At 32.8% G+C, this 59638-nt stretch overlaps 2 protein-coding genes and 2 long non-coding RNA genes across 4 annotated transcripts; 2 read left to right on the top strand and 2 right to left on the bottom strand.

The window, feature by feature from the left end:
- Window positions 1-3711: 3711 nt before the first annotated feature.
- LOC122519070 lies at window positions 3712-4721 on the top strand. Its single transcript, XR_006304239.1, has 2 exons — window positions 3712-3971; window positions 4202-4721. It is a non-coding gene; the product is annotated as an uncharacterized LOC122519070 (long non-coding RNA).
- Window positions 4722-6834: 2113 nt separating this feature from the next.
- Window positions 6835-8010, top strand: LOC122519068. Its single transcript, XR_006304237.1, has 2 exons — window positions 6835-7576; window positions 7791-8010. It is a non-coding gene; the product is annotated as an uncharacterized LOC122519068 (long non-coding RNA).
- Window positions 8011-27778: 19768 nt separating this feature from the next.
- LOC122519065 lies at window positions 27779-31065 on the bottom strand. The gene is made up of 3 exons (XM_043638231.1): window positions 29937-31065; window positions 29061-29849; window positions 27779-29001 (listed from the first exon to the last, which is right to left on the bottom strand). The coding sequence occupies exons 1-3, from the start codon at window positions 31063-31065 to the stop codon at window positions 27779-27781; spliced, it is 3141 nt and encodes a 1046-aa protein (XP_043494166.1).
- Window positions 31066-31722: 657 nt separating this feature from the next.
- LOC122519064 lies at window positions 31723-33048 on the bottom strand. The gene has a single exon (XM_043638230.1). The coding sequence runs from the start codon at window positions 33046-33048 to the stop codon at window positions 31723-31725; it is 1326 nt and encodes a 441-aa protein (XP_043494165.1).
- Between the last annotated feature and the right edge of the window lie 26590 nt (window positions 33049-59638).

The raw sequence follows: 59638 nt of genomic DNA, 5'->3' as shown, positions 1-59638 counted from the left end.
TTTTAAAGCTCTTTCTATGCTCTCTATCCTGATTTAAAACTATAATATTTAAAACTGATAGATTTTTAAAAATAAGAAAAAGCTGTACAATTAAACTAAAATTTCTTAAAGACAAACCTTTTCAAAATGTTTAAAAAAAGCCATTTTTAAGCTCTGTTAATGCAAAATAAAATGATGTTAAGCAAAAGTATTTAAAATACATAGGGTTCTAATAAAAAAGAAGTAATTTGTACTCAAAACGGTAATAATTTGAAAACTATAGCAAATTCTAAAAATGTTAACACGGTCATTTTAAAACTCTTTATTTCGTTACATTCAAACCAAAAACTTTGGTATTTAAAATATAAAAGGTTTCAAAAAAAAGGAAGGAATCTGTACACAAAATTAAATTACTCGAAAAACGAAATTTTAAAAGTTAGAATTGTCATTTTAAGCTCTTAAAATACTTCTACAAACTTTATTTAAAACCGAAATATTTAATACTTATGGTTCTAAAAAGAAAAAAAAAGCTGTACACATAAACTATTATTTCTGAAAGAATTACTTATTTTAAAATGTTTAAAAAAAGACCATTTAAAACGCTTTTAATGCTTAACAACAATGATGGTTAAGCAAAAGTATTTAAAACACATAGGGTCTCTAATAAAAAAAGTCGTTGTACTCAAAAACGTTAATAACTCGAAACTAACAATTTAAAATGGTATACCACGGTCATATTAAAGCTCTTTTAATGCTACTACAAACTGATTTAAAACTTTAACATTTTAAACTTATAGATTTTTTTTAAAAAAAAGAAAAATCTGTACACATAAACGATAGTTTCACAAAGACTCTATTTTATAATGTTTCAAACTAGCCTGTTAAAGCTCTTTTAACGCGTAACAACATAATGTTATTAAAAAGTATTTAAATCACAGAGTGCCTAATAAAAACAGTCACTTTGTACACAAAAACGTTAATAACTCGAAAACTAAAAATTCTTAAATGGTAATAAATGTAATTTTAAATCTATTTTAATGCTCCAAACATGATTTGAAACTAAAATATTTAAAACTTATAGGTTTTCTAAAAAAAAGATAGAAGCTGTACACATGAAGTATAATTTCTCAAAGACTTACTATTTTAAAATGTTTTAAATATCCATTTTAAAGTTCTTTTAATGCCCAACAACATTATGTTAAGCAAAAGTATTAAAAACATAGGGTGTCTAATAAAAAGAAATACTTTGTACTCAAAACGTTAATAACTCGAAAACTAACAATTTCTAAAATTATAACATTGTCATTTTAAAGCTCTTTCTATGCTCTCTAACCTGATTTAAAACTAAATATTTAAAACTTATAGGGTTTTCTAAAAGAAGAAAGAAGCTTTACACATAAACTATTATTTCTGAAAGAATTACTTATTTTAAAATGTTTTGAAAAAGCCATTTGAAAACTCTTTTAATGTTTAACAAAATGATGTTAAGCAAAAGTATTTAAAATACATAGGGTGTCTAAAAAAAAAGAAGTAATTTCTACACAAAAACGGTAATAACTCGAAAACTAACAAATTCTTAAATGTTATAACATAGTCATTTTAAAGCTCTTGAAATGCTCTACAATCTTATGCAAAACTTAAGTGTCGAAAACTTATAGGATTTCTAAAAAAAAAGAAAGATGCTGTACACATAAAGTATAATTTCTCAAAGACTTACTTATTTTAAAATGTTTTAAAAAAGCCATTTTAAAGCTCTTTTAATGCCCAACAACATTATGTTAAGCAAAAGTATTTAAAATACATAGGGTGTCTAAAAAAGAAGAGGTACTTTGTACACAAAAAACTTTAATAACTCCAAAACTAAAAAATTTAAAAATGTTATAACACGGTCATTGTAAAGCTCTTTTAATACTCTACAACCTGATTTAAAACTTAAATATTTAAATTATATAGGTTTTCTAAAAAAAAAAGGAAAAGATGTACACATAAACTTTAATTTCTTATGACTAACCTTTTTCAAATGTTTTAAAATAGCTATTTTAAAGCTCTTTTAATGTCGAATAACATGTGTTAGGCAAAGTATTTAAACACACATAGGGTGTCTAAAAAAGAAAAAGTACTGTGTACAAAAAACTTTAATAACTCCGAAAACAAAAATTTAAAATGTTATAACATTGCCATTTTAAAGCTATATTAATGCTCTACAACTTAATTTAAAACTTAAGTATTTAAAATATATATTTTCTAAAAAAAAAGAGAAAGCTGTACACATAAACTTATATTTCTAAAAACTTACCTTTTTCATAATGTTTTAAATAGTCATTTTTAGCTCTTTTAATGCCTAATAACATGATGTTAGGCAAAAGTATTTAAAATACATAGAGTGACTAATAAAAGAGAATTACTTTGTACACAAAAACGTCAATAACTCGAAAACAAACAAATACCTAAATGTTATAACATTGTCATTTCAAAGCTCTTTTAATGCTAAACAACATGATGTTAAGCAAAAGTATTTAATATACATAGGGTGTCTAATAAAAAAGAAGTACTTGGTACACAAAAACGTTAATAACTCGAAAACTAACAAATTTTAAAATGGTATGCTACGGTCATATTAAAGCTCTTTTAATGCTGTACAACATGATTTAAAACTTTAACATGTAATAAATAAAGATTTTTTAAAAATAAAGAAAGAATCTGTACCTAAAAACTATAGTTTCACAAAAACTAACTTATTTTTAAATTTTTAAGATAGTAATTTTAAAGCTTTTTTAATGTCCAACAACATGATGTTAAGCAAAAGTATTTAAAATACGTATGGTGTCTAATAAAAAAGAATTACTTTGTACACAAAAATTAACAACTCTAAAACTAAACATTTCTAAAATATAACATGGTCATTTTAAAGCTTTTTTTTGCTCTAAAACATGATTTAAAAGTCAAATATTTAAAACTTATTGGTTTTTTAAAAAAAAAAGAAAGAAACTGTACACATAAAGTAAAATTTCTCAAAGACTTACTTATTTTAAAATGTTTTAAAATATCCTTTTTAAAGTTCTTTTAATGCCCAAAAACATTATGTTAAGCAAAAGTATTTAAAATACATAGAGTGTCTAAAAAACAGAATAAATTTCTACACAAAAACGGTAATAACTCGAAAACTAATAAATTCTAAAATGTTATAACATAGTCATTTTAAAGCTCTTGAAATGTTCTACAACCGTATGCTAAATTTAAGTATCAAAAACTTATAGGGTTTTTAAAAAAGGAAAAAAGTAGTTGTACACATAAACTTTAATTTCTCAAAGACTTACTTATAAAAATGTCTTAAAATAGCCATTTTAAAGCTCTTTTAATGCTCTACAACCTGATTTAAAACTTATATATTCAAAACTTATAGATTTTTTAAAAAAAAGAAAGAATCTGTACATATATACTATAGTTTCAGAAAGACTGACTTATTTTAAAATGTCTTAAAATAGCCATTTTAAAGCTATTTTAATGCCCAATAACATGATGTAAAGCAAAAGTATTTAAAAAACATAGGGTGTCTAAAAAAGGAGAGGTACTTTGTACACAAAAACTTTAATAACTCCAAAATAAAAAATTTAAAAATTGTACGATCGGAATCGATCATAGCCGAAAATCGATTGTAACTAAAATACGAGATTACTATGCGCCCACTAAATCGATAGAGAGTTACTAGTAACTAGCATCTATAACCCCCACCACTCGACCGTCGAGTGAGGGCACCCTGCAGGGCACAATACGAAGACACGCATTCTATTCAACCGCTGGACGCCTACGAGGGCACAATACGAAAGACACGCTCGAGTCCACCGTTGGACGCCTACGAGGACACTTGGAGACAAGTTAATCGGAGGCAAGGAGCGAGAGGAGCATAGAAAGACAAGGAGTTTATCTGTTAAGCGAATGTATCTTACAGATATTATAAATACGATAGAGAGACGTAGAGGCGGCAATTAACGGTGAGAGATATAATTTCTATTTCTTTCAACTTGATTACCACCGGGTAATCGTGACGAGAAGTGATCACGGACTATGTCCGTTATCCATCGTCGTCCATTGTACTGATAACAACAGGGTTTTTTGCCGCAAGGCTTTTTCCCTGACGAGCCAATAAAGCATTGCACTTATTGGCTCAACCACGTGTTTTAATTTAATTCTAATTCACCTTTTCACCCTCCTCATAATTGAGCTTAATCCAATCGCCGGAGGACTCCGTGTTGGAGGAATTTTGGCAAATACATTTTGGTGCCTCCTGTGAGGTGTGAATTTCTGATTCCTGGTTTGAGTGAAGCTGCGTATACGAAATCGCCACTGAGAAAATCTAGTTCCTGAACATACACGCTGCCACGTCGAGCTAGTCATCACAAAGGATTCGAAAAGGAGATAAGTAGATTGCATCATTTGTGCATACGTTTATGCGTATCCACTTTAAATATTATAAAATATTCTATAGGAAATTACGTCTTCGAACCCCGTAGAAGTTCGTAATTTCTAATATAAATTTTATTATTTTCTCTCATCTTTCTTACTAAATTGGTATATTAAAATCGGAAACAACTCATTCGAATCCACTTCAAATTTTAACCGAAGTAACGTATATTAATAGAATTTGAAAATCGCTTTGTTCACGGACAAAGGGCGAGAATAGTTTCGACGGTTACATCGCTCAGCAACGGTACACTTGTTCAAACATAAGATTAGGCGACAAAGAAATCGTGACGTCAGTAGACCCTACGTTCGGTAAACTTACCACCCCCCTTTACCAACTCACAGCTCAGGACCGTAACCGCGTATCGGAAACCCGACGCATCATAACAAAAAATTTATATATTAAAATCTTCGCACTCAACATAATTTATATTAATCCATCTTCGAAAAGTAAGATAATTAACGTCGAGACAAAATGGAATCGGTAAAACGTCTTAGACGGGAACGAAAGATTTTGAAGGGCCGATTAACTTATTTAGAAAACTTAGTCAGGAAAGAGAATTCAGATACGGACGAATTAGTAGATCGCTATGAACGTCTTACTGAACAAATAAACGAATACGAACGATCGCATCGAGAGTGTATAGATTTAGGCCCCGAAGAGGACGAGGAATTTGACGATTTAGAAGATCTTTTTAACCGATATCATTCAATCGGATCTACAATTAAGAAAAGGAGAACATCCGCGGCTAACATCCCGAACGATGCAGCATAATTTCAAATCAGACAGTACGACCGAACGACCGATTAAATTAAAACGAATTGAGATACCTAAATTTGATGGAAGATTAGAAAAATGGTTAGAATTTAAGAAAGGTTTTTTAACTCTGATAGACGCGCGGTCGACATATCCGATCTAGAAAAACACGCCTATCTTCGAGATGCATTGCAGGGCCGTGCACTCGAAGTGATTACACTATATTCAGGGGACGGGTCGAATTACAAACTCGCGTGGGAAGCATTATTAGAAAAATACGATAGAAAACGCGTACTGCTAGCAAGACTTCTCGACGCGATTCTGGATTTAACACACTCCGAGGATGATTCGGCAAGAGGGATTCAAAACTCATAAGAGATACGGAGGCATATCTCAACATGATTGATTCGTTTAACGAGCCTCATGCTCTAACAGTGCGCGTTATCGAGCGCCTTTTACCTCGTCGCGTTCGGGAAGAATGGGATCGACAACTTAATTCGGACGATTACCCTACTCGTAAGGAACTTTATAAATTTTTAAAGGAAATAGACCACCGATATAGTGCTTCAGAGAAGCTAACGACGGATATTAAGGACGAACCCCGCGAAAAACGTAAACATATCCAAACGAACACATTACAATCGCGAAAACGGCAGGACACTTATCTTACGCATTCGGTCCCCATTAGTACATCGCACACCTGCATCCTTTGCGAACGAGTCGAACACCCGTTGTACCGCTGTCCTAAATATAACGACATGACGATAACCAACAAATGGGAGGTAATTCGAAATTATAAAATATGTCAAAACTGTTTGCGAAAGCATCGAGGTGCATGCATATCATCGAATTGTCGAATATGTCATCAACCACATCACACATCCTTACACCGAACCGATAATGAGAACATACCTTCGACGTGTGACCCCACATCTTCAAAACAGGAAACACTCGCGTCGACATCCCAACAAACCTCGAATCCACATAACTAACTCCTATAGTCCGCGTCGTCACGCTAAATACACCGAATCCACTACTTATAATCGCGACGTACTGCATTTAAAAGAGGTGATAGAACTTTGAGACAATAGATATAAACGGAATCTTTCTTAATAGTATATTACTAGTCGAGCACATCATACAGGATACATTGGTAGAGCATTTATTACGATCTCATAACGGACGGATACATACATTGAACTCAACTCGATCACATCCGGTGCAGCATCAGTATCTTTTACATCATCCGGAACTTAAAACAGTTCGCGAAAGACGAAAGCGCCAATCACACGTTCAAAGCCGAAATTCTAATTAGAGATTTGCACATAAATAACTTTATCACGAACATCTAACCTATTCAATCACGCCGATATATCTTCGCGAAAGAGTTACGAAACATCATATTTTGTCGGAAATCGCGAGATCGAACCAGAGAACATGTTTCTGCAGTTTTTAACTATACGCGACTTTGAAAACTATAACACGGTGCAGAGGATGGATTGACCCTTTGAGTACAGAATACTTTCTCGAACAGTATAGATCTCGTCTACGATGAATAACACATTATAATATAGAAGACCATCTAGTTGATATTTCATTATCTATTCGGCATTGAATGAAACATTTTTTATTTCAATATATATTGTTTATTCACCTGCTAGAATTTGAAATCACTGTAATTTGATAATTATAATATATTTGGATATTCACAACCAGAAATTTAAACGAATCATAAAAAGGATTATAGAATCATGGAAAGGCTTCAGTACATATTTTTACGAAATTAACATTTAACACATTGATATTGAAGAAAATAATAGTCAACCCAATATCTCATTTGCATACGATAAATCTCAAACAATTATCAACATATAATCCGATGTCATATTTTTACGTTCAGATGGTGTATCATTCCTTCTTTGCCGTCTTCTACAGACAACACAATAGAAATAATTGCCGAAAATATACATTTGATTATAGCACTCAAAGGGTTAAGACGCATTCGTATCGGAGAGAAGACTTGACCGCGGAAAAAATAGGACGTGTATTAAAAATTAGTCCAAGACGAATAAATTTGCGCCGAAAGGGAAAGATTAACCGATTCGGGGGGAGCGGTTATCAATGAATTAGATTTGATTTCAGTTGGGGACCGATTAAGAAACGCGAAATTAACTTTCCAGAAGAAATGTCTAACATCTTTACCATTTCGCAACCTCAATGACCAATTTCATCATTTAAAATACCCACACCGATATTCGGACCACCATTTATACGATATGATAACGATATTAATTTCAACGAAATAAGTTATCAATAAAAAGATTTGTAGACTTAATCAACTCTGTTAAATGCAAACGAAAATACACAACTTCATAACAGGTAGGAGAAATATTCGACATATCAATCCTCCGCTTTCATCCCAGCTAGGATGGCTGCGGGAACTATCATTCATCTATCAAACACCATCCCAAATAAGTCGCATAACAACTTTGTTCACTTATGAAGAATTAATTACACGAACGATTGAAATCAAAACAATATTAAACTTACAACCTCAACGATTCCATAACACTAACTCCAACATATTTTTTAGTGGCAAACCATTTCCAATGATACTTAAAGTGAGACGACAGCGGGAATTTCCTGGATGCACACTCTACAACCGATAAGGAGACTCGAATCGAAACCGTAAAAACCATACGAGAAAACAATCAAGCGCAGCGATTGTTTATATTTTATTCAATAATTTTAAATGTACTCTGTTGTATATGTTAACTGCAAACTCGACACCTCAGATAAATTCATAACTATCATTCTTGTACGTACAAGACGATTAGATCGCCTGGCCAGCGATATGCAATTCTATCAAACAATCTACGACCAAACTTTGTAAACTTTAGCGTAAGACATCACGATACACTTACTCGAATAAGAATATTATTGATCGGTACCCTCTCAACGGGGGGAGTATGTACGATCGGAATCGATCATAGCCGAAAATCGATTGTAACTAAAATACGAGATTACTATGCGCCCACTAAATCGATAGAGAGTTACTAGTAACTAGCATCTATAACCCCCACCACTCGACCGTCGAGTGAGGGCACCCTGCAGGGCACAATACGAAAGACACGCATTCTATTCAACCGCTGGACGCCTACGAGGGCACAATACGAAAGACACGCTCGAGTCCACCGTTGGACGCCTACGAGGACACTTGGAGACAAGTTAATCGGAGGCAAGGAGCGAGAGGAGCATAGAAAGACAAGGAGTTTATCTGTTAAGCGAATGTATCTTACAGATATTATAAATACGATAGAGAGACGTAGAGGCGGCAATTAACGGTGAGAGATATAATTTCTATTTCTTTCAACTTGATTACCACCGGGTAATCGTGACGAGAAGTGATCACGGACTATGTCCGTTATCCATCGTCGTCCATTATACTGATAACAACAGGGTTTTTTGCCGCAAGGCTTTTTCCCTGACGAGCCAATAAAGCATTGCACTTATTGGCTCAACCACGTGTTTTAATTTAATTCTAATTCACCTTTTCACCCTCCTCATAATTGAGCTTAATCCAATCGCCGGAGGACTCCGTGTTGGAGGAATTTTGGCAAATACAAAAATGTTATAACATAGTCATTTTAAAGCTCTTGATATGCTCTACAATCATATGACCAATTAAGTGTCGAAAACTTAAAACGTTTCTAAAAAAGAAGAAAAAAGCTGTACACATAAACTATAATTTCTCAAAGACTTACTTACTTTAAAATGTTTTACAAAAGCCATTTTAAAGCTATTTTAATGCTCAACAACATGATTTTAAGCAAAAGTATTTAAAATACATAAGGTATCTAATAAAAAGAAGTACTTTATACTCAAAAACGTTAATTATTTGAAAACTAACAAATTCTAAAATGTTATAACACGGTCATTTTAAAGCTCTTTTAATGCTCTACAACCTGATTTAAAACCTAATTATTTAAATATATAAGATTTGTTAAAAAAAGAAGGAATCTGTACACAAAAACTTAAATAACTCGAAAACACGAAAATTTTAAAATGAGTTAATATTGTCATTTTAAATCACTTAAAATGCTCAACAACTTGATATTAAACTTAAATATTTAAAACTTATATGTTTTCTAAAACAAAAGAAAGAAGCCTTACACATAAACATAATTTTTAAAGACTTACTTATTATAAAATTTTTAAAAAGAGTCATTTTAAAGCTCTTTTAATGCTTAACAACATGATGTTAAGCAAAAGTATTTAAAATACATAGGGTGTCTAATAAAAAAGAAGTACTTTGTACAAAAAACGTTAATAACTCGAAAACTAACAAATTCTAAAATTTTATAACACGGTCATTTTAAAGCATTTTAATGCTCTACAACCTGATTTAAAACTTAAATATTTAAAACTTATAGATTTTTTAAAAATAAAGAAAGAAGCTGTACACATAAACTATAGTTTCACAAAGACCAACTTATTTTAAAATCTTTAAAAAATAGCCATTTTAAAGCTCTTTTAATGCCTAACAACATTATGTTAAGCAAAAGTATTTAAAATACATAGAGTGTCTAATAAAAAAGAAGAACTTTGTACACAAAAACTTTAATAACTCGAAAACTAAAAAATTCTAAAATGTTATAACACGGTCATTTTAAAGCTCTTTTAATGCTCTACAACCTGATTTAAAACTTAAATATTTAAAACTTATAGATTTTTTAAAAATAAAGAAAGAATCTGTACACATAAACAATAATTTCACAAAGACTAACTTATTTTAAATTTTTTAAAATAGCCATTTTAATGTTTTTTTAATGCCCAACAACATTATGTTAAGCAAAAGTATTTAAAATACATAGGGTTTCTAAAAAGAAAAATTACTTTGTACACAAAATAGGTAATAACTCGAAAACTAACAAATTTAAAAATGTTATAACCTTGTCATTTTAAAGCTCTTTTATTGCTTACATTCTAATTAAAAACTTAGGTATTTAAAATATATAGGGTTTTTTAAAAAAATGAAGGAATCTGTACACAAAACTTCAATAACTCGAAAACACGAAAATTTTAAAATGTTATAACATGGTCATTTTAAAGCTCTTTAAATGCTCTACAGCTTGATTAAAAACTGAAATATTTAAAAATTATAGGTTTACTAAAAACAAGAAAGAATCTGTACACATAAACTATTATTCTCAAAGACTTACTTATTTTAAAATGTTTTAAAATAGCCATTTTAAAGCTTTTTTAATGTCCAACAACATGATGTTAAGCAAAAGTATTTAAAATACGTAGGGTGTCTAATAATAAAGAATTACTTTGTACACAAAAACATTAACAACTCTAAAACTAAACATTTCTAAAATGTTATAACATGGTCATTTTAAAGCTTTTTAATGCTCTAAAACATGATTTGAAACTCAAATATTTAAAACTTATAGGTTTTTTTAAAAAAAAGAAAGAAGCTGTACACATAAAGTATAATTTCTCAAAGACTTACTTATTTTAAAATGTTTTAAAATATCTGTTTTAAAGTTCTTTTAATGCCCAACAACATTATGTTAAGCAAAAGTAATTAAAATACATAAGGTGTCTAAATAAAAAGAATTAATTTCTACATAAAAACGGTAATAACTCGAAAACTATACTAAACTCTATATATACTAAATATAAACAAAATAATAAATAATAAACGAAAACTTTGCAAAAATCGAACTATACTAAATTCTTAAATGTTATAACAAAGTCATTATAAAGCTCTTGAAATGCTCTACAATCTTATGCAAAATTACGTGCTGAAAACTTAAAGGTTTCCAAAAAGGAAAAAAGAAGCTGTACACATAAACTTTAATTTCTCAAGGACTTACTTATTTTAAATGTTTTACAAAAGCAATTTTAAAGCTCTTTCATGCCCAACAACATGATGTTAAGCAAAAGTATTTAAAATACATAGGGCGTCTAAAAAAGAAGAGGTACTTTGTACACAAAAACTTTAATAACTACAAAATAAAAAATTTAAAAATGTTATAACATAGACATTTTAAAGCTCTTGATATGCTCTACAATCATATGACCAACTTAAGTGTCGAAAACTTAAAACGTTTCGAAAAAAGGAATAAGAAGCTGTGCACATAAACTTTAATATCTCAAAAACTTACTTATTTTAATTGTTTAAAAAAGCCATTTTAAAGCTTTTTCAATGCCCAACAACATGATTTTATGCAAAAGATTTAAAATACATAGGATGTTTATTAATAAAGAAGTACTTGTACTCAAAAACGTTAATTATTTGAAAACTAAAAATTTCTAAAATGTTATAACACGGTCATTTTAAAGCTCTTTTAATGCTCTACAACCAGATTTAAAACATAATTATTTAAAATATATAAGATTTGTTAAAAAAAAGAAGGAATCTTTACACAAAACTAAATAACTCGAAAACACGAAAATTTTAAATGAGGTTATATTGTCATTTTAAATCACTTAAAATGCTCAACAACTTGATATTAAACTTAAATATTTAAAACTTATATGTTTTCTAAAACAAAAGAAAGAAGCCTTACACATAAACTATAATTTTTAAAGACTTACTTATTATAAAATTTTTTAAAAAGAGTCATTTTAAAGCTCTTTTAATGCTTAACAACATGATATTAAGCAAAGGTATTTATAAACATAGGGTGTCTAATAAAAAAGAATTACTTTGTACACAAAACGTTAATTACTTGAAAACTAACAAATTCTAAAGTTTTATACCACGGTCATTTTAAAGCATTTTAATGCTCTACAACCTGATTAAAACTTAAATATTTAAAACTTATAGATTTTTTAAAAATAAAGAAAGAAGCTGTACACATAAACTATAGTTTCACAAAGATCAACTTATTTAAAGTCTTTAAAAAATAGCCATTTTAAAGCCCTTTTAATGGCTAAAAACATTATGTTAAGCAAAAGTATTTAAAATACATAGAGTGTATAATAAAAAAGTATAACTTTGTACACAAAAATTTTAATAACTCGAAAACTAAAAAATTCTAAAATTTTATAACACGATCATTCTAAAGCTCTTTTAATGCTCTACAACCTGATTTAAAACTTAAATATTTAAAACTTATAGATTTTGTAAAAATAAAGAAAGAATCTGTAAACATAAACAATAATTTCACAAAGACTAACTTATTTTTAAATTTTTAAAATAGCCATTTTAATGTTTTTATGCCCAAAAACATTTTGTTAAGCAAAAGTATTTAAAATACATAGGGTTTCTAAAAAGAAAAATTACTTTGTACACAAAATAGGTAATAACTCGAAATCTAACAAATTTAAAAATGTTGTAACCTTGTCATTTTAAAGCTCTTTTATTGCTCTACATTCTAATTAAAAGCTTAGGTATTTAAAATATAGGGTTTTTTAAAAAAATGAAGGAATCTGTACACAAAACTTCAATACCTCGAAAACACGAGAATTTTAAAATGTTATAACATGGTCATTTTAAAGCTCCTAAAATGCTCTACAGCTGGATTAAAAACTGAAATATTTAAAAATATAGGTTTACTAAAAAAACAAGAAAGAATCTGTACACATAAACTATATTTCTCAAAGACTAACTTATTTTAAAATGTTTTAAAATAGCCATTTTAAAGCTTTTTTAATGCCCAACAACATGATGTTAAGCAAAAGTATTTAAAATACATAGGGTGTCTAATAAAAAAGAATTACTTTGTACACAAAAACATTAACAACTCTAAAACTAAACATTTCTAAATGTTATAACATGGTCATTTTAAAGCTTTTTTAATGCTCTAAAACATGATTTGAAAGTCAAATATTTAAAACTTACTGGTTTTTAAAAAAAAAAGAAAGAAACTGTACACATAAAGTATAATTTCTCAAAGACTTACTTATTTTAAAATGTTTTAAAATATCCGTTTTAAAGTTCTTTTAATGCCCAACAACATTATGTTAAGCAAAAGTAATTAAAATACATAAGGTGTCTAAATAAAAAGAATTAATTTCTACATAAAACGGTAATAACTCGAAAACTATACTAAACTCTATATACTAATAAACAAAATAATAATAATAAACGAAAACTATTGCAAAAATCTAACTATACTAAATTCTTAAATGTTATAACAAAGTCATTATAAAGCTCTTGAATGCTCTACAATCTTATGCAAAAATTACGTGCTGAAAACTTAAAAGGTTTCCAAAAAAGGAAAAAAGAAGCTGTACACATAAACTTTAATTTCTCAAGGACTTACTTATTTTAAAATGTTTTACAAAGCAATTTTAAAGCTCTTTTAATGCCCAACAACATGATGTTAAGCAAAAGTATTTAAAATACATAGGGCGTCTAAAAAAGAAGAGGTACTTTGTACACAAAACTTTAATAACTCCAAAATAAAAAATTTAAAAATGTTATAACATAGACATTTTAAAGCTCTTGATATGCTCTACAATCATATGACCAACTTAAGTGTCGAAAACTTAAAACGTTTCGAAAAAAGGAATAAGAAGCTGTGCACATAAACTTTAATATCTCAAAAACTTACTTATTTTTAATGTTTTAAAAAGCCATTTAAAGCTTTTTCAATGCCCAACAACATGATTTTATGCAAAAGATTTTAAAATACATAGGATGTTTATTAATAAAGAAGTACTCTGTACTCAAAAACGTTAATTACTCGAAAACTAAAATTTCTAAAATGTCAAAACATTTTAAAGCTTTTTAAATGCTCTTAAACATGATTTAGAACTTAAATTTTTAAAACTTATAGGTTTTCTAAAAGAAAAGAAAGAAGCTGTACACATAAACTATATTTCTCAAAGACATACTTATATGAAAATGTTTTAAGATAGTTATTTTAAAGCTCTTTTAAAGCCTAACAGCATGATGTTAAGCAAAAGTATAATACATAGTGTCTAAAAAAAAAGAAGTACTGTGTACACAAAAACGTTAATAACTCAAAAACTAACATATTCTAAAATGTTATAACACGGTCATTTTAAAGCTTTTTTAATACTCTACAACCTGATCTAAAACTAAATATTTAAAACCATAGGTTTTTTAAAAATAAAGAAAAATGCTGTACACATAAGCTATAGTTTCACAAAGACTGACTTGTGTTAAAATGTTCTTAAATAGCCATTTTAAAGCTCTTTTAATGCCTACAACATGGTGATAAGCAATAGTTTTTAAAATACAAAGGGTGTCTAAAAAAGAGAAGAAGAAATTTGTACACAAAAACTTTAATAGCTCGAAAACAAACAAATTTTAAAATGTTATAACATGGTCATTTATAGCTTTTTTTTGCCTTAAAACCTCATTTAAAACTTAAGTATTTAATATATATAGGGTTTTTTTAAAAAAAAAGGAATCTGTACACAAAATCTTCAATTACTGGAAAACTAACAAATTTTAAATGTTATAAAATGGTCATCTTAAAACTCTTTTAATGGTCTAAAACCTGATTAAAACTTTGGTATTTAAAAATATAGAGTTTGTTTTAAAAAAAAAAAAAATTTGTACACAAAACTTCAATTACTCGAAAACAAGAAAATTTTAAAATGTGTAATATTGTCATTTTAAAGCTCTTAAAATGCACTAAAATTTTATGCTAAGCATAAGTATTTACTATACATTGGCTTTCTAAAAAAAAAAAAAGCTGTACACATACTTTAATTTCTCAAAGACTAACCTTTTTAAAATGTTTTAAAATATCCATTTTTAAGCTCTTTTAATGCCTAATAACATGATATTCAGCAAAAGTATTTAAAATACATATGGGTCTAATAAAAAAGAAGTAGTTTGGACACAAAACGTTAATAACTCAAAAATAACCAATTTTTATGTTATAACATGGTAATTTTAAAGCTTTTTTAATGCTCTAAAACCTGATTTAACCCTTTAGCTTACAAAGACGTCTCAGAGGCGTCACAATTTTATCGGACCAAAAACGAAGAAGACGCCTCAGAGGCGTCGCAAGGTTTTGGGACCAAAATGAATAAGACGCCTTAGAGGCGTCGTAAGTCTACCGGGCGAAAACAGCAATATATCAGAATATTGTTTGGGCGACCGTTCCAAATATGAATGTAGGAATATTTTTTGTAACTCAAGTTTTACACTTTTTTACTCTGATATTCTTACTCTCTACCTTGATTCTTTTCCCTCTTCACCCTTATACTCTGTTACTGTGTAATAAAGGACGATATTTCTTATATCTCTATTGAACCGAAAAATAACTTTACTTATCGAACTACGTATCTATTTAGCAACGATCGTTTTCGAATATTCATATCTTCATGTTTCTTGCTTACATTTTTTCCAATCCTACATGAATATAATAGGTCACAGAGAAATTCCAGAGACGCGACATTCAGTTTCTTCTCATTCGCATTTGACGTTACATCTTATGTAAGAAGTATTATAAAATCACCCATTATGATGTCTTCCAAAAGAAAAATTAGTATTGAGTATATTGATGACATTGCTACCAGTAGTAGTGACAATGGTAGTGAAATTGTACGTTTGGACAACGTGGAAATGCAAAAAGTGTAAAATTGCATTACACTACCAACATGTTTTGAGATATATTATACTATTAAAGATTACTAAATTTTTGTATTAAAATAAAAAAGTTATTAATAATGGATTAGTCAATTTGCAACATTAAGTCTTTTTTGTTTAATAACCAACTAACCGTAATTATTTATCAAACATCTTGCAAAGTTAATTGTACCGCACACGTGTATATACAAATCATAGAATTTTAAGATTAGTACAGTTTCGAGCGCTGAGCCAAGCTTGTATGTGGCGCGCGCGACCGACTGGTGTTGCTTTAGGCCTGCACAGTTGGAAATTCGATCGTAGGGGAAGGGGTTAAAACTCATAATTTAAAACTTACAGGTTTTTTAAAAAAAAAAGCAAGAATCTGTAAACATAAAACTATAAATTCTCAATGAATTACTTATTTTTAAATGTTTTAAATAGCAATTTTAAAGCTCTTTTAATGCTGAATAACATGATTTTAAGCAAAAGTATTTAAAATACATAGGGTGTCTAAAAAAGAAGAAGTACTTTGTACACAAATCTTTAATTACTCGAAAACCAACAAATTCTTAAATGTTATAACATGTTCATTCTAAAGCTCTTTTAATGCTCTACAATCTAATTTAAAACTTATTTATTTAAAATATATAGGGTATTTTAAAAAAAAGAAGTAATCTGTACACAAAAACTTAAATTACTCGAAAACACGAAAATTTTAAAATGAGTTAATATTGTCATTTTAAAGCTCTAGAAATGCTCTACAATTGATTTAAAACATAAATATTTAAAACTTATAGGTTTTCTAAAAAAGAAGAAAGAAGCTGTACACATAAACTATAGTTTCACAAAGACTGACTAATTTTTAAATGTCCTAAAATAGCTATTTTAAAGCTCTTTTAATGCCCAACAACATGATGTTAAGCAAAGTATTTAAAATACATAGGGTGTCTAATAAAAAAGAGTACTTTGTACACATAAACGTTTATAACTCGAAAACTAAAAATTTCTAAAATATATTAACAAGGTTATTTTAAAGCTTTTATAATGATCCAAAAAATTATTTGAAACTTAAATATTTAAAACTTATAGATTTTCTAAATAAAGAAAGAAGCTGTACACTTAAAGTATAATTTCTCAAAGACTTACTTATTTTAAAATGTTTTAGAATATCCGTTTTGAAGTTCTTTCAATGCCCAACAACATTATGTTAAGCAAGAGTATTTAAAATACATAGGGTTTCAAAAATAGAAAAAGTACTTTGTACACAAAAACGGATATTACTCGAAAACTAACAAATTCAAAAATTGTATAACATGGTTATTTTAAAGCTCTTTTAATGCCTAACAACATGGTGATAAGCAATAGTTTTTAAAATACAACTCTATAAAAAAAGAAGAAATTTGTACACAAAAATTTTAATAGCTCGAAAACTAACAAATTCTAAAATGTTATAACATGGTCATTTCATAGCTTTTTTAATGCCTTAAAACCTGATTCAAAACCTAAGTATTTAATATATATAGGTTTTTTTTTTTAAAAAAAAAGGAATCTGTACACAAATCTTTAATTACTGGAAACTAACAAATTTTAAAATGTTATACATGGTCATCTTAAAGCTCTTTTAATGCTCTAAAACCTGATAAAAACTTAGGTATTTTAAATATATAGAGTTTGTTTTAAAAAAAGAAATCTGTAAACTTAAACTTCAATTACTCGAAAACAAGAAAATTTTAAAATGTGTTAATATTGTCATTTAAAGCTCTTAAAATGCAATAAAATTTTATGCTAAGCATAAGTATTTAATGTACATGAGATATGATATGATTTTCTAAAAAGAATAAACACTAGTATTAAATTTACCACAGTCACTGATCGGAAGCAAGATAAGGAGAGAAACGCGCGTGCAAGATAAGCAAGTTGTTTTCGAGCGTAACCGGGGGAACGCAAAGCTGCGACATCTCCCCTACACCACAGTTTTCTGTAATCCCCACTACTACTCGTCAGAGCCCCCACCCAACTCCACACGCCACACCGGAAGTCCCAAACCGGAAAAGGGAAAGCGATGCGGACGGAAGTGAAGTGCTAACGCGTAGCACGTGCTTAAATTCGAAACATGTCACGCGTTTCCGGTATGTAATTTCTCAAAGACTACCTTTTTCAAAATGTTTTAGAATAGCCATTTTAAAGCTCTTTTAATGCCGAACAATTATGTTAAGCAAAAGTATTTAAAATACATAAAGTGTCTAAAATAGAAGAAGAACTTTGTACACATAATCTTTAATAGCTCGAAAACTAACAAATTCTAAAATGTTATATCATGTTCATTTTATAGCTCTTTCAATGCCTTACAACCTGATTTAAAAATTAAGTATAAAATATATGTGATTTTTTTAAAAAAAAGAAGGAACCTGTAAAAAAACTTCAATTTACTAACAACTAAAAATTTTAAAATGATATACCATGGTCACTTTTAAGCTCTTATAATGCTCTACAATCTAATTTAAAACTTAAGTATTTAAATATATAGGGTTCATTTAAAACCAAAGAATCTGTACACATAAACTTCAATTACTCGAAAACAAGAAAATTTTAAAATGTGTTAATATTGTTATTTTAAGGCTCTTGAAACACTACAAACTTGCTAAACCTAAGTATCTTTAACCAAAGGGTTTTCCAAAAAAGAAAAAAAATCTGTACACATAAACTTAATTCTCAAACAGTAACTAAATTTAAAATTTTTTAAAATAGCCATTTTAAAGCTCTTTTAATACCGAACCAATATGAGAGTAGCAAAAGTATTTAAAACACATAGGGTGCCTAAAAAAGAAGAGGTACTTTGTACACAAAACTTTAATAACTCCAAAACCAGACAATTTAAACATTTTAAACATTGTCATTTTAAAGCTCTTTTAATGCTCTGCAAACTAATTTAAAACTTATTAAGTATTTAAAATATATATGTTTTTTAAAAAAAAGAAAATGCTGTACACATAAATTTAATTTCTCAAAGACTTCCTTTTTCAAAATGTTTTAAAATAGCCATTTTTAAGCTCTTTTAAAGCCCAATAACATGATGTTTAGCAAAGTATTAAAAACATAGGATGTCTAATAAATAAGAATTACTTTGTACACAAAAACGGTAAAACTCGAAAACTAACTAATTCTAAAATGTTATAATGGTAATTTTAAAGCTCTTTCAATGCTCTACAACCTTATTTAAAACTTAAATATTCAAAACCTATAGATTTTTTTAAAATAAGAAAGAAGCTGTTCACATAAACTATAGTTTCACAAAGACCAACTTATTTTAAAGTCATTAAAAAAAAGCTATTTCAAGCTCTTTTAATGCCCAACAACATTATGTTAAGCAAAGTATTTAAATACATAGGGTGTCTAAAAAAGAATGAGGTACTTTGTACACAAAAACATTAATAACTCCAAAACTAAAAAATAATAAAAATGTTATAACACGGTCATTGTAAAGCTCTTTTAATACTCTACAACCTGATTTAAAACTTAAATATTTAAATTATATAGGTTTTCTAAAAAAAAAGGAAAAGATGTAAACATAAACTTAATTTCTCAATGACTAACCTTTTCAAAATGTTTTAAAATAGCCATTTTAAGCTCTTTTAATGTCGAATAACATGATGTTATTCAAAAGTATTTAACACACCTAGGGTGTCTAAAAAAGAAAAGTACTGTGTACAAAAAACGTAATAACTCGAATACTAAAAAATTCTTAAATGTTATACCATTTTCATTTTAAAGCTCATTTAATGCTCTACAACATGATATGAAACTTAAATATTTAAAAATTGTAGATTTTTTAGAAATAAAGAAAGAAGCTGTAAAAATAAACTAAATTTCTCAAAGACTTACAAATTTCAAAAGTTTAAAAGAGTCATTTTGAAGCTCTCCTACTTCCCAACAACATGATGTTAAGCAAAAGTATTTAAAATACATAGGTTGTTTAAAAAAGAAGAGGTACTTTGTACCAAAAAAGTTAATAACTCCAAAACTAAAAAATATAAAAATGTTATAACATTGTCATTTTAAAGCCCGTTTATTGCTCTGCAACATAATTTAAAACGTAAGTATTTAAGATATATAGGTTTTCTAAAAAAATAGAAAAAGCATTAAACATAAACTTTAAAATCTCAAAGACTAACCTTTTTCAAATTTTCTTAAAATAGCCATTTTTAAGATCTTTTAATGCCCAAAAACATGATGTTAAGCAAAAGTATTTAGAATAAATAGGGTGTCTAATAAAAAAGATGTACTTTTGTACACAAAAACGTTATAACTCGAAAACTAGCGAATTCTAAAATATTAAAAGGTTATTTTAAAGCTCTTTCAATGCTTTACAACCTGATTTAAACGTAAATATTTAAAATTTATAGATTTTTTAAAATAAAGAAAGAAGCTGTACGCATAAAGTATAGTTTTACAAAGTCTAACTTATTTTAAAAGTTTTAAAATAGCCATTTTAAAGCTTAATAATGCCCAACAACATGATGTTAAGCAAAATATTTAAAAATACATATAGTGTCTAAAAAGGAGAAGTACTATGTAAACAAAACTTTAGTAGCTCCAATTAAACACAAATTTAAAATGTTATAACATTGTCATTTTAAAGCTCTTTTAATGCTCCAGAACCTAATTTAAAACTTAAGTATTAAAGTATATAGGGTTTTTTAAAACAAAAAAAATCTGTACACAAAACTTCAATTACTCGAAACAAGAATTATAAATTGGTTAATATTGTTATTTTAAAGCTCCTGAAATGCTCTACAATCTTATGCTAAACTAAATATCTAAAACCTAAAAGGTTTCCAAAAAAAAAAAAAAGAAGATGTACACATAAACTTTTATTTCTCTAACAGTAACTAAATTTAATATGTTTTAAAAATAGCCATTTTAAAGCTCTTTTAATGCACAACAATATTGTTAAGCAAAAGTATTTAAAACATATATGGTGCCTAAAAAAGAAGAGATACTTTTTACACAAAACGTTAAAAAACTCTAAAACTAAAAAATTTAAAAATGTTATAAACATTGCAATTTAAAGCTCGTTAATGCTCTACAACCTTATTTAAAACTTAAGTATTTATTATATATAGGGTTTTTAAAAAAATAGTAGGAAAACTGTAAACAAAATCTTCAATTGTTTAAAAAATAACAAATCTTAAAATGATACTATGGTCATTTTAAAGCTCTTTTAAATCTCTTCAATCTAATTTGAAACTTAAGTACTTAAAATATATAGGGTATTTAAAAAAAAAAAGAAATATGTACACAAAAACTTCAATTACTCGAAAATACGAAAATTTTAAAATGAGTTAATATTGTCATATTAAAGCTCTTGAATGCTCTAAACATGATTTAAAACTAAAAAATTTAAAGCTCATATATTTTTTAAAAATAGAGAAAGAAGCGGTACACATAAACTATACATCACAAAGACTAACTTATTTAAAATGTTTTAAGATAGCTATTTAAAACTCTATTAATGCCTAACATCACGATGATAAGCAAAAGGATTTAATACATAGGGTGTCTAAAAAAGAAGAGGTACTTTGTACACAAAAACTTTAATAACTCATAAACAAAAAATTTAAAAAGGTTATTACATTGCTATTTTAAAGCAGTTTTAATGCTCTACAACCTTATTTAAAACTTAAGTATTAAAAATATATAGGTTTTCTAAAAAAAGAGAAAGCTGTACACATAAACTATAATTACTCAAAGACTTACTTACTTTAAAATGTTTAAAAAAGTCATTTTAAAGCTCTTTTAATGCTCAACAACATGATTTTAAGCAAAAGTATTTAAAATACATAGGGTGTCTAATAAAAAAGAAGTACTTTGTACACAAAAACGGTAATAACTCGAAAACTAACAAATTCTAAAATGTTATAACACGGTCATTTTAAAGCTCTTTTAATGCTCTACAACCAGATTTAAAACATAATTATTTAAAATATATAGGGTTTGTTAAAAAAAAGAAGGAATTTGTACACAAAAACTTAAATTACTCGAAAACACGAAAATTTAAAATGAGTTAATATTGTCATTTTAAAGCTCTTAAAATGCTCAACAACTTGATTTAAAACTTAAATATTTAAAACTTATAGGTTTTCTAAAAAAAAAGAAGAAGCTTTACACATAAACTATAATTTCTTAAAGACTTACTTATTATAAAATTTTTTTCCTTCTAAGAATGCTAAACAACATGATGTTAAGCAAAAGTATTTAATATACATAGGGTGTCTAATAAAAAAGAAGTACTTGGTACACAAAAACGTTAATAACTCGAAAACTAACAAATTTTAAAATGGTATACTACGGTCATATTAAGCTCTTTTAATGCTGTACAACATGATTTAGAACTTTAACATGTAATAAATAAAGATTTTTTAAAAATAAAGAAAGAATCTGTACCCCAAAAACTATAGTTTCACAAAAACAAACTTATTTTAAAATGTTTTAAGATAGTTATTTTAAAGCTTTTTTAATGTCCAACAACATGATGATAAGCAAAAGTATTTAAAATACGTAGGGTGTCTAATAAAAAAGAATTACTTTGTACACAAAAACATTAACAACTCTAAAACTAAACATTTCTAAAATGTCATAACATGGTCATTTTAAAGCTTTTTTAAGGCTCTAAAACATGATTTAAAGTCAAATATTTAAAACTTATTGGTTTTTTAAAAAAAAAAGAAAGAAACTGTACACATAAAATAAAATTTCTCAAAGACTTACTTATTTTAAAATGTTTTAAAATATCCTTTTAAAGTTCTTTTAATGCCCAAAACATTATGTTAAGCAAAAGTATTTAAAATACATAGAGTGTCTAAAAAAACAGAAAAATTTCTACACAAAAACGGTAATAACTCGAAAACTAATAAATTTCTAAAATGTTATAACATAGTCATTTTAAAGCTCTTGAAATGTTCTACAATCGTATGCTAAATTAAGTATCAAAAACTTATAAGGTTTTCAAAAAAAGAAAAAAGAAGCTGTACACATAAACTTTAATTTCTCAAAGACTTACTTATATAAAATGTCTTAAAATAGCCATTTTAAAGCTCTTTTAATGCTCTACAACCTGATTAAAAACTTATATATTCAAAACTTATAGATTTTTTAAAAATAAAGAAGAATCTGTACACATATACTATAGTTTCAGAAAGACTGACTTATTTTAAAATGTCTTAAAATAGCCTTTTAAAGCATTTTAATGCCCAATAACATGATGTAAAGCAAAAGTATTTAAATACATAGGGTGTCTAAAAAGGAGAGGTACTTTGTACACAAAAACTTTAAAAACTACAAATCAAAAAATTTAAAATTTTATAACGCAATCATTTTAAAGCTCTTGAAATGCTCTAACAGCGTGATTTAAAACTTAATATTTAAAACTTAAATGTTTTCTAAAAAAGAAGAAAAAGCTGTACACATAACTATTATTTCTCAAGATACTTACTTATATGTTTTTACAAAAGCCATTTTAAAGCTCTTTCAATGCCCAACAACATGATTTTAAGCAAAAGTATTTAAAATACATAGAGTGTCTAATAAAAAAGAAGTACTTTTTACTCAAAAACGTAATTATTTCAAAACTAACAATTTCTAAAATGTTATAACACGGTCATTTTAAAGCTCTCTTAATGCTCTACAACCTGATTTAAAACATAATTATTAAAATATATAAGATTTGTTAAAAAAAGAAGGAATCTGTACACAAAAACTTAAATAACCTCGAAAACACGAAAATTTTAAAATAAGGTTTATTGTCATTTAAATCACTTAAAATGCTCAAACAACTTGATATTAAACTTAAATATTTAAAACTTATATGTTTTCTAAAACAAAAGAAAGAAGCCTTACACATAAACTATAATTTTTAAAGACTTACTTATTATAAAATTTTTTAAAAAGAGTCATTTTAAAGCTCTTTTAATGCTTAACAACATGATATTAAGCAAAAGTATTTAAAATACGTAGGGTGTCTAATAAAAAGAATTACTTTGTACACAAAAACATTAACAACTCTAAAACTAAACATTTCTAAATGTTAAACATGGTCATTTTAAAGCTTTTTTTATAGCTCTAAAACATGATTTGAAAGTCAAATATTTAAAACTTATAGGTTTTTTAAAAAAAAAGAAAGAAACTGTACACATAAACTATAATTTCTCAAAGACTTACTTATTTTAAAATGTTTTAAAATAGCAATTTTAAAGCTCTTCAATGCCCAACAACATGATGTTAAGCAAAAGTATTTAAAATACATAGGGTGTCTAAAAAAGAAGAGGTACTTTGTACACAAAAACTTTAATAACTCCAAAACTAAAAAATTTAAAATGTTATAACATAGTCATTTTAAAGCTCTTGATATGCTCTACAATCATATGACCAACTTAAGTGTCGAAAACTTAAAACGTTTCGAAAAAAGGATAAGAAGCTGTGCACATAAACTTTAATATCTCAAAAAACTTACTTATTTTAAATTGTTTTAAAAAAGCCATTTTTAAGCTTTTTTAATGCCCAACAACATGATTTTATGCAAAGAATTTAAAATACATAGGATGTTTATTAATAAAGAAGTACTTTGTACTCAAAAACGTTAATTATTTGAAAACTAAAAATTTCTAAATGTCAAAACATTTTAAAGCTTTTTAAATGCTCTTAAACATGATTTAGAACTCAAATTTTTAAAAACTTATAGGTTTTCTAAAGAAAAGAAAGAAGCTGTACACTTAAAGTATAATTTCTCAAAGACTTACTTATTTTAAAATGTTTTAAGAGAGTCATTTTAAAGCTCTTTTAATGCTCAAAAACATGATGATAGCAAGAGTATTAAAAATACATAGGGTGTCTAATAAAAAAGAAGTACTTTGTTCACAAAAAACGTTAATAACTCGAAAACTAACAAATTCTAAAATGTTATGACACCGTCATTTAAAAGCTTTTTTAATGTTCCAAACCTGAACAAAACTTATGTATTTAAAATATAGGGTTTTAAAAAAAAAGGAATCTGTACACAAAATCTTCAATACTCGAAAACCCGAGAATTTTAAAATGTGTTAATACTGTCACTTTAAAGCTCTTTAACTGCTCTACAATCTCATGCTAAACTTAAGTATCTAAAATTTAAAAGGTTTCCAAAAAAGAAAAAAAGAATCTGTAGACAAAACTTAAATTAATCGAAAGCACAAAAATTTTTAAAATGAGTTACTATTGTCATTTTAAAGCTATTTTAATGCCCAACAACATGATGTTAAGCAAAAGTATTTAAATACATAGGGTGTCTAATAAAAAAGAAGTAATTTGTACTCAAAAACATTAATAATTCGAAAACTAACAAATTCTAAAATGTTATAACACGGTCATTTTAAAGCTCTTTTAATGCTCTAAAACCTGATTTAAAACTCAAAAATTTAAAAATTCTAGGTTTTCTAAAAAAAAGAAAGAATCTGTACACATAAACTATAGTTTCACAAAGACTGACTAATTTTTAAATGTCCTAAAATAGCAATTTTAAAGCTCTTTTAATGCCCAACAACATGATGTTAAGCAAAAGTATTAAAATACATAGGGTGTCTAATAAAAAGAAGTACTTTGTACACATAAACGTTTATAACTCGAAAACTAAAAATTTCTAAAATATATTAACAAGGTCATTTTAAAGCTTTTATAATGCTCTAAAAAATGATTGAAACTCAAATATTTAAAACTTATAGATTTTCTAAAATAAAGAAAGAAGCTGTACACTTAAAGTATAATTTCTCAAAGACTTACTTATTTTAAAATGTTTTAGAATATCCGTTTTGAAGTTCTTTCAATGCCCAACAACATTATGTTAAGCAAAAGTATTTAAAATACATAGGGTTTCAAAAATAGAAAAAGTACTTTGTACACAAAAACGGTAATTACTCGAAAACTAACAAATTCAAAAATAGTATAACATGGTTATTTTAAAGCTCTTTTAATGCCTAACAACATGGTGATAAGCAATAGTTTTTAAAATAAATTCTAAAAAAAAAGAAGAAATTTCTACACAAAAATTTTAATAGCTCGAAAACTAACAAATTCTAAAATGTTATAACATGGTCATTTCATAGCTTTTTAATGCCTTACAACCTGATTTAAAACCTAAGTATTTAATATATATAGGGTTTTTTTTAAAAAAAAGGAATCTGTACACAAAATCTTCAATTACTGGAAAACTAACAAATTTTAAAATGTTATAACATGGTCATCTTAAAGCTCTTTTAATGCTCTAAAACCTGATAAAAACTTAGGTATTTAAAATATATAGAGTTTGTTTTAAAAAAAGAAATCTGTAAACTTAAACTTAAATTACTCGAAAACAAGAAAATTTTAAATGTGTTAATATTGTCATTTTAAAGCTCTTAAAATGCAATAAAATTTTATGCTAAGCATAAGTATTTAATATACATGAGATATGATATGATTAATCTAAAGAGAATAAACACTAGTATTAAATTTACCACAGTCACTGATCGGAAGCAAGTTAAGGAGAGAAACGCGCGTGCAAGATAAGCAAGTTGTTTTCGAGCGTAACCGGGGGAACGCAAAGCTGCGACATCCCCCCTACACCACACTTTTCTGTAATCCCCACTACTACTCGTCAGCGCCCCCACCCAACTCCAACGCCACACCGGAAGTCCCAAACCGGAAAAGGGAAAGCGATGCGGACGGAAGTGAAGTGCTAACGCGTAGCACGTGCTTAAATTCGAAACATGTCACGCGTTTCCGGTATGTAACGGATAATGACGCCATTTTCACACCAAAGCAACGCGCCCGGCGTGACAAAGAACAAAGATAAAAAGCGCAATCGCCTTCCGAATATACTGATTTATCAATCCAACCTATCACTCATTCCTCACCCGAGGCACCAAAATGTTTATAGAATATAAGACTGTAAGCGATTCGATATTAATGTCGTGAGTTCGGTTATTTCGACGCATGAATGAGTGAGATAGGGAAGGATGGATAAATCAATTTACACAATTTTACGCGGTAAGAAACACTTGCCTCGGCATAAAAACTTGCACGAAGTTGAGAGAAAAGCCGGGGCAAGCTATGACTTTATCTAATCATATAATACAGATAAAACATTGAACAGTACCCTCTTATATCTTGTAGACTAAAGAACACTCTTACCTTTGTCTCCGCTGTAAATAGGATAATTATCGTCGCCTACTTATATGCGTTATCGGGTCTTCAAACGCGCTTATCTCGCTACCAACACCTTCCACTGGGGTAGCCTTTTCCTCCACAAATTTATCCTCGGCAGGTCGACTGGTAAACACTGTAAATAGGCACCGTTACTGTCGGCGCGAGCGTAGTTGTGCCCTTGCACAACTCCTTTGAAACGAATTAAAATAGTGCGGTCGGGTACTTGCGCGACCCCATCGAACTTAATAGCAAGCGCGGTTGAGTCTAAGCAAAACCCCTTCTACTTGGCCAAGTGCATGATTGTGTCTATGCACAACCCCCTCCTACTTAGTAAAAAAGCTCGGTTGCGGCTATGCACAACCCTTTCAAACTTACCAGTCGACAGCTCGAAATCACACCACCAGAAATAGTTCTTACTTTACGAAAACCAATATGGCGCCTTGTACTTTCTCAGCAAACGAATAGTCCTTTTCCAAATCCAGAATCGGTCTTTCGCTTGCGCTCTCGAGCCAGGGCCTACGCACCCATCTCCCCTCTCCCCAGTACCTCAAGACCCACGCGCACGTACCTTGCCGACTAAAGGCGGTCCTACAAGTATATCTAATGCCCCTGAGCGCCCTCAGGATTCCACTAAATCACTCGTAACCTATCCTAATTGGGTTGTAATAGCGATCAATCTAAAGTCGCGACGCCAACGCTACCTAACCGATCTCGCGCGCACTACACACGGTCATGTATCTTAATTTCACCGAACATCCCGCCCGCCTTCGTCAAACTGACGAACCTAAACTAGCTGTTCTTCATTGAGTATCTTGCGTGGGGTTATCTGCTAATCTCAGGGGGCAAAGCCGCGCTATGTGTCGCTGGCGTGAAGAAGTAGCGGTCTTCACAGTAACCACTCCAACTAATCCATCAGGACCAGGGTGCACCTCTGTGACTCTACCTAAGGGCCATTTCGAAGGGGGGTATCGATCGTCGCGTACCAAGACAAGCTGACCTACTTTAAAATTTTCACAAGGATCCCTCCATTTTTCTCGACATTGCAAATGCGCCAAGTACTCGCCTGACCAACGTTTCCAAAAATTATTTCGAATGCGTTGAAGAAGTTGAAATATACCTAACCGGTTTTCAGGTAATTTTACTAACTCGGCATCTTGAATCAGAGTAGACACTCCCTCATTGAGAAAATGAGAAGGAGTGAGCGCCCGCAGATCGTCGGTATCTGAACTCAGCGGCCCTAGAGGACGAGAATTGAGACAAGCTTCGATTTCCACGAGAACTGTGGATAACTCCTCAAAAGTGAGCGTATGCTCCCCTATGACTCTCCTTAAGTGATGCTTTACTGATTTGACTCCAGCTTCCCACAACCCACCATAGTGTGGAGCACTAGGTGGGATGAACTTCCAGTTCGTTCCATCGTTGGCAAGAAGAGATGCCACTTTCTGATAAAACTTCGAAGCACGGTTGAACATAACCCTAAGCTCTTTATCAGCCCCTTGGAAATTAGTAGCGTTGTCGCTATAAAGAGTTTGACAGATACCTCGTCTACCTACAAATCGACGATACGCGGCTATGAAGGACTCGGAGGTTAAGTCACTAACAAGCTCGAGGTGAATAGCTCGAGTAGCAAAACAGACGAACAGAGCAATGTAACCCTTACTAGAACGATTTCCGCGGCCCTTTGACATACGCACTTGTACCGGACCTGCATAATCGAGACCAGAATTCGCGAAAGCCCTACTTCCTACCACTCGATCCACTGGGAGCTCACCCATAAGCTGATGGGCTAACTGAGGCCTAGCTCGTTGACAAGTTATACAAGATCGAATAGCCGATTTAACTAGCCGATTTCTACTCAATATCCAAACTTGGGACATCAGATAACTTGAGGTCAAGATTGGACCTCCATGAAGACACTGGTGGTGTGCGTGTCGCACAAACAATCGACTAAGGTACGAATTCTGGGGCAAAATTGGCGGGTGATTCCGATCGAAAGTTAAGTAAGAACTAGCCAAACGACCTCCTACCCGTAATAGACCGTCATCCTTATTAAGAAGGGATTTATCTTAGCAAAGCGATTGCCCTTCGGCAATCTCTTGCCAGCCGTCAGGATTCCTATTTCTATTGCAAACGCTGTTGCCTGAACTAGACGAATAACCATCACTCGAGCATCCGATATCTCAACACTGGTAAGAAAATGAGGTGAAGAATTTGTACCTACTGTTGGATGATTTCGTACCCGGAGAATTGTGCGCCTACAGTATGCAACAAACCTTAGAAGTTTAGTTAAGGAAGAGAATCGAGTCAGGATCTCGGACTCATTTAAGCTATGACGGACATGGAAGCCGTTCGAGTGCGGCCACTGGACGGAGGACATGGAAAGCCATGCCGGGCCCCGCCACCAAAGAGAACTCTCAGCTAATTCTTCCGGTAGAACACCTCGCGATGCCAAATCGGCAGGATTTTCTTTAGTCGGAACATGGGACCACGTTGCTGAAGGCAATTGAGTCTGAATGAGCGAAACGCGATTGGCGACAAAAGTTTTCCAATGGCACGGATGCGTACGAAGCCAAGTAAGCACGATCTGACTATCTGACCAGACAAAAATTGGACATCTCTGAAGAAAGTCCAAGCTAGTTAGACGAAGAATGAGCTTAACAAGAAGAGCCGCTCCGCAAAGTTCTAGATTAGGAATACTCACAGTCTTAACAGGAACTACCTTTGATTTCGAAGCTAACAACGACACGCGAAACCTCCCATGACCCTCGTCAATACGCAAATATACTGCTGCGGCGTACGCACGCGCAGAGACATTCGCGAAACCGTGTATCTGGCAAGATGATTCAACAGTACTCCCTAGCCACCTCCTTACTGATAAACCCGGTAATGTAACTAACCCTTGACAGTACCTATACCAACGTTCACGGATTTCCGACGGTAATGGCGCGTCTCAATCACATTTCAACAACCACATGTCCTGCATCAATATCTTGGCGACAACGGTAACAGGTGAAAGCCATCCTAAGGGGTCAAATAAACGCGCGATATTTGATAAAACCGATCTTTTAGTATGGGCGGCAGCCATATCAGCAATACTAGCAGCATCGAACCTGAATTCGTCCTGTTCCGGAACCCAGCGCACGCCTAACGTTTTAACCGTTTGATCATTCTCAATCGATTTCTCCGCGACCTGTCTTACGGCATCTGGAAGCAATTCTGAATAATTCGCCGCCCACTTATCCAACTGGATACCAGCCGAAGCTAAGAGCTCTACAATATCTACCCTCTTTCTAATTGCCGTCGCTATGTCGTCCGCTCCCGCGAAGATATCGTCGACATATGTCTCTGTTTGTAAACAACGGGCTCCGAGCGGGAACCGCGTACCTTCATCCTGAACTAGCTGCGAGAGGGTGCGAATAGCCAGGTAGGGAGCGCAAGCTTCGCCGTAAGTGACCGTATTGAGTCGGAATTTCACCGGCTCCGATGAAGCGTCGGGTGACCAGATGATCCTTTGGTAGTCCTGATGCTCCGGAACAACTCGAATTTGTCTGAACATCTTGACAATATCAGCAGTGAAGACAACTCGGTACCTACGCCAATTAAGTAAAATTAACGAGAGATCGCCTTGTGACGCGGGGCCTGTTAATAAGAAGGAATTTAATGAATGACCGTCTCTCGTACGCCGAGACGCGTCAAATACCACCCGCAATTTCCACCTAGAATTATCCTGTTGCACTACGGCGTTATGAGGTAAATACCAATCTTCCTGACATAGGGTCTCAGACCTCGGTACTCGTGACATATGACCTAGCTCTTCGTACGATTTCATGAATTCCCGGTACGCCTGAGCGAGCCTTGAATCTCGCGCAAATCTCCGATGTAAGGCCGAGTGATAGTTAAGGGCCATCCGTTTCATCTTCGTTGCGACCAAAGGAAGCTCTGCCGTCAGTGGTAGCTTCACCACGTACCGACCTCTCCTATCCCTCCGATGCGTCTCCTGAAAAATCTTCTCACAACTCTCATCTTCCGGCTTCAACCTTCTCGGTGCAGCCGATACGTCCTCTAGCTCCCAAAACCGCTGCAGCATTTGGTTCGTCTCGTCCTGAAGAGAACAGTGTAGCACCAGCGAAGGAGAGTCAGTCGCCGTTTTCTCCGCCCGCCGTGCAGCCCCCCCATCCACCGGTCCGGAGATGATCCATCCTAACGCAGTTTCCTATGCGACAAGCAGTGACGACGAGGATTTCCTCAACCCAGGCCGAAGGAGTTGACCATAGACATCGGCCCCCAAAATTAAGTCGATTCGCCTCGAGAAGACAAACTCCGGATCAGCCAGCACAAGATCCGTAAAAAACTCCCCCACTGAACTGAAATCGAAACTGACAGAAGAAAGCAGCGAAGTTAACTTGGAGAGCACCAATGCATCCACTTCGACCTGAAATGAAACGTCTACTGCCGACCGGAGTTTGGCCCGCACGATGGACCGGGCTGTGCCGACGTCTTCTGCTCCAAGTCCTGAAAGTGGAACACAGATGCGTCGTTTAGGCAATCCGAGTAGTTGCGTGATCGTCTCTGCAATAAAGGAGGCTTCCGAGCCTTGATCCAGCAGCGCTCGTGCCCAAGTGCCCTTTCCCTTTGGACCTGACACCCACACCCGCGCGATAGCGAGCAGGATCTTCTTGACGGTACCCGGGGATGTGGCGGCATGTAGACTCACCTGCGGCGAGCCAACCTCCTCACTCTCCTGCTACTCCTTAGGTGGTTCGGACGCCCTACTCCGGGTTTCACTTCCACGGGACGTATGGATCATAGTGTGATGAGTACCGTTGCAGACAGAGCAGCGCACCGTAGATAAGCAGGAACGCAAGGGATGTCCTCCGAAACAATTATAGCATACTCTCAAATTCCTAACCACTTGAATCCGCTGCGGGACAGGCTTGGCCCTGAACTGGTCACACTTCCACAGAGGATGGAAACCAGAACAGAGTCGACACGGCGCAGGATCTTTAACTACCGTAGTGGGCACACCCTCCATCTTCGCGTGAAAAACCTTGCGGGGAGGACCCGATTTCGTCGGAGGTGCCGCCCGTTTCTCCCCTCGTGTTTCCCCCGATAACACAAAACTCCGCGCCCGGCCTTCTAGGAATTCGACCAATTCATCAAAAGTGGGCATGAAGCAAGACCTAGGGGCAGCCCCCGTTCTCCTCTCCAAACCCGACGCCCGGTACATCCTCTCCCTCGAGACTACTTCGGCATTCCACGCGTTGGCCGTGTCCGGATCCAATCGCGAACTTAACGTGATGAACAGAATGGTATCCCAATAATCGACTGCCCAGCCCGCGTTCCTCAAAGAACTAACAATGCCCTGCACTCTATCAAGAAATGCCTGCAACTCAGCAGTTGACTCCCTTTTTATACACAGAAGATTCATCAGCGTCAGGACCTTCTTAAATACAAAAAGCCTTGGATTATGGTACCGTGTCTGCAACGCCTCCCACGTGCTGGCATAATTAGAGTTCCTAGTCGATACGTTCCTGATCCACACCGCGGCCTCACCCTCCAAACAAGATTTCAAGTATCTCAATTTTGTAGCATCATTGATTCGTGGCACGTCGTGAACCATAGATGTAAAACTATCAAAAAAATTCTCCCAGTCCTCCTCTCGTCCCGAAAATTTGGGAAGAGACATCTTAGGGAGGTCCGTGTAGCCCAGGTCTAAACTAGTTACGGCGGGATTAGAAGCCTCCCCCGTGGGGGTGGGGGCTTCTGCCTGCTGAAGTTGCCGAGACAGCCCCGTCAACGCGAACATGGTCTCTTCGTAGGCTCCCTCGATGTTTCTTATCTCATTCTCCATTATATACGGGTCGCTCTCGGCCTCAGGTCTTAATGCAATCTCCTCATGAGTCTGCCGCACTACATCCAATATTTTATCTAATGCGTTGAGTCTTCGCTGGATTCCGTCTGCATCAATTGATGCAAGCGGTCTATCCGCTAGTCGACTACGGATTCCTTCGATCTCGGCGAGACGCAACTTCTGCAATGCTACTAACTTATTCAAAGCGGTCGGAGGCATGGTGGATTAATCTAAAGAGAATAAACACTAGTATCAAATTTACCACAGTCACTGATCGGAAGCAAGATAAAGAGAGAAACGCGCGTGCAAGATAAGCAAGTTGTTTTCGAGCGTAACCGGGGGAACGCAAAGCTGCGACATCCCCCCTACACCACACTTTTCCGTAATCCCCACTACTACTCGTCAGCGCCCCCACCCAACTCCAACGCCACACCGGAAGTCCCAAACCGGAAAAGGGAAAGCGATGCGGACGGAAGTGAAGTGCTAACGCGTAGCACGTGCTTAAATTCGAAACATGTCACGCGTTTCCGGTATGTAACGGATAATGACGCCATTTTCACACCAAAGCCACGCGCCCGGCGTGACAAAGAACAAAGATAAAAAGCGCAATCGCCTTCCGAATATACTGATTTATCAATCCAACCTATCACTCATTCCTCACCCGAGGCACCAAAATGTTTATAGAATATAAGACTGTAAGCGATTCGATATTAATGTCGTGAGTTCGGTTATTTCGACGCATGAATGAGTGAGATAGGGAAGGATGGATAAATCAATTTACACAATTTTACGCGGTAAGAAACACTTGCCTCGGCATAAAAACTTGCACGAAGTTGAGAGAAAAGCCGGGGCAAGCTATGACTTTATCTAATCATATAATACAGATAAAACATTGAATAGTACCCTCTTATATCTTGTAGACTAAAGAACACTCTTACCTTTGTCTCCGCTGTAAATAGGATAATTATCGTCGCCTACTTATATGCGTTATCGGGTCTTGAAACGCGCTTATCTCGCTACCAAAACCTTCCACTGGAGTAGCCTTTTCCTCCACAAATTTATCCTCGGCAGGTCGACTGGTAAACACTGTAAATAGGCACCGTTACTGTCGGCGACGAGCGTAGTTGTGCCCTTGCACAACTCCTTTGAAGCGAATTAAAATAGTGCGGTCGGGTACTTGCGCGACCCCATCGAACTTAATAGCGAGGTACTTTGAGGTACTTTGTACAAAAAAACTATAATAACTCCAAAACTAAAAAATTTAAAAATGTTATAACGTTGTCATTTTAAAGCTCCTTTAATGCTCTACAACCTAATTTAAAACATAAGTATTTAAAAAATATAGGTTTTCTAAAAAATAAGAAAAAGCTGTACACATAAACTTTAATTTCTCAAAGACTAACCTTTTTCAAAATGTTTTAGAATAGCCATTTAAAGCTCTTTTAATGCCCAACAACATTATGTTAAGCAAAAGTATTTAAAATACATAAAGTGTCTAAAAGAAAAGAAGATCTTTTTACACATAAACTTTAATATCTCGAAAACTAACAAATTCTAAAATGTTATATCATGTTCATTTTATAGCTCATTTAATGCTCTACAACATGATATGAAACTTAAATATTTAAAAATTGTAGATTTTTTAGAAATAAAGAAAGAAGCTGTTCAAATAAACTATAATTTCTCAAAGACTTACAAATTTCAAAATGTTTTAAGAGAGTCATTTTGAAGCTCTCCTACTTCCCAACAACATGATGTTAAGCAAAAGTATTTAAAATACATAGGATGTTTAAAAAAGAAGAGGTACTTTGTACACAAAAAATTTAATAACTCCAAAACTAAAAAATATAAAAATGTTATAACATTGTCATTTTAAAGCCCGTTTATTGCTTTGCAACATAATTTAAAACGTAAGTATTTAAGATATATAGGTTTTCTAAAAAATAGAAAAAGCTTTAAACATAAACTTTAAAATCTCAAAGACTAACCTTTTTCAAATTTTCTTAAAATAGCCATTTTAAAGCTCTTTTAATGCCGAATAACATAATGTTAAGCAAAAGTATTTGAAACAAATAGGATGTCTAAAAAAGAAGGAAAACTTTGCACACAAAACTATAATTACTCGAAAACCAACAAATTTTAAAATGTTATAACATGGTCATTCTCAAGCTCTTTTATTGCTCTACAACATGATTTAAAAGTAAATATTTAAAAATTATAGATCTTTTAAAAATAAAGAAAAAAGCTGTACACATAAACTAGAGTTTTACAAAGTCTAACTTATTTTAAATGTTTTAAAATAGTCATTTTAAAGCTCTTATAATGCTCAACAATATGATGTTAAGCAAAAGTATTTAAAATACGTAGGGTGCCTAAAAAAGAAGAGGTACTTTGTACACAAAACTATAATTACTCGAAAACCAAATAATTCTAAAATGTTATAAAATTGTCATTCTAAAGCTTTTTTAATGCTCTACAATCTTATTTAAAACTTAATTATTTAAAATTTATAGGGTTTTTTTAAAAAAAAGGTATATGTACACAAAAACTTCAATTACTCGAAACACGAAAATTTTAAAATTAGTTAATATGTCATATTAAAGCTCTTGAAATGCTCAAAAACCTAATTAAAAACTCAAAAATTTTAGGGTTTTTAGGTTTTTTAAAAATAAAGAAAGAAGCTGTACACATAAACTATAGTTTTACAAAGACTAACTTATTTAAAATGTTTTAAAACAGCCACTTTTAAGTTCTTTTAATGCCCAACAACATGATGTTAAGCAAAAGTATTTAAAGTACATAGGGTGTCCAAAAAGAAGAAGAACTTTGTACACAAAACTTTAGTAGCTCCAAAACTAAAAAATTTAAAAATGTTATAAAATTGTCATTCTAAAGCTTTTTTAATGCTCTACAATCTTATTTAAAACTTAATTATTTAAAATTTATAGGGTTTTTTAAAAAAAAAGGTATATGTACACAAAAACTTCAATTACTCGAAAAAACGAAAATTTTAAATTGTGTTAATATTGTCATTTTAAAGCTCTTTCAATGCTCTACAACCTGATTTGAAACTTAAATATTTAATATATATAGGGTTTTAAAAAAAAAGAAGAAATCTTTAAACAAAACTTCAATTCCTCGAAAACTAACAAATCTTAAAATGATATACTATGATCATTTTGAAGCTCTTTTAATGCTAACAACATGGTGTTAAGCAAAAGTATTTAAAATACATAGGGTTCCTAAAAAAGAAGAGGTACTTTGTACACAAAAACTTTAGTAACTCCAAAACTAAAAAATTTAAAAATGTTATAGAATTGTCATTTTTAAGCTCTTTTAATGCACAATAACATGATGTTTAGCAAAAGTATTAAAATAACATAGGATGTCTAATAAAAAGAATTACTTTGTACACAAAAACGGTAAAAACTCGAAAACTAACTAATTCTAAAATGTTATAACATGGTCATTTTAAAGCTCTTTTAATGCTCTACAACCTGATTTGAAACTTAAATATTTAAAAATTGTAGATTTTTTAAAAATAAAGAAAAAAGCTGTACACATAAACTATAGTTTTACAAAGACTAACTTATTTTAAAATCATTTAAAATATCCATTTTAAAGCTCTCTTAATGCCCAACAACATGATGTTAAGCAAAAGTATTTAAAATACATAGGGTGTCTAAAAAAGAAGAGGTACTATGTACACAAAAACTTTAATAACTCCAAAACTAAAAAATTTAAAAATGTTATAAAAAGGTCATTTTAAAGCTCTTTTAATGCACTACAACCTGATTTAAAACTTAAATATTTAAATTATATAGGTTTTCTAAAAAAAAAAGGAAAAGATGTACACATAAACTTTAATTTCTCAAAGACTAACCTTTTTTAAAATGTTTTAAAATAGCCATTTTAAAGCTCTTTTAATGTCGAATAACATGATGTTAAGCAAAAGTATTTAAAACACATAGGGTGTCTAAAAAAGAAAAAGTACTGTGTACAAAAAAACGTTAATAACTCGAAAACTAAAAAATTCCTAAATGTTATAACATTTTCATTTTAAAGCTCATTTAATGCTCTACAACCTGATATGAAACTTAAATATTTAAAAATTGTAGATTTTTTAAAAATAAAGAAAGAAGCTGTACACATAAACTATAATTTCTCAAAGACTTACAAATTTCAAAATGTTTTAAGAGAGTCATTTTGAAGCTCTCCTACTTCCCAACAACATGATGTTAAGCAAAAGTATTTAAAATACATAGGGTGTCTAAAAAAGAAGAGGTACTTTGTACACAAAAAATTTAATAACTCCAAAACTAAAAAATATAAAAATGTTATAACATTGTTATTTTAAAGCCCGTTTATTGCTCTGCAACATAATTTTAAACGTAAGTATTTAAGATATATAGGTTTTCTAAAAAAATAGAAAAAGCTTTAAACATAAACTTTAAAATCTCAAAGACTAACCTTTTTCAAATTTTCTTAAAATAGCCATTTTTAAGATCTTTTAATGCCCAAAAACATGATGTTAAGCAAAAGTATTTAGAATAAATAGGGTGTCTAATAAAAAAGATGTACTTTTGTAGACAAAAACGTTAATAACTCGAAAACTAACAAATTCTAAAATATTATAACATTGTCATTTTAAAGCTCTTTTAATGCTCTACAACCTGATTTAAAACTTAAATATTTAAAAATTGTAGATTTTTTAAAAATAAAGAAAGAAGCTGTACACATAAACTATAGTTTTACAAAGTCTAACTTATTTTAAAATGTTTTAAAATAGCCATTTTAAAGCTCTTATAATGCCCAACAACATGATGTTAAGCAAAAGTATTTAAAATACATAGGGTGTCTAAAAAAGGAGAAGTACTATGTACACAAAAACTTTAATAACTCCAAAACTAAAAAATTTAAAAATGTTATAACATTGTCATTTTAAAGCTCTTTTAATGCTCTAGAACCTAATTTAAAACTTAAGTATTTAAAGTATATAGGGTTTTTTTAAAACAAAAAAAAATCTGTACACAAAAACTTCAATTACTCGAAAACAAGAAATTATAAATTGTGTTAATATTGTTATTTTAAAGCCCTTGAAATGCTCTACAATCTTATGCTAAACTTAAATATCTAAAACCTAAAAGGTTTCCAAAAAAAAAAAAAGAAGATGTACACATAAACTTTTATTTCTCTAACAGTAACTAAATTTAAAATGTTTTAAAATAGCCATTTTAAAGCTCCTTTAATGCACATCAATATGATGTTAAGCAAAAGTATTTAAAATATATATGGTACCTATAAAAGAAGATACTTTTTACACAAAAACGTTAAAAACTCCAAAATTAAAAATTTAAAAATGTTATAACATAGCAATTTTAAAGCTCTTTTAATGTTCTACAACCTAATTTAAAACTTAAGTATTTATTATATAGGGTTTTAAAAAATAGTAGGAGACTGTAAACAAAATCTTCAATTGTTTAAAAAATAACAAATCTTAAAATGATATACTATGGTCATTTTAAAGCTCTTTAAAATCTCTTCAATCTAATTTGAAACTTAGTACTTAAAATATATAGGGTATTTAAAAAAAAAAAGAAATATGTACACAAAAACTTTAATTACTCGAAAATACGAAAATTTTTAAATGAGTTAATATTGTCATATTAAAGCTCTTGAAATGCTCTAAAACCTGATTTAAAACTAAAAAATTTAAAGCTCATAAATTGTTTAAAATAGAGAAAGAAGCTGTACACATAAACTATACATTCACAAAGACTAACTTATTTTAAAATGTTTTAAGATAGCTATTTTAAAACTCTATTAATGCCTAACATCACGATGATAAGCAAAAGTATTTATAATACATAGGGTGTCTAAAAAAGAAGAGGTACTTTGTACATAAAAACTTTAATAACTCATAAACAAAAAATTTAAAAAGGTTATTACATTGCTATTTTAAAGCAGTTTTAATGCTCTACAACTTATTTAAAACTTAAGTATTAAAAATATATAGGTTTTCTAAAAAAAAGAGAAAGCGTACACATAAACTTTAATTTCTAAAAGGCTAACAAATTTCTAAATGTTTTAAAATAGCCATTTTTAAGCTCTTTTAATGTCCAACAACATGATGTTAAGCAAAAGTATTTAAAATACATAGAATGTCTAAAAAAAAGAATTACTTTGTACACAAAAACTTTAATAGCTCGAAAAATAACAAATTCTAAATGTTATATCATGGTCATTTTATAGCTCTTTTAATGCCTAACAACCTGGTTTATAACTTAAGTATTTAATATATATGGGGTTTTTTAAAAAAAAGAAGGAACCTGTAAAAAAACTTCAGTTTACTCGAAAAATAACAAATTTTAAAATTATATACCATGGAAATTTTAAAGCTCTTATAATGCTCTACATCCTAATTTAAAACTTAAGTATTTAAAATATATAGGGCTTTTTAAAGCAAAAAGAAATCTGAACACAAAAACTTCAATTACTCGAATACAAGAAAATTTTAATATGTGATAATATTGTCATTTTAAAGCTCTTAAAATGCTCTAAAATTTTATGCGAAGCATTAGTATTAAATATACATAGTTTTTCTGAAAAAAAGGAAAAAGCTGTACACATAAACTTTAATTTCTCAAACAGTATCTAAATTTAAAATGGTTTAAAATAGCCATTATAAAGCTCTTTTAATGCCCAACAACATTATGTTAAGCAAAAATATTTAAAATACATAGGGTGTCTAATAAAAAAGACTTGCTTTGTACACATTAACGGTAATAACTCGAAAACTAACAAATTCCTAAATGTTATAACATATACATTTTTAAGCTTTTTAATGCTTCACAACTTGATTTAAAACGTAAATATTTAAAACTCATAGGTTTTTAAAAAAAAGGAAAGAAACTGTACACATAAACAATAATTTCACAAAGACTTACTTATTAAAAATTTTTTAAAATAGCCATTTTAAAGCTCTTTTAATGCCAAATAACATGATGTTAAGCAAAAGTATTTGAAAAAATAGGATGTCTAAAAAAGAAGGAAAACTTTGCACACAAAACTATAATTACTCGAAAACCAACAAATTTTAAAATGTTATAACATGGTCATTCTCAAGCTCTTTTATTGCTCTACAACTTGATTTAAAAAGTAAATATTTAAAAATTATAGATCTTTTAAAAATAAAGAAAAAAGCTGTACACATAAACTAGAGTTTTACAAAGTCTAACTTATTTTAAATGTTTTAAAATAGTCATTTTAAAGCTCTTATAATGTTCAACAATATGATGTTAAGCAAAAGTATTTAAAATACGTAGGGTGCCTAAAAAAGAAAAGGTACTATGTACACAAAAACTTTAATAACTCCAAGACTAAAAAATTTAAAATGTTATAAAATTGTCATTTTAAAGCTCTTTTAATGCAGTACAACCTAATTTAAACTAGGGTATTTAAAATATATAGTTTTCCTTAAAAAAAAAGAAAAAGCCTTACACATAAGCTTTTATTTCTCAAAGACTAATCTTTTTCAAAATGTTTTAAAATAGCCATTTTTAAGCTCTTTAAATGCTTAATAACTTGATATTAAGCAAAAGTATTTAAAACACACAGGGTGTCTAATAAAAAAGAATTACTTGTACACAAAAACTTTAATAGCTCGAAAAATAACAAATTCTAAAATGTTATATCATGGTCATTTTATAGCTCTTTTAATGCCTAACAACCTGGTTTATAACTTAAGTATTTAATATATATAGGGTTTTTTAAAAAAAAGAAGGAACCTGTAAAAAAAACTATAATTTACTCGAAAACTAACAATTTTAAAATGATATACCATGGTCATTTTAAAGGTCTTATAATACTCTACATCCTAATTTAAAACTTAAGTATTTAAAATATATAGGGTTTTTTTAAAACAAAAGAAATCTGAACACAAAAACTTCAATTACTCGAATACAAGAAAATTTTAAAATGTTGTAATATTGTCATTTTCAAGCTCTTAAAATGCTCTAAAATTTTATGCGAAGCATAAGTATTTAATATACATACTTTTTCTAAAAAAAGGAAAAAGCTGTACACATAAACTATAATTTCACAAGAACTTACTTATTTTAAAATTTTTTTAAATCGCCATTTTAAAGCTCTTTTAATGCCGAAAAACATGATTTTAAGCAAAAGTATTTGAAACACATAGGGTGTCTAAAAAAGAAGAAAAACTTTGTACACAAAACTATAATTACTCGAAAACCAAATAATTCTAAAATGTTATAAAATTGTCATTCTAAAGCTTTTTTAATGCTCTACAATCTTATTTAAAACTTAATTATTTAAAATTTATAGGGTTTTTTTTAAAAAAAAAAGGTATATGTACACAAAAACTTCAATTACTCGAAAACACGAAAATTTTAAAATTAGTTAATATTTTCATATTAAAGCTCTTGAAATGCTCAAAAACCTAATTAAAAACTCAAAAATTTTAGGGTTTTAGGTTTTTTTTAAAAATAAAGAAAGAAGCTGTACACATAAACTATAGTTTTACAAAGACTAACTTATTTTAAAATGTTTTAAAACAGCCACTTTTAAGTTCTTTTAATGCCCAACAACATGATGTTAAGCAAAAGTATTTAAAGTACATAGGGTGTCCAAAAAAGAAGAAGAACTTTGTACACAAAACTTTAGTAGCTCCAAACTAAAAAATTTAAAATGTTATAAAATTGTCATTCTAAAGCTTTTTTAATGCTCTACAATCTTATTTAAACTTAATTATTTAAAATTTATAGGGTTTTTTTAAAAAAAAGGTATATGTACACAAAAACTTCAATTACTCGAAAAAACGAAAATTTTAAATTGTGTTAATATTGTCATTTTAAAGCTCTTTCAATGCTCTACAACCTGATTTGAAACTTAAATATTTAATATATAGGGTTTTAAAAAAAAAGAAGAAATCTTTAAACAAAACTTCAATTCCTCGAAAACTAACAAATCTTAAAATGATATACTATGATCATTTTGAAGCTCTTTTAATGCTAACAACATGGTGTTAAGCAAAAGTATTTAAAATACATAGGGTTCCTAAAAAAGAAGAGGTACTTTGTACACAAAAACTTTAGTAACTCCAAAACTAAAAAATTTAAAAATGTTATAGAATTGTCATTTTTAAGCTCTTTTAATGCACAATAACATGATGTTTAGCAAAAGTATTAAAAATACATAGGATGTCTAATAAAAAAGAATTACTTTGTACACAAAAACGGTAAAAACTCGAAAACTAACTAATTCTAAAATGTTATAACATGGTAATTTTAAAGCTCTTTCAATGCTCTACAACCTTATTTAAAACTTAAATATTCAAAACCTATAGATTTTTTTAAAATAAAGAAAGAAGCTGTTCACATAAACTATAGTATCACAAAGACTAACTTATTTTAAAATTTATAAAATATCCATTTTAAAGCTCTCCTAATTCCCAACAACATGATGTTAAGCAAAAGCATTTAAAATACATAGGTTGTCTAAAAAAGAAGAGGTACTTTGTACACAAAAATTTTAATAACTCAAAAACTAAAAAATTTAAAAATGTTATAACATTGTAATTTTAAAGCACTTTTAATGATCTACAACCTAATTTAAAACCTAAGTATTTAAAATATATAGGTTTTCTAAAAAAAAGAGAAAGTTGTACACATAAACTTTAATTTCTCAATGACTAACCTTTTTCAAAATGCTTTAAAATTGCCATTTTTAAGCTCTTTTAATGCCCAATTACATGATGTTAGGCAAAAGTATTTAAAATACATAGGGTGACTAATAAAAGAGAATTACTTTGTACACAAAAACGTCAATAACTCGAAAACTAACAAATTCCTAAATGTTATAACATTGTCATTTTAAAGCTCTTTTAATGCTCCACAACCTGATTTAAAACGTAAATATTTAAAACTTATAGGTTTTCTAAAAAAAAGAAAGAAGCTGTACACATAAGCTATAGTTTCCTAAAGACTTATTTATTTTTAATGTTTTAAAATAGCTATTTTAAAGCTCTTATAATTCCCAACACATGATGTTAAGCAAAGAGAAGAATGCCACGTGGTCAGAATTATATTCTCTTTGGACTAACATCATCAGCGATAGCTGCTGATAGGCAAGCCAGCGACACATCAACATCAACTGTATTTCAACCAGGGTTTTTATGCCGAAATGCTTTTCCCTGCAACGAGCCAAATAAATCGTACTTATTAGTACTGACTGGGCTTAAAAATATTTTTAATTTATTTTCACCTACCCTTATTTTTCATCCATCTCTAAGTGCATTTTCAACGACAAGAAAACCACCGGAGTATCGATACAAGGCGTCGGTCGTTCAACATTAATATTTGGTCCTTCGAGCCGGATCGGGAGCTTTCTCCCTACTTCGTCCGGCATCCATTGTGTAAGCAGTCCGCTTCAAGCTGAAGAGAAAGAGGCAACGGAAAACTTCCGATCGAGCAACAAAGAAGCTGTGAATCATCGTTACAAGCTGAAAAGAGAGAGGCAACGGAAAATTTCCGATCAAGCATAAAGAAGGGGTGAGTCATCGCTACAAGCCTAGAAGCTGCCTTTATTCGAGACTGTGAGTACGACACACGAGACACTTATTAGTCGAGAGGATTCACGTGAGTTTTTGAAAAAGGATTTCTTAAGTTAACGTTTTTTCGGAATTGTAGTTCCCCCTCTTTTCTCTTTAACCTTCCGCCTTTATCGTGAAAATGCCTCGTTCGACTAAATCGCGTAGTGAGGTCGAACGCGTTATATTGAGATACGGTCACATTAAAAGGAGAATTGAACAAGTTCAAAAATTACTAAGTGAAGTAGATCGCGCAAATCCACTTGATATTAAAAACTTAAAGGTTAGAATCATCGAACTCGATAAAGATATAGTGTTACTAAAGGAAATATTAGAAGCACCGCCTGAAAATATCAAAGAAGCATTATTTGAGGAGATCAACTCAAATTTAGAAATCGCTTTCGAGATCAAAGCCGAAGCCGAGTTAGTAGTAGAATGATTCGAAACAATTAGCGTTAAAAGTACAAATTCACTGGCCGCGAGTTTGACTTCTCATACGGGCATAGTGACTAACAATCCGTCCATAGAAAATAATTATAGGATACCAGCGGTGCAGTTGCCTCGGTTCGACGAGCAACACGAAGAATGGCCGAGTTTTGTGGATGCGTTCCAATCGGTGATAGGAAAGAATTCTGAACTTTGGGATATACAAAAGTTTAGATATCTAAAATCATGTTTATCGGGACCGGCCGCTGAGAAGATACGTGCGCTCGAAATTACCGCAGATAATTATCCCATAGCGTGGAAGACATTGACCGACTATTACAACGATCCGCTAATATTAATTAATAAGCACGTGCAGGCCATTTTGGAAGGCCCTCCGATTAACGATGACTTCCCCGAGTCATTAATCGCCGCGTCCGATGCGTTGAATGCGAATTATGGATCGTTATTAGCAACTAAAAAGTCGTTTGTCGATCAGTTTGCCATTTCCGCGCATCTCTCGCGAGTAAATTCGGCTACTCGCCTCCGATGGGAGGAACAGCGATCTCGAGACACATTAACTACGGTAAAAGAGTTTGTGGTTTTTTTACGAGAGAGAGGAAAGGCGCTATTAATCGCTCAACCAACCGATAGGATTAGAAGAATTAAACATAATGAAGAGAAATCGTCGCCAAAACCTGATAGGAATCATCGTCGTTCTAGGGAGTCGATACATAACGAGCAGCGTGTTAACAGTCCGCGAAATTAGCCGCGAGGTACCGACCAAAGAAGACAATCAGTTCAAATATATTCCGCTCGTGCACCTATCTCGTGTGGCATATGTCGCGATAAACATCACACATCGGAGTGCGAGCTGTTACTTAAGGCCGAGCCTGAAGAGCGCAAAAAGATCGTGACTAAGGCCCAACTATGTTTAAATTGCTTAAAAGCTGGTTATCGTGTTTACGCATGCAGGAGAGGCCGTTGCAGAAAGTTTAACGGCGGGCACCACGAGTTACTGCATCCATAAGGCATCGGAGTGCTGCGTGCACACGTAAAGCTCTATCACTCGCATACACCTGCAGTGGTGCACTTGTTAGATTACGACAGTAGGTTGCACGAATAACGTATACGCTTGGAGTCGGACTCCGAAGCACACTTCTTAAAAAGCCGGTTCGCGAATCTTCTGCGAATATTCAAACAAGACATGGATGTACCGATATTTGGATTAAGTCGAATCGAAAATAAATCAGTCATATGGTGTATTGACTAGGAAAACGTGAACAGAGAATTACGCGGTAAAGTTGAAATTTTTGCTACCCACTGTAATGAATCAGTTGCCCTCGCAAAGAAGTCCGCGAGAAGAATTAATTATACCGGCGGAAATCCAATTGGCAGATCTCGAATTTCATGAACTGCAAATATTGACACGATTCTCGGGAGCGAAATCTTTATTTCATTATGGCGTGCAGGTCAGACTATTCGGTTGATTGAAGGCCCAGTGGCGCAAAAAACAGTATTAGGATGGCTCGTGATGAACGCAGAGATAACGCGTATTCCACAGAGCGTTAATTGCCATGCCGCTACTTTAGAATTACACTAACAGTAGGAGAAAATTTAGAAAAGTGAGGAGATAGCGAAGAATAATATTCGGCCGCATGAAGAAAGGTTATGCGAAATCCATTCTAGAAACAATACGCGACGAGATGAAACGCTTAGATACATAATAAGATTGCCATTTTAGGAAGAGAATCATCAATTAGGCGATTCTTACGCGAACGTATTGCAAGCATTACACGCGCTAGAACGGTCATTATCGCGCAAGGTAGAATCAAATTGGTCACATAGTCGATTAGAACCAATCGAAATTCCAGAAATAAGAAGGATTGCAACGCACGCGATATTGAACACTCCATTTAATTTATTTACGCGGTATTCTTCATTCATAAAGTTAAAACGGGTAATAGCTTATTGCGTTAGGTTCGCACGCAACTCGCGCAATACAAAAGAAAAAAAGGATAATAGGTGAATCAACGGTAGACGAGTTAAAGGACGCAGAATCGATTGCTATTAAATATGTGCAAAAAGAAGCATTTTCCTCGAAGATAACTCCCCACCTCTTAAATGACCTTTAGGACGCGTTACGGAAGTACATAAAGGTTCCGACGGTATAGCACGCGTGGTAACTGTGAAAACCGCCAACGGTCTTTTAAAACGCGGTATTAAACGTCTTTCTCCTTTGCTGTACGATGCATAAAAATTTTGAATTGAGAGTTAGTAGAAGTAATTATTATTTATGTTTAATTCATCTGTAATATCTTGTTATTTGAATGTATGCATTTGAATGAATGTATTTGCTAATGTATATGTAAGTGTGTGTGCAGCGTGTTGAACGGTGCCCGTTCAAGGGGGGCGGTATGTTGCGTAATCCTACGCAAGAGAGTGAGTGGGAATCGTTTCGAGACATCTCGAGACGTATCGATAATCGCCGAAATATAGGGACAAAATTTATCTTAGTTACGGTGTACTGAAGGAGCGCATCAAACTCCGTGCAGGGCGCTTGTGTCGCCTGGAACGCGTTCTCCCACTATTTCTATTAGTCCAATCATATGCATCGACAGCTACGGTTTCTACGGGTTTTCTATAAAAGCTCGTGCTTTCACGCTTCAACATGATTCTACCACGAGACCTGCGAGCGATCACCTCGAAAAGAACTACACTTTTGCGCTACTATTACATCAGCGGAACTAAGGAACAAGAGAAGAAGGCCACGTGGTCAGAATTATATTCTCTTTGGATTAACATCATCAGCGATAGCTGCTGATAGGCAAGCCAGCGACACATCAACATCAACTGTATTTCAACCAGGGTTTTTATGCCAAAATGCTTTTCCCTGCAACGAGCCAAATAAATCGTACTTATTAGTACTAACTGGGCTCAAAAATATATTTTAATTTATTTTCACCTACCCTCATTCCTCATCCATCTCTAAGTGCATTTTCAACGACAAAAAAACCACCGGAGTACCGATACAAGGCGTCGAACGTTCAACAGCAAAAGTATTTAAAATACATAGGGTGTCTAAAAAAGAAGAGGTACTTTGTGCACAAAAACTTTAATAACTCCAAAACTAAAAAATTTAAAAATGTTATAACAATGCCATTTAAACGCTCTTTTAATGCTCTGCAACCTGATTTAAAACTTAAATATTTAAAATATATAGGTTTTCTAAAAAAAAAGAGAAGGCTGTACACATATACTATAGTTTCACAAAGACTAACTTATTATAAAATGTTTTAAAATAGCAATTTTAAAGCTCTTATAATGCCCAACAACATGATGTTAACCAAAAGTATTAAAAATACAAAGGGTGTCTAAAAAAAAGAAGTACTTTGTAAACAAAAACGTCAATAACTCGAAAACTAACAAATACCTAAATGTGATAACATTCTCATTTTAAAGCTCTTTTAATGATCAACAACCTGATTTAAAACGTAAATATTTAAAACTTATAGGTTTTCTAAAAAAAAAGAAAGAAACTGTACACAAAAACTTTAATTTCTCAAAGACTAACCTTTTTTAAAATGTTTTTAAATAACCATTTTAAAGATCTTTTAATGCTGAATAACATGATGTTAGGAAAAATTATTTAAAATACATAGGGTTTCCAAAAAAGTAGAAGAACTTTGTTCACAAAACTTTAATTACTCGGGAACCAACAAATTCTAAAATGTTATAACATTGCAATCCTAAAGCTCTTTTAATGCTCTACAACCTAATTTAAAACTTAAGTATTTAAAATATATAGGATTTCTAAAAAAAAACGGACAGCTGTACACATAAACTTTAATTTCTCAAAAACTAACCTTTTTCAAAATGTTTTAAAATAGCCAAATTTAAGCTCTTTTAATGCCCAACAACATGATGTTAAGCAAAAGTATTTAAAATACATAGGGTGTCTAAAAAAAAGAAGAATTTGTACAAATAATCTACAATTACTCGAAAACTAACTGTTTGTAGCAATTATATACGTGACCAGAAAATGGTCGAATCCCTCCCAATGAGTTCTATTAAACAGTTTAACGCTGGATTGAGTGAGATAAGACAGGATAGATAAATGAGCAAAACACTTTTACACGGCACAAAGCTACTTGCCTCGGCATAAAAACTCTCACGGAATTGAGAGAAAAGCCGGGGCAAGAGAACACTTTATTCAATGAACTGATGAAGCATACAATTACAAACAAAACGCTGAAAGAAAATATATTAATAGAATAAACGACGCGAGGTACCTTTTAGTCGCACGCTAGAGAGCTCTCTTACCGTTCGCTTCCGACGCAAGACGACAATCGAACGCACGCGGTTTCTTACCGCACCTAACGATGGCCTGTCTGGCCCGAACCTTATCTCGCGTTGGTAGCCTGGTGACCGGTCGCAGATAATTCGCCACAAGCCCACGTGGGGAGCCTGGAGACAAGTTGTGGATAAAACGGTACAACGCTCCGACTAGAAGCCCACGTGAGGAGCCGGACGGCAGGTTGCAGGCAATTCGCTACACCTGGCCAGCTAGACGCCCACGTGGGGAGCCTGACTAGAAGAACACGTGAGGAGCCGGACGGCAGGTTGCAGACAATTCGCCACACCTGGCCAGCTAGATGCTCACGTGGGGAGCCTGACTAGAAGCCCACGTGAGGAGCCGGACGGCAGGTTGCAGACAATTTGCTACACCTGGCCAGCTAGACGCCCACGTGGGGAGCCTGAGACAGGTTGTAGATATCCGTACAACTGCCTGACTAGAAGCCCACGTGGAGAGCCTTTTGGGAACAAAAACCAGAAAACTCCACACACTCCTCACTCACTCACACACGCTCTATTCACGTTGCCTAGAACAAAAGGCCAAGATAATGAGAAGCTCAAGATGAGAAAACACACACTGTTGGTAGCTCAAACCAGAGTGCACACCAGAATGAGACTCGTGCGTGCACACCGCCCCACGCATCCTATTCCCCCCGCACACCTCAAGACGCTCTCCCCTGCCTCTTGCATGGTAAGGCGTGTCCGCACGCATTTCGACAGCCCTTGCGCGCCCTCGCAACTTAATTAACGCATACGCCGCCTATCCTATTCCGCGCGCAATATAAATTATTCCAACAACGTAAATATCGCCGAACACCCCCCGCCTTCGTCGTACTGACGAACCAAACCGAGCTATGGTTGACTGGTTGTCTCAACCGTCCCTATCGTCGAACCTGAGGGGGCACAGACGCGCAATGTGTCGCTGGCGCAAAGAGGTGCTGGTCTTGACGGGTACCACTCGCACCAACCCGTCAGGGCCAGGGTGCACCTCGGTGACCCTGCCCAACGGCCATTTTGAGGGAGGGTACCGATCATCCCTTATCAGTACCAGCTGCCCGACTCGGAAGTTCTCAGATGGATTCCTCCATTTCTCTCGACCCTGTAAATGTGACAAGTACTCGTTTGACAACCGCTTCCAAAAATTATTGCGGACGCGCTGAAGAAGTTGAAACCTATTTAACCGGTTCTCCGGCAAAGTAGATAACTCGGCGTCCTGAATCAAAGCCGACACTCCCTCATTGAGGAAGTGAGAGGGAGTGAGCACTTGCAGGTCATCTGGGTCCGAACTCAGCGGGCCCAATGGACGAGAATTAAGGCAGGCCTCGATTTCCACGAGAACGGTGGAAAGCTCCTAAAAGGTGAGCGTATGTTCACCCACAACCCTTTTCAAATGGTGCTTGACCGACTTGACACCAGCCTCCCACAGCCCACCATAATGCGGGGCATTGGGGGGAATGAAAGTCCAGCTCGTTCCGTCGTTAGCGAGGAGAGATGCAACCCTATGATAAAAGTCCGAAGCCCGGCGGAACATAGCCTTAAGCTCCTTATCGGCCCCTTGAAAATTGGTAGCGTTGTCACTATAAAGGTTTCGGCAAATACCACGTCTTCCTACGAACCGACGGTATGCACAGAGGAAAGATTCCGATTATAGGTCGCTAACCAGCTCGAGGTGGATAGCACGAGTAGCGAAGCAGACAAACAAAGCGATGTATCCTTTACCTGATCGGTTACCACGACCCTTTGACATCCTCACTTGTACAGGACTCGCATAATCAAGGCCAGAATTGGCGAAAGCCCTACTCCCTACCACTCGATCCACGGGTAACTCACCCATAAGTTGGTGAGCTAGCTGAGGCTTAGCCCTTTGGCAAGGCGCACAGACTCGAATAACTGATTTGATCAACCGATTCCTGCTTAAGACCCATACCTGCGACATCAGGTAACCCAATGTTAAAGCCGGACCCCCATGGAGGCATTGGTGGTGTGCGCGCCGCACAAATAGTCGACTAAGATGCGAGTGTTGAGGCAAGACTGGCGGGTGTTTCCGATCAAAAGCTAGATAAGATCGTGTCAACCGGCCTCCCCCACCCGTAAGAGACCATCCTAATGGATCGAATAAGCGAGCGATATTCGACAAAACGGATCTTTTGGTGTGGGAAGCAGCCAAGTCTGCTACGCTTGCCGCGTCGAACCTAAATTCGTCCTGTTCCGCGACCCATCGAACTCCTAACGTTTTGACAGTCTGATAACCTTCTATGTGTTTCTCCACACCCGGTCGTGCAGAATCGGCAAAAGTGTCGTCGACATACGTCTCCGACTCCAAACACCGAGATCCCAATGGATACCGCGAACCTTCATCCCGTACTAACTGCGACAGAGTACCAATCGCCAGGTAGGGAGCGCAAGCTGTGCCATAAGTGACAGTATTCAAACGAAATTCCACCGGTTCAGATGCTGCGTCAGGCGACCAGATAATCCGCTGGTTATTCTGATGTTCTGGCTCCACTTGAATCTGACGAAACCTCTTTACAATGTCAGCCGTGAACGCCACTCGGTACCTACGCCAATTGAGCAAGATTAAGGAAAAATCGCTCTGTAATGGAGGGCCTGTAAGTAAAAAGGAATTTAGCGAGTATCCGTCCCTCGTACGCCGAGAGGCATCGAATACCACCCTTAGCTTCCACCTAGATTCATCCTGCTGCACCACGGCATGGTAAGGTAAGTACCATGCCTCTCGCGCAGGACCTCCGACCTCGGGACTCGTGACATGTGGCCTAGCTCCTCGTACACCCTCATGAAGTCACGGTACGCCTGAGCTAATCGTGAATCCCGTGCAAACCTACGGTGCAAACAAGCAAGAGAGCTAAGGGCCATCCGTCTTGTCTCCTCGACCACTGGGGGAAGCTCCTGCTTTAGCGGTAGCCGACCACGTACCGACCTTTCCAATCCCTCCGATGCGTTTCCTGAAAAATTAACTCACATTTCTCTTCCTCTGGTTTCAATCTCTTAGGCGCATCCGACACCTCCTCCAGCTCCCAAAACCGCTGCAAAATGTGATTCAATTCCTCTGAGCCGAACAGTGCAAAACCAGCAAGAAGAGGTAGTCGCTGTAGCCTCCGCCCGCCGTGCAGCTCCTCCATCCACCGGTCCGGAGATGATCCACCCAAGCGCCGTATCCTGCGCGACGAGCTGCGACGTCGAGAATCTTCTTATCCCCGGCCGGAGCAATTGGCCGTAAACATCGGCACCTAAAATTACATCTATCCGCTTCGAGACGACAAACTCTGGATCTGCTAACGGAATGTCCTTGAACAGGTCTCCTCAACCCTGGAAGTATAATTGACAGACGGAAGCAGAGAAGTTAGTTTTGGTAACACCAGAGCATCCACCTCGACTGGAAGGTGGTATCGACCGCCGACCGGATAGTAACTCGTACCCCCGACCGGGCCGTACCCGCATCAACTGCCCCCAGTCCTGAAAGAGGCACATAAGTACGCCGCTTAGACAATCCGAGTAACTGCGTGATCGTTTCGGAGACAAAGGAAACCTCCGATCCCTGATCCAGAAGCGCTCGTGCCCATGTTCCCTCCCCTTAGTACCTGCTACCCAAACTCGTGCAGTAGCAAGCTGAATACTCCTAACGCTACTCGAGGACGTAGCCGCATGCAAACTCACCGGCGGCGCACCAGTCCCATTAATTCCCGAACCTCCCGCAACCGCTCTGGAAGCGGGTTTCTGCATTCCTACTCTACTGGGCGTATGGATAAGCGTATGGTGCATGCCCTTGCACGCGAAACAGCGCCCCCTAGAGGAACAAGGCTTCCCCGAATGCTGCCTGAGACAATTGGCACACAAGGCCAAACGCCCAACCTCTCGTATCCGCTCCGGTAACGCCATTGACCTGAACCGAACACACCCAAACACCCGGTGTGGACCCTCACAAAGTGGACACTGAACACCACTTCCAAACCCCTCAGTCGTGATCGCCGGACCCCTCGAATGATGAACCTTGCGGGGAGACTTGATCTAGGGGGGGAGCTACCCTTTTTTCCCCTCGGTTTTCCCCCTGCACTGCACAAACCCGAGCCCTCTTCTCGAGAAACCCGACCAATTCCGCGAACGTGGGCATAAAGCAGGGCCCAGGGGCGCCTCTCCTTCCTGACTCCGATCCTGAAGCTGTGATCAACCCCTCCATCGAGATGAGTTCCGCATTCCACGACTTACGCGTGTCCACGTCCAATCGCGTAACAGCAAGAAATAAAGTATGCTATCCCAATTTTCTACCGGCCAACCCGCATTCTTCAGAGACCTAACTATACACTGCATCCTATCAAGGAGTGAACGCAACTCTGCGATGGACTCCCTCTTAAGACGCGGAAGATCCAACAATGCCTGAAGTTTTTTAAACAGAAGGAGCATCGGATTATAATACCGTGCCTTTAACGCCTCCCAAGTGCTAGCATAATTCGCAGTGCTAGTCGACACATCTTTAATCCATCCTGCAGCCTCACCGACTAAGCACGATTTCAGATATCGCAACTTGGCGGTATCGTCCAGTCGCGGGGCCTCGTGCACCATGGACCTGAAACTGTCAAAAAAGTTCTCCCAATCCTCCTCATCGCCCGAAAACTTCGGCAGTGACATCTTTGGAAGCTCCGAAAACTCGGATCTAATCCGGAACCCTGGGGGTGGGAAGATTCCCTTGTGGGGGTGGGCGCCTCTGATTGGACAAGCTGTCGACGCAACGCTACGAACGCGCGAAAGGCTTCATCATATGCTTCACGGATTTCCTCAATTTCATCCTCTATCATATACGGGTCGTTCAGAGCGTCCGGCCTGACTGCGATCTCTTCGTGGGTCTGCCGCACCGCCGCAAACACCGTAGCCAACGCATCTATTCCCGGCTGAATCAGATCGACCTCCAGGGACGCAAGCGGTCTAGCCATTAACCGACGATGGATACTCTTAAGCTCGGCTAAACGCGTCCTCTGCAGGGCGACCAACTTATTCAAAGCAGCAGGAGGCATGATGAGCGAATCGAAAAACGAACAATGGAGTTAGTAAATGTAACGACAACTAGAACACTGAGGAAAGCTGTCTTGTCCCCACTCTTGCTCTCCGAAACGGTAGACGAAGAGAGGGAAAGAGAAGAACGCGCGTGCTAGAAGACCCGGATATTTAATCCGTAACCAAGGAAACGCGGCGCTATGCCGCTCCACCGTGGTCCCACTCTCAGAGCTCCCACTACTCGCTGTTCGCGTCCCCACCAACGGGTCTAACGCTCAGCATAAGTCTCAAACTGGAAGAAGGAACCCGTGCGGCCGGAAGTAAAGCGCTAGCTAAGTAGGGGTAAGCCGTGCGGCCGGAAGTGAAGCGCTAGCTAAGTGGGGGTAAGCCGTGCGGCCGGAAGTGAAGACCCAACACGTGGCACGTCTCGAATCCACACGCACCACGCGATCCCCGCGGACAAAGAACGATGACGCAACACTCAAACAAAGCCACAAGAAGTCCACACAAAGAACCGAGGAACAAAGACGCAAGCGTTTTCCGATTTTACGAATTTATCAATCCCACCTATCACTCATTCCTCACCCGGGGCACCAATGTTTGTAGCAATTATATACGTGACCAGAAAATGGTCGAATCCCTCCCAATGAGTTCTATTAAACAGTTTAACGCTGGAATGAGTGAGATAGGACGGGATAGATAAATGAGCAAAACACTTTTACAAGGCACAAAGCTACTTGCCTCGGCATAAAAACTCTCACAGAATTGAGAGAAAAGCCGGGGCAAGAGAACACTTTATTCAATGAACTGATGAAGCATACAATTACAAACAAAACGCTGAAAGAAAATATATTAATAGAATAAACGACGCGAGGTACCTTTTGGTCGCACGCTAGAGAGCTCTCTTACCGTTCGCTTCCGACGCAAGACGACAATCAAACGCACGCGGTTTCTTACCGCACCTAACGATGGCCTGTCTGGCCCGAACCTTATCTCGCGTTGGTAGCCTGGTGACCGGTCGCAGATAATTCGCCACAAGCCCACGTGGGGAGCCTGGAGACAAGTTGTGGATAAAACGGTACAACGCTCTGACTAGAAGCCCACGTGAGGAGCCGGACGGCAGGTTGCAGGCAATTCGCTACACCTGGCCAGCTAGACGCCCACGTGGGGAGCCTGACTAGAAATCCACGTTAGGAGCCGGACGGCAGGTTGCAGACAATTCGCCACACTAACAAATTTTAAAATGTTGTAACATGGTCATTTTAAATCTCTTTTATTGCTCTGAAACCTAATCAAAACTAAAGTATTTAAAATATATGGTTTTTTAAAAAAAGAAAAGAATCTGTACACAAAAACTTCAAATACTCGAATCCCGAAAATTTCAAAATGTGTTATTATTGTCATTTTTAAGCTCTTTCAATGCTCTACAACCTAATTTAAAACTTAAATATTTAATATATAGGGTTTTTAAAAAAAAAAATGAATCTGTACACAAAAACTTCAATTACTCGAAAACACGAAAATTTTAAATGTTATAACATGGTCATTTTAAAGCTCTTTTAATAGTCTGAAACCTGATTTCAAACTTAAATATTTAAAACTTATAGGTTTTCTAAAAAAAAAGAAAGAAGCTGTACACATAAACTATAATTTCTGAAAGACTTACTTATTTTAAAATGTTTTAAATAGCCATTTTATAGCTCTTTTAATGCCCAATAACATGATGTTAAGCAAAAGTATATAAAATACATAGGGTGACTAATAATAAAGAATTACTTTGTACACAAAAACCTCAATAACTCGAAAACTAACAAATTCCTAATTGGTATAACATTTTCATTCTAATGCTCTTTTAATGCTCCACAACCTGATTTAAAACGTAAATATTTAAAACTTATAGGTTTTCTAAAAAAAAAAAAGAAACTGTACACATAAACATTAATTTCTCAATGACTAACCTTTTTTAAAATGTTTTAATATAGCCACTTTTATGCTCTTTCAATGCCCAATAACATGATGTTAAGCAAAAGAATTTAAAATACATAGGGTTTCTAATAAAAAAGACTTACTTTGTACACAAAAACGGTAAAAACTCGAAAACTAAATAATTTTTAAATGTTATAACATTGTCATTTTAAAGCTTTTTTAATGATATACAATCTAATTTAAAACTTAGGTATTTTAAATATATAGGGTTTTTTAAAAAAAAGAAGAAATCTGTACACAAAAACTTCAATTACTCGAAAACACGAAAATTTTAAATGTTATTACAAGGTCATTTTAAAGCTCTTTTAATGCTCTGCAACGTGATTTCAAACTTAAATATTTAAACTTATAGGTTATCTAAAAAAAAAGAAAGAATCTGTACACATAAACTATAATTTTTCAAAGACTTACTTATTTTAAAATGTTTTAAAATATCCATTTTAAAGCTCTATTAATGCCTAACAACATGATGTTAAGCAAAAGTATTTAAAATACATAGGGTTTCTAAGAAAGAAGAATTACTTTGTAAAAAAAAACGTCAATAACTCGAAAACTAATAAATTCCTAAATGGTATAAAATTCTTACTTTAAAGCTCTTTTAATGCTCCACAACCTGATTTAAAACGTAAATATTTAAAACTTATAGGTATTCTAAAAAAAATGAAAGAAGCTGAACACATAAACTATAATTTCCTAAAGACTTACTTATTTTTAAATGTTTTAAAATAGCCATTTTAACCCCCTTTTAATGCCCAACAACATAATGTTAGGCAAAAGTATTTATAATACATAGGGTGTCTATAAAAGTAGAAGAACTTTGTTCACAAAACTTTAATTACTCGGACACCAACAAATTCTAAAATGTTATAACATTGCAATCTTAAAGCTCTTTTAATGCTCTACAACCTAATTTAAAACTTAACTATTTAAAATATATGATTTCTAAAAAAAAAGAGAAAGCTGTACACATAAACTTATATTTCTAAAAAACTAACCTTTTTCATAATGTTTTAAAATAGCCATTTTTAGCTCTTATAATGAACAATAACATGATGTTAGGCAAAAGTATTTAAAATACATAGGGTGACTAATAATAATAATTACTTTTTACACAAAAACTTCAATAACTCGAAAACTAACAAATTCCTAATTGGTATAACATTTTCATTCTAATGCTCTTTTAATGCTCTACAACCTGATTTAAAACGTAAATATTTAAATCTTATAGGTTTTCTAAAAAAAAGAAAGAAACTGTACACATAAACATTAATTTCTCAATGACTAACCTTTTTTAAAATGTTTTAATATAGCCACTTTTATGCACTTTCAATGCCCAATAACATGATGTTAAGCAAAAGAATTTAAAATACATAGGGTTTCTAATAAAAAAGACTTACTTTGTACACAAAAACGGTAAAAACTCGAAAACTAAATAATTTTTAAATGTTATAACATTGTCATTTTAAAGCTTTTTTAATGATATACAATCTAATTTAAAGCTTAGGTATTTTAAATATATAGGGTTTTTTAAAAAAAGAAGAAATCTGTACAAAAAAACTTCAATTAATCGAAAACACGAAAATTTTAAATGTTATTACAAGGTCATTTTATAGCTCTTTTAATGCTCTGCAACGTGATTTCAAACTTAAATATTTAAACTTATAGGTTATCTAAAAAAAAAGAAAGAATCTGTACACATAAACTATAATTTTTCAAAGACTTATTTATTTAAAATGTTTTAAAATATCCATTTTAAAGCTCTATTAATGCCTAACAACATGATGTTAAGCAAAAGTATTTATAATACATAGGGTGTCTATAAAAGTAGAAGAACTTTGTTCAAAAACTTTAATTACTCGGACACCAACAAATTCTAAAATGTTATAACATTGCAATCTTAAAGCTCTTTTAATGCTCCAAAACCTGATTTAAAACGTAAATATTAAAACTTATAGGTATTCTAAAAAAAATGAAAGAAGCTGAACACATAAACTATAAATTCCTAAAAACTTACTTATTTTTTAATGTTTTAAAATAGCCATTTTAAACCCCTTTTAATGCCCAACAACATAATGTTAGGCAAAAGTATTTATAATACATAGGGTGTCTATAAAAGTAGAAGAACTTTGTTCACAAAACTTTAATTACTCGGACACCAACAAATTCTAAAATATTATAACATTGCAATCTTAAAGCTCTTTCAATGCTTTACAACCTAATTTAAAACTTAAGTATTTAAAATATATAGGATTTCTAAAAAAAACGGACAGCTGTACACATAAACTTTAATTTTTCAAAAACTAACATTTTTCAAAATGTTTTAAAATAGCCATTTTTAGCTCTTACAATGAACAATAACATGATGTTAGACAAAAGTATTTAAAATACATAGGGTAACTTATAAAAGAGAATTACTTTGTACACAAAAACGTCAATAACTCGAAAACTAACAAATACCTAAATGTTATACCATTTTCATTTCAAAGCTCTTTTAATGCTCCACAACCTGATTTAAAACGTAAATATTTAAAACTTATAGGTTTTATAAAAAAAAGAAAGAAGCTTACACATAAACTATAATTTCTGAAAGACTTACTTATTTTAAAATGTTTTAAATAGCCATTTTATAGCTCTTTTAATGCCCAATAACATGATGTTAAGCAAAAGTATATAAAATACACAGGGTGACTAATAATAAATAATTACTTGTACACAAAATCCTCAATAACTCGAAAACTAACAAATTCCTAATTGGTATAACATTTTCATTCTAATTCTCTTTTAATGCTCCACAACTTGATTTAAAACGAAATATTTAAAACTTATAGGTTTTCTAAAAAAAGAAAGAAGCTGTACACATAAATATTAATTTCTCAATGACTAACCTTTTTTAAAATGTTTTAATATAGCCACTTTTATGCTCTTTCAATGACCAATAACAGATGTTAAGCAAAAGAATTTAAAATACATAGGGTTCCAAATAAAAAAGACTTACTTTGTACACAAAAACGGTAAAAACTCGAAAACTAAATAATTTTAAATGTTATAACATTGTCATTTTAAAGCTTTTTTAATGATATACAATCTAATTAAAAACTTAGGTATTTTAAACTATATAGGGTTTTTTAAAAAAAAGAAGAATCTGTACACAAAAACTTCAATTACTCGAAAACACGAAAATTTTAAATATTATTACAAGGTCATTTTAAAGCTCTTTTAATGCTCTGCAACGTGATTTCAAACTTAAATATTTAAACTTATAGGTTATCTAAAAAAAAGAAAGAATATGTACACATAATCTATAATTTTTCAAAGACTTACCTATTTAAAATGTTTTAAATATCCATTTAAAGCTCTATTAATGCCTAACAACATGATGTTAAGCAAAAGTATTAAAAATACATAGGGATTCTAAGAAAGAAGAATTACTTTGTAAAAAAAAACGTTAATAACTCGAAAACTAATAAATTCCTAAATGTATAAAATTCTTACTTTAAGCTCTTTAATGCTCCACAACCTGATTTAAAACGTAAATATTCAAAACTTATAGGTGTTCTAAAAAAAATGAAAGAAGCAGAACACATAAAATAATTTCTTAAAGACTTACTTATTTTAAATGTTTTAAAATAGCCATTTTAAACCCCTTTTAATGCCCAAAAACATAATGTTAGGCAAAAGTATTTATAATACATAGGATGTCTATAAAAGTAGAAGAACTTTGTTCACAAAACTTTAATTACTCGGACACCAACAAATTCTAAAATGTTATAACATTGCAATCTTAAAGCTCTTTAATGCTCTACAACCTAATTTAAAACTAAGTATTTAAAATATATAGGATTTCTAAAAAAAAAGAGAAAGCTGTACACATAAACTTATATTCTAAAAAACTAACCGTTTTCATAATGTTTTAAAATAGCCATTTTTAGCTCTTATAATGAACAATAACATGATGTTAGGCAAAAGTATTTAAAATACATAGGGTGACTAATAATAAATAATTACTTTGTACACAAAAACTTCAATAACTCGAAAACTAACAAATTCCTAAATGTATAACATTTTCATTTCAATGCTCTTTAATGCTCCACAACCTGATTTAAAACGTAAATATTTAAAACTTATAGGTTTTAATAAAAAAAAAAAAGAAGCTTTACACATAAACTATAATTTCTGAAAGACTTACTTATTTTAAAATGTTTTAAATAGCCATTTTATAGCTCTTTTAATGCCCAATAACATGATGTTAAGCAAAAGTATTAAAATACATAGGGTGACTAATAATAAAGAATTACTTTGTACACAAAATCCTCAATAACTCGAAAACTAACAAATTCCTAATGGTTAAACATTTTCATTCTAATGCTCTTTTAATGCCCACAACTTGATTTAAAACGTAAATATTTAAAACTTATAGGTTTTCTAAAA

This window comes from Polistes fuscatus, unplaced genomic scaffold (assembly GCF_010416935.1).
Source record: "Polistes fuscatus isolate 324 unplaced genomic scaffold, CU_Pfus_HIC Scaffold29, whole genome shotgun sequence".
Classification (NCBI taxonomy): Eukaryota; Metazoa; Arthropoda; class Insecta; order Hymenoptera; family Vespidae; genus Polistes; species Polistes fuscatus.
The sequence above is the reverse complement of the archived record's forward strand: the minus strand, read 5'-3'. Positions and strand labels throughout refer to the sequence as shown.

Excerpts from the sequence above, each read along its gene's own strand:
- LOC122519065 (XM_043638231.1), bottom strand. The coding sequence starts at position 31,065 with ATGCTGCAGCGGTTTTGGGAGCTAGAGGACGTATCGGCTGCACCGAGA. Across the intron at positions 29,850-29,936 it reads GGACATGTGGTTGTTGAAAT|TAAGGAGGTGGCTAGGGAGT; the intron begins GTGATTGAGACG and ends CGGGTTTATCAG. Across the intron at positions 29,002-29,060 it reads TGGCAAGAGATTGCCGAAGG|GAGGTCGTTTGGCTAGTTCT; the intron begins GCAATCGCTTTG and ends TATTACGGGTAG.
- LOC122519064 (XM_043638230.1), bottom strand. The coding sequence starts at position 33,048 with ATGCCTCCGACCGCTTTGAATAAGTTAGTAGCATTGCAGAAGTTGCGT.